This window comes from Lissotriton helveticus, chromosome 2_2, assembly GCF_964261635.1.
Source record: "Lissotriton helveticus chromosome 2_2, aLisHel1.1, whole genome shotgun sequence".
Lineage (NCBI taxonomy): Eukaryota > Metazoa > Chordata > Amphibia > Caudata > Salamandridae > Lissotriton > Lissotriton helveticus.
In genome coordinates, this window is record NC_136060.1 from 395,285,358 (window position 1) to 395,357,446 (window position 72,089).

Consider the following 72,089-nt stretch of genomic DNA (forward strand, 5'->3'; position numbering starts at 1 on the left):
GAGCTCAGCTCAGCAGCAGGAGGGTAGAATTGTGTCTGTGGTCAGCAGCAGCACTCGCTTGCTGTTCAACCCTGATAGGCTGCTACCAGGAATACAGGGGGCTCCCTAAGGGAGCCCCCCCAGTACATAGGATCCTACATCCAACACTGGAATCAGTGTTGGGGTAGGATTCCAACATGTTTGATACCAAACATGACCAGTTTCGGTACAGCCAATATATACATAGACATCTCGTAACTGACTTGATGTCCACTATATGTATTAAATGGCTGACCCCACTTTACAAATCCTGGAGAATCGACCTGCCTTAGGGGTGACTTATCGGTTTTAAGTGCAATGACCTCAGATATAAGGGAACTTTTATCTGTTGTAAGTGGTGCTAGCACCAACTCACACAGGCTGCAATGGCAGGCCTGTAGCCACAGTTTGACTGGTCTCTCATGGGTGGCATAATACATGCTGCAGCCCAAGGGAGACCCCTGGTGTACATATGCCCTGGGTACCTTAGTACCATATACTATAAACTTAGAAGGGCACACCAGGAGCCAATTGGGAAGGTACCAACGTGCACCGCAGCATGGTAATTGCTGAGTGTGCGTGAGTCCAGTAGGCACCACAGCCATACTTAACGGCATTGGCAGCATTACGGCTTGGGACAATGCCTGTGCTGTAGCAGGCATTGTCCCAAGCCGTAATGGTCACAGCTAGCTGAGCAGTGGATGCCAATGCCGTCGCCATCCCTGGACCTACTAATTACAGGCAGCACTAGCAGTGACATCACCTGCTGTGCTCGAGCAGCCGTCTGTTCCTCAACTACAAGTAATACAATCTAGTGAAGGCTTACTTTTCATGCAGTATGATTTCACCCATGAGAAAGAACTTGCGGCAAGTCCAGTGCCAACAATGCTTGCCTTTTTTGTCAGACTTGTATTTGTTAGATTCTCAAAACCATATTGTCTGTGGGTGCAAGAGACTAACCAGGAAACTTAAATAAAAAATGGTTCATTAAATTCCGATTGCTCAACATTGGTCCCATTTTCACAACATGAAACAGGAAAGGTGCCTCGGTGATTTGTTGTCTCACTTTTTGTTTTGAATTATGTTCCTAACTGTTACAATGCAGTTCAACTGTTGTTATAAAAAGTATTATAAAGCGCTCTGATATTCTTCGGAATCAAGTTCGCTCTATATAAAACTTTATAAATAAATAAATACTTACCATAGTTAAATTTAGGGAGAGAGCACAGTGATTGGGGTCCTGATTAGCAGGATCCTATTCAGACTAGTTACAAAACATCATAACACCAGCAAAAAGTGGGGGAGGGGAGTACCCATGAATGCAGATCCTACCTTCCTACCCTGATCAATCGTAAGTCTGAGCAGTACCGATGACAGGTTTTTTTTGCCCGGAGGACCAAAATGCTCCTCAAAGGGTGCTGTGGTCAGCCATGGTTTTTGAAATATTTAAGCGAGCTGTGACATAAATGGCAGCTGTGAAGATATCAGGTACAAATTCCACACAGAAAGTCAAAATTAGAATTCCTGTTGGAATTATAAATACAAATTCAATCACACTCTACTTTTTTACCAGATTTCCTTACATACTTCACATTCACCCCCCAATAGTATTAAGGTCAGTTCAGTTCAGTTCAGACAAGCTTTATTCGACGATTGTCATAAAAGCAAACAGTACATACAAATAGAGTTAAGACATATGAATAACATTTTTCAAGATTTTTTTTTTTAAATGTGAGTATTTACATATAAAACCCATAAATTCATTATGCAATTAAATCCATTACAACTATGGAATTAAATAAGTACATACAGAATTAAAATTTGATTTCAGTACAGTGAATACATATTAAACTTTGAGCATTCTACTTCTGATAGCCCAGGCCCAGCCCAAGTATTTTGCCACGGGTATACAAACTATCATATCAGTACAGGAACGGATAATACGAACTGCCACCGACCCGCGGTCGGTACCCATTAACCTGTATATTGGACGAATCCACATTCTCCGTGGCGCGATGTACACTGGGCATTCGAATAGCAGGTGTCCAATGGTTTCCGGGCGAGCCAAACATGATGGACAAACATCCTTAGCCCCCGGAGACCACCTACTAGTGAATGCCCCTACCGGGAGGCTCCCAATCCACAGTTGAAAATATAATTTACAATCAAGAGGTTTCAAGATAGCATCCCAAAAGGCTTCCAATTTTGGGACATCCTTAATATCCAAAAACATTCCGGTCAAAGACCCAAGGTCAATAGACCTATAAACCCCTGCGGCCACAAACTGCCAATAAAGGGTCTTTAGAATCTTTTTTGGCGGGAATCTTGAGTTTGTAGGATCCTCCCACAGATTCCGTAAACCCATGCTAGTCAAGAGGCCCCGGATATGCTCTAACCACTTGATCTTATGAAAGATGTCACTACAAATAATATCAAGCAGGCCCCTTGCAAAAATCTCAAGTTCCGGCGTGGTCCAGATCCTCCTCCAGTATAAAACTGGACGAAAGGATGCTATGAGCGCTATTGGGGATAACCCTAGATCATAATAAAGGGGATTCATAGGGGTACTCTGTGGTAGTTTTATTAAGTTCCTTAAAAAGGAATTTTCAGAGATTGACATCCCCCTCAGGCTTTCACATCCCCACATTTTAACCCCATACAGGGCGGAGCTCACTACTTTGCCATTATAGACCGCCAGTACCGGAGCTATTGGCTTAGTAAGTGACTTCTGGTGTTCGAGGCACAAGGCTCCAGTTAACTGCCTATGTCTTAGAGTGGCCAATTCATAAACTTTGATTTCTGTACGTTTACTTCTAGACCCCGAGCAGTACAAAAATCTTCAAAGAGCTTCAAGCCCTTTTGAAGCCCGCTAGGAGTTTTTGAAACTAAAAGACAATCGTCGGCAAACATTAAAATCGGGACTTTTGCTCCAGCAAGGATCAGTGCATCAATGTTGGAGTCAATTAAAATCTTTGCCACATCATTAATATATAAGGAAAATAGTGTTGGCGCCAGGACGCAGCCCTGGCGTACTCCAGTTTCCACTGGGAACTGCGGCGTAACATTCCCGGGACTCCCCCACCTGATTTGCGCATAGTTTTGCTTGTGGAGTTTTTTTTACCAACGATAAGAGGGGTCCTGGCAAACCCATGCCGCTAAGGACACTCCATAAGGTGGAACGAGGAACCAGGTCAAATGCCGCTCTTAAATCTATAAAGAAGGAGGAAAAACGACACAGGGTCGTGGCTCTGAACCAGCAAGGCTGAGCCTCAGCTACAAAAAGAACAAAACAACTGCCAGTACTGGACATCACTTATATATGCTTTTATGCCAACCTTTATGAAAAAAACATAACTGTCCGTGTTTTACTTACGCCACTAGTTTATTGATTTATTTTTTGCACTAGTGAAATATTACTTATATAAACAAATCAACAATTGTTTGTGCATATACAAAAACACCATATTAAATTACATCAAAATCTCACTAAACAATACAATTTACAAATTTACAACACATCCAACTCACACACTTGGCCAATACATTCATCCTTTTCCTAACATACCAAAATATATATGTAGAACCTAATGTCAACAGTGAAATCTCTATACATATGAATGGTTTTTGCGTCAAAAAGAATTTTGTTCAATAAAGTAAAGGTAATCTGGAAGGGTAACCCTGCTTTATGGACACTATTTACACTATATTTTTAGTTGACAAAAGGCACAAAAACAGGTCGTCGTGTTTCGAACCCCCAATTGCGGGGTTCTCCTCAGGACCAACAATCTATAAAGAGAACAAACAAAAACTAATTTAATATGACGTCCAAAAGTCAGACTTAATCAATATTAATGGCACCACCTGTCGGTGCCAAGTGCCCCACCTTGTTAATGTGAAAAGCCTCTACTAAAGGTGTTCTTACGACGAGACACTCTGAATAAAAAAGACATGACAAACAACTTAGTCACCAACGTAATCACAAGTCTATATACATCTATGCTACAACATAACCATGTATGTCGCTTGGAGGCACTCACCTATTTAGTCGTGTAGCTGCTGCTGTATCTGGGGAGAAGAGGAAGGGGAGGAGGGGAAAAAAATATTTTTAAGAATAGCAACAGAGCGCCATACTATTTTAACATTCCAAATGTACATGGCCTGGGCTGGGGCGTTACCTTTCCGGGTTGCTAGACGCGCCTCAATTCATTCGGCGTTCCAAATCGTGATACAATTTCTTAAGGACCGCGTGTTTCTTTGGCTCGCGCCCTGCAAGCGGATACAAAGGAATGATTAGAACAGGGGGCGCCAGCTAGTTGCGTGCACTTCTCTTCTCCTACGATCGGTTTGCCGATTACCTTGATCTCGGCTTACTCGCGCCTCTCACAGTGTTTGCCAACCTCTGCTCTAAACATGATGATGTATCTCCGTATATCATTGGTCTTAATCTTTGTCACGTGATCTGATGATGGTCCTCGAGGGCTGCGCTTAAAGCTACAGGGTCTACATACGTAATGGTTGGAAAACTTTATTAAATGGTCACAAACAATTCACAGTGTGTCTACTGTAGGTAAAACCCATTCGAATCGGGCGCAAAGTGTACCGCACATGTACACAATTGTGATCCTATTTCCCAAAGGCGCATTTGCGGCTCACAAACCTGAGGTGTTAATAGCGAATTATACAGTCTGAACCAAATTGTCATATTTATGTGGTTAAAATGATAAATTCGTTCGCCTCAAAATTATCCACAGTCTGACTTGCATGTGCCTATATATTTTATTTGTTTGAAACTCATTGTCTATTAAGCACAGCAGTCAGAAGCTTTAAAACATGAGCCTCTAGGAATTCCGGAGCTTTAAAATACAGCTTCCGCGGTATTGCCTCATGTAGTCATTTTAAGGATCTCAGAAATTTCATTCAGCCCGGTAATTGCTGTATTGAATTTCATTATCAGTAACGCCTCGCGCTGATTTAATTTGCCCTCAATATCACCTCCACGTGGGTCCTTTTCGATTTTGGAAATGATGGTCCACTTTAAATCTTCCTCTTTATGTTTATTTGAAACCCAATGTTGTACTAGAGGGGCATTTGGTGTCTCTTTTCTTATTCTGGACTTATGTTGCGTAATCCGGTGTCGTGCCTCTTGAGTTGTCTTACCTATATATAGTTTGGGACACGGACACGTAATCCCATACACCACATTTTTGGTTAGACAGTTTGTAAAGGCGTCATGTTTCCAGGTTATTCCATTAAACGTGAAGACTGATCCTTCATTTGTTTGTGCACAACAGGAACAGTTGCCGCATTTATGATGACTCACTACCGGGGGAAGTCCCATCATGCCTCTGAGTGTTATTTTAGGAACTGGGGGCAAAGCGGCCCTGACAATGTGTTGCGCTACGCTCTTTTCTTTCTTGAAAGCGAAGAGCAGGTGCCAATTCTGCGTCACCATCTTTCGTAACTGGTTGGCATTAGGTCCAAATGTTGTGACACATACAATTCTTTTTTGTTCTGGGCATGCTTTCTTTTGAAGTAGAGTTTCTCGTGGCACCCACCACACCCGTTTTAAGGTGTGTTTTAAAAGTTTCTTTGGGTACCCTCTAGCTGACAATCGGTGGACCAGTGCATTGGCATGGAAAAAATATTCCTCTTTATTAGAACAATTTCTTCTAATTCGAAGAAATTGCCCAAAAGGCAGATTTTGTTTGAGGCTTCTGGGGTGTTGGCTTGTATAATGCAATGCCCTATTCTGGTCTGTTGTTTTCCGGAATAATGTGGTCCCCAACATTCCTTCCGTTGCATAGACTTTTACGTCCAAAAAAGTAATGGCTGAGTTGGAGGAACTGACACTGAATTTGATATCTTCAATCCTTTGATTGATCCAAATCATAAACTCAGCTAGTTTCTCTTGCATGCCTGACCAGATGATAAATACATCGTCAATGTATCTCATATACTTTGTGATGTGCTTGGCATATGGATTGTTATTATAGATGAATTTATTTTCATAAAGGCCCATGAACAATACCGCTAACTCCGGAGCAAAGGGGCAGCCCATGGCCACCCCTTTGATCTGGAAGTAGAAGTCATTGTCAAACATGAAGAAATTCTTTTGTAGCGCAAACTTCGCCAATCGTGTGATGAATGAAGAAGGAACTCGTGTAGGTTGTTCCCTTTGATCCAAGAAGAATGTGAGAGTTTCCAAAGCTTGTTCCTGAGGTATTTGTGTATATAATGCGACTACGTCCATAGTCACTAGTAGTTGCCTTGTTCCATCAAACGGGACTGTTATTATTTGGTTTAAGAAATCCGTAGTATCCTTTAAATGTGCAGGGATCTCTTCAATTAATGGTTTTAGGAAACAATCCATATATTTTGAGACAGGTTCAATGAGAGACGCGCAACCCGAAACTATCGGGCGGCCTGGGGGGTTGTTTTGATCCTTATGTATTTTGGGAAGGACATAGAACAATGGTGTTCTTGGGTGTTTATTTTGAAGGAAAGAGAACTCCTTTGGTCCTAGTATACCTAGGTCCAAACCTTTCTGAAGGATAGAAAATAGTTCCTTTTGCAACTCGTCCGTGGGATTTTTCTTGATCAACCTATAACATCTCGGATCGTTCAGTTGGCTTTTAACTTCCTCTTTATATCTATTTATGTCCCAAAGGACTACGGCTCCACCTTTATCCGCCTGTTTTATAACCAGTGTAGTGTCATTCTTAAGTGAAAAGATAGCCTCTTTTTCTTCCCCGGATATATTGTAGTTGACATAATGTTTTTTATTTTCTAAGGAAGCAATTCCTGATAGTAATGTTTTCTCAAACGTGATAACTTCCTTCGGAATTTTAAAACCAGGTGGACTGAATGTAGATTTGTTCCGAAGTCCAGTCACTTCCACCGATGTTTGTTCAGGTGCGTCCTTGAAGAATGTTTTTAATCGGATTTTTTGACAAAATTCCCAAATTTCTAATTTCATTTTCACGAAATCGGTAGGGCGCGCCGGGACATAGGATAATCATTTCTGTAAAATTGATATTTCTGAAGTTGTTAGAATACGGTCCGATAGGTTGAACACAGGTGATTGATCTAACTCCTGTAATATTGATCTCTGGTCCGCATCTCCCATGGTTGGTGGTTTGGACGAGTGCGTCCCCTTGCCCTCCGTTGGCCTCTGGATAAAAAAGGTTGAGGTGTCTGTGGTTGGTTCTGTTGATTCCCTCTATAATTTTGATTGCTCCTTGTATCGTTCGTATCTGTCTCACCTCCCGACGATGATGACGATGTGTCGGAGAACGTCAAGTACTTGTTGCGAGATCGCCCTTGATTATCCTGAAAAAAACGGCGTTGGGCAGGTCTCGAGTAGAAATCCGGTTGTAAGTATGGATAAACTATTTCCAATGAAAAGTTTTTTTGGTCTAGATGGAATTTACTTCCTTTCTGTGTCACCGTATAGTCCTTAAACTCCAGTATCTCTATTTTTTCCAGCAGTCCTTTAGCATCAGAAATTAGCTGGTTGTTTTGTATTGCTGCTTCTAGGACCGAAATTTCTGCTAATTCCTTCACTGATAATCTTTGCGCAGTTTCGATAGTAAGGACCATCAAGTTCTTACTATAAATCTATAAAAGCGGCATATAAACTACCATGTCCAATCAGCACGGTCTTCCAGTACAGCATAACGAAATGCAGCACCTGGTCGACCGTGCTGATTGAAGTTCTAAACCCTACCTGCAAGTGGGATAAGATCTTATTGGTACATTCCCAATCAAGAATTTTATTTAGAATCAGCCTGCCAAATATTTTTTGGGAGGTGTCAATCAGGCTGATTGGGCGATAATTACCTGGCTGCGACTTATCTCCTTTTTTAAAAACGGGTATGATCTCAGCCCCGTTCCAGGATCTAGGTATAGGGGCTCCCCTGGTAACCATATTTGCCAGAAGAAGTATATAACAGCCCCAAGAATTCTGGTCTTGCAAAAAAAGATCTGCGGGTATGCCATCAATTCCTGGCGCTCTACCAGGGACCACTAGATCTAATGCACACTGAACATCCTTCCTTTAAAGTAAAACGATCTTCAGTTTGGGGCTCAAAAGGGACTTCCACTAATGATTGCGTGTCCTGACCTTTAGCCTATTGGGGCTGGAAATGTTCTACCCACTTTTCTTGGGGGACCCAATTCTGTGGCTTATCAGGGTTGCCCTCCACACCCCACTTGTAGACATTCCAAAATCTACGCGTATCTTTACAGGAACCTGCTTCCTTAAGGTCAGTCCATCTTTTCTCATCCCAGGCACGCTTGGCTCTTGAGACAGCGTTTTTGTACTTCTGCCTGGCTGCTCTAACACTCTCGATAGACTCAGATTTAATTGCTCTTCCCAAATCTAGGCGGCCTTCCTGCATTCACCAGAGTACCATCGTGGTGCTTCCGGTGCGCGTGGACCTTTCCGCTTACAGGGTTTGACAAAAAGACTCTTTAAATCACCAAAAAGAACCTCATGGATCCTAGTTCCTTCTTGTAAATTCAAAATATTATTGTCCCCTTCCGATATCAACAATAGATCTAATTTCGCCTGTCCAAGCTTACTAGTTATAAAATCCAAATTCTCTTTATGGAGGGAAACTTTGGGCCATCGGACGTGGCGCATATCGTTTGATAACACAGTATCATGAGTGGAAATAGGAGCCATTGCGACCCCAGGATAATCAAAAGATTCCCAATAGGTGAGGTTCATAGACAAGGGGTTGTGGTCACTCTCAAGCCTATCAATGATCATCATGTCCTGAAGATATTTCCACAGGCCCAAGTTGAGCAGAATATAATCTATTCTGCTCTTACGTATACCACTTCTAAATGTGAGTGCCCCAACCTTATCACCTGCGGTCCTTCCATTTAAACCTTTATTTAAGCAAATAGAATTCATTTGAACCACTATGTCTGACCATTTACAAACCAGTTCAAGATCCAATTTGGAAACCCCCCACTCTCTGTCCTCGTCCTCTGACACATTCCAGTTTCCCTTCATAAGAGGCTCAAAATTTACATTAAAATCCCCCCCCCCAATTACATTAAAAGGAGAACAATGGCTTTCCAGTAAATCTTCCAAGAGCACAAGAACATCTGATTTTCTGCCCCCCGTACTTCTCACATACATGTTGTAGACATAAACTGGTACAAGATTTGGAAACTTAAGACTTAGGACCTGGAGATCTCTATGGTTAGTGGGAATAGTTTTTACTACTACCCCCAGGTCCTGTCTTAGCCAGATAGTTAGCCCACCAGATGGTCTTCCCCTCCCTTCCTTCACTGCAGGGATGCTATAATTTAAGTAGCCAGGGAAGTACACTTCCTCCATTGCCCATGTTTCCTGGAATAGGCATAGTTCATGTTCTCGGATAAATAATGCCCACTCAGGTGACTCTAACTTACAGCCTGATTCATCAATCTCCCGTTTTGCGAGCCCCTAATAGCGATTCATAAGGAATCGCTATTAAGGACTTGCAAAACGGGATTCATGTAGGAATAGCAAAAAATATTGCGATTCCTACATGTTCCTTATTTACGATTAGCAAATTGCTAATCGCAAATAAGGAATAACTCCCCATTCATTCCTATGGGCCTGTAGGCCCATAGGAATGCATGGGGAGTTATTCCTTATTTGCAATTAGCAATTAGCTAATCGCAAATAAGGATGCGATTTCAAGGGTGCAGGGGTGTCCAAAGGACACCCTGTAGCACCCCTGAAATGTAATCTACATTGGTGTTGCGCACACACATGTCCAGAGGACATGTGTGTGTGTAACATGCAACTTAGAAAAATGCATTTAAATGCATTAAGTTTTAGCTATTTACCACGAGGTTTGACCTCGTGGTAAATAGCGGTCCTAAATTGCAAATTCGCAATTTTTAAATGTGTCATGAATAGCATTTAAGGAATCTCTAATAGAGATTCCTTAAATGCTAATCGTCGCATATTTGCGAATTCTTTATTAGCGATTTTTGCATTTGGGATGATGAATCCCAAATGCAAAAATTGCACTCGCAAAGGGCCAGATTATCAGAATCTGGCCCTTTTGCGAGCGCATTTAACTTCATGAATCAGGCTGTTAGTCTTTAGGCCAGCTATGTTCCATGAAAGAACAGATCCATGGCCACTGACACGAGGCACAGAGCAAGTCTTCCCTGTAGAGTCTTGGTAAGTAATGGGGGGGATAGAATCATCAGTGGGACAGGCCCCTAGGGTTCGATTTATAAGGGAATTTACTAAGATACAACTAGGACCCCCTCCAGTAGTTTCTTTTTTGTCTTTTTTACTGGCTGATTCGATAGGGGGTAGGATAGATTCATCAGTGGGACAGGCCAGTGGAATTTGATTTATAAGAGAATTTGCTAAAGTACAACTAAAATCCTCTCCTGGTGTTTCCCTATTGTCTACTTCACTGGCTAGTTCAATTTGGGGTATGGATGGAAGTCAGTCGTTCAAGTCTAGTCTTGAACTTTCCCCATATGATCTATCGTCCTGATTCCCTCTTATAGGCTTCCAGGACTGGCGGGGGGTTGCTCTCATCTGGATCCTGGAATGATCTGGGGAACAGGATCTAAATTCTAGGTTTAATAATTCTCCAGCTACCCTTCGGTTTTTTAAAATAAGTTCTATGCAGTCGTAGGCATCACCCTGGAAAGTTAGCCTACTTGCGCACAGGATGTCCTCCCTGATCACTGATCTACATCCCCTTACATACCTAATCCAATGGATAGCTTTGTTGGTCAAAGAATCGGGAGTTTCGTGTTCCCTGCCAACAGGGAGCTTAGGTATGTTAATCAAGTATACTGGTGGAGATTTGGCGGGATTGAGATTTGGTGTAGTGAAGCCTGGGTTTGATCCTGTATAGCCCATTTGCTGACGGCTAGATGGGGGATTGTACCCAGCCTGAATTAGTCTGGGTGGTCGATTATCCACAGATTGACTTGATGCGCCCCTTGTTGGAATTAAGTTGTGCCCATGGGATTGGCGATTCTCCAAAGGCACTAAATTCCCTGATCTAACAGTCACGTTTGCTCTAAGACTTTTGGGTGCAGCTGCATCTGGTCTTGATTTTTTATTTAACAAGGAGGTGACATTTCCTGCGTGTGTTGATGCGTTTGCCTGGTTAGAGCTAGGGGCTTTAGGTATTACAGCAGCTTTATTTTGTTCCACCTTTAAGCTGTTTACAACAGTAGTTAAGTTATCAATCTTAACTTGCATACCCTTGATTAGGGCACATAAATGTGTTACTAAGTTGAACAGAGGCTTATCATGATGATCAGCTGCCTCTGGGAATATCTCAGGGGTATTTTCTGCTGAACTTAGATCAGATCCTGTCAAGTCCAGCCCACCATCTAGATGAGAATTTTCAATATGGGCTAAAACAGAGAACTTATCCCACTGGAATGGGGGTGGCTGCTAGCAAGTCAGTACAGTCTAGGATAAGTTCGTCAATTCTATCAGTCTGGTCCATGACACAATTTTCCCCTGCGTTTAGCTGGCACTTTTTGGCGGGCTTGCATTTCTGTCTCTTAGCGCGTTTTCCTCCCTTGGTAGCCCCTCCAACAAAGTCAATAGGGTCCTCCGAGATTTTCCTTTTCACCATTGTTCCAAACCTTTAGGGCCACAAACTATTGAACAGAAAATATATGTACAGTACCTTTTGTTGGTAAATGTAAGGGGGGGGGCCCAGCCCTGCCTCCTCCTGCCTCGGACGGCCACAGACGGCCCGCCCTTTGCCCGGGCTTCGCCCGGCGCCGCCCGCGCACGTGTCCTGCGATGCGGGAGGGGCTGCTGTGTTTTATGCGCCTCCGTGCGTGGAAGTTGCCGGAGGCTATCAGCGTCCAGCAGGGGTTGCTGGGAATTGTAGTCCTCTGCCAGCCCCACTCGGCGACCGCGTTGGCTGTTGCGGTGGGGGGGGAGAGCTGCGGGGGAGAGCTGCAAGGTCCAAAGAGAGCTCCCTCAGGTCGGTCACACTGCTGCTGCACTTTGCCCCTCTAAGGTGATGTTGGCCCCGCTCCACCGGAGGGGCTGCTGTGTTTTATGCGCCTCCGTGCGTGGAAGTTCCTGGAAGCTGTCAGCGTCCAGCAGGGGTTGCTGGGAATTGTAGTCCGCTGCCCGCCCCACTCGGCGACCACGTTGGCTGTTGCGGTGGTGGGGGAAAGCTGCGGGGGAGAGCTGCAAGGTCCAAAGAGAGCTCCCTCAGGTCGGTCACTCTGCCGCTGCACTTTGCCCCTCTAAGATGATGTTCACATTCACTCCCCAATAGTATTACGGTCAATACCACACCTCTGTGTCATTATAAAAATGATTTTTCCTTTTATTATTCTATTCATATATATTTATAATTTCATTTCACAACAAATGTTTTTTTAATCAAAAACATGTATCTGATCTTATTATGAGACCCATAGTTAAAAAAAACACAAGATACAATATCTCAATCTCATCCTTCATTAAAACATTAAACTTCTTTCACTGGGAAGACAGGACGTTGCACATACAAAGTGCAAAAATATATAAATATAGACAGGGAAAATGCAACAGACAATTATATATGTCATTTAGTATAACCAATCTTTTTTAGATCATTATCTGAGTCACAGAATATCCTTGACCATTGACATCTACTATGTTTCTCAATGTCTTGTAGATTTGTTTTTTATTATACATCGACGCGTTTTGGTGAGCATCCCAAATTTCAGGCCACCTTCTTCAGGACGAAATATCTTTTCCCATAAGTCTTATTGGAAACAAAGTAACCTTTTAGAAGCCACAGATTCGGGACTAAGAGGATGCTTTTTCTTGCACACTATCATTCACTTGGAGTTTATTTAATTAAATCCATTTGTTCACTATTTCTCTACCCTGTCTGAAGATCACGCAATTATTCAAAGTTAAAAGCCACTCAAACATAAATCCAATGCTGATCACCGAAAACAAATTTCTCAGACAAACAGTTGGTCTCCCGGTAAGCATCCCTTTATCCCCTCACCGCATGGACCTAGGAGTAAGACAAATCACCCAGGTTGTGGGATGTAGGCCACTTCTTTTTTGGCGGAGGATATGGCCTACCCCGGAAGTCGCTGTATATAGAACTGAGCTAGAGGAGATCCTTAGCATTTCGGGGAACTGGAAGTTTCCATGGCTTATGTATGGTGAACAACCTTTACAACGCAACTTTTACCACGCAGTGCCTTTACGACACAACTTTTACAACGCAAACCATTACAACGCATTGCGCTGGGGGGGGCGCTCTAGGATAGGGAATAGGTTTAATGTACTATCCAACACCTTCCCTACTATCCACGGGGACTGGAGTTGGAATAGTAAATTAAACTATTCACTATCCAGCGCCCAAAAGCATTATGCGTTGTAAAGGTATTCGTTGTAAATACCGCGTTGTAAAGGCATGCGATGTAAAAGTATGCGTTGTAACGTCATACATCCCTTATGTATGTTAAAAACTGTTGGACTGCACTAGGATTTTGTGATTTGTGGGAGAATCCCAGACTAGCCTGTGCAAGCATTACTAGGAAGGTCTTGATAAGAAGATATTGGGATGTTCAAAAGGACCAATTGTATCTCAGTCCTAGGGCTGGCTCCAGGCTGTCTATATTGCTAGATGTGAAATGTACATACATGCTGGAGACTGTACTTGATGTTATTTATCCAACCCTGGCTAGGAAACTTTACTTGCAGTTTCGACATGGTTGTCTCCCGTTCAATGCATACACTAATCAGTGGGTACCCTTGCAAGACCTGGGCTGCCCTGCTTGTCCAGCCAAAGAGGAGTCTGACCGGCATGTGCTCTTTTTCTGCCGATTATATGGCAAAATACGTCAGAAAAAACTTAAACACCTGTGCAAGAACTTGGGCTCTGGGCACTGTAAGGAAGTCTACAGACTTTTAAAAACGAATACGGACTTGCACATTGTATTTGCAGTTTCCAGGTTTTTGTGTCATATGTGGTGGGCCAGGACAACATTTTTAAAATTGGAATGATTTTTAAATTATTTATCATTGTCATTTCTGTAAATAATGGAATCTTTTGGGTTTTTAACGGTTTTAAATATTTGGTAATGTTTTATTTCTCGCTGCTTCTTTTATGGCTCACGCCGAAATAAAGAATTTTCTGACTTACTGACAAAGTTAAAATCCTTCCATGGGCATATTTATTTGACAGATTCTGGAATACATTGGGTCATTTTAATTGAATTCGATTTAGGCTCAGTTTTTAGTTTTCGAATACAGATGGGCTTTTTGTTTTTGTCTATGTTCAAAGCCTTGTATGCAGTATTGGCCTTCTTCTCGTATTCGCGGTTAGTGCCGATCCTCGCGTACGTCATCTTCCTTCAATTTCGTTCCGCACAGCGAGTGAGAGGAGCAAGGGAGCAGTAATTTCTCCGCAATCTTTCCCATTAAAAACATTTTGAAACAATGGGGTCAAATAGCGCATTCCAGAGCACTGTGGGCACCTGAATTGGCTAAAAACCCATAGGTTCTGAAGCTGCAATCGAGAAATAATCAATACTTTAATTGTGTGTCAGGCAAGTCTGTCGTTCAGTGATAGTGTTTGGGGGTTCATACACTCGAAGAAACATTTGAAAAACGTTGACTATACTGTATTTATTAACATAACTAGCAGCCCGTCCCGACGTTGTCCGGGTATGAATTGCTGCCGGCCAGTAGTATATTGTTTTGTAGGATTTCGTTTTGATAGCATTTCTTATCTGTGACAGGCCTGTGAAACGCTCCAATTCACAGTGCACTGCTGATGCACTTAAGAGTGCGCGTTCAGTAGTGTGTGAACTCGAGTTTCCCTACTTTATTTTTCCTTGCAATATTACATAGCGCGAACTCGACAACATGGCATGAGCACAATTTACATTACAGAAGAACACATTCATTTGTGGTAGGCACGGGGAGACAAAGCGATTTGCCTGGAATCACAGGATGTTGAGCTGATGCCGAGATTCGAACGTAGCTCCCCAGCTCTAAAGTTCACAATTCTAGAACTTGTGGCGGGAGGTGTGTCTAAAAGTGTATGTCGGTGCTGGCCATCACTGAGAGAGACCTGTGCAGTTTTTCAAATGGGAGGTGAAAAAATATGAGTATGTTGCTGGAGATGTGGGCCGCCGTGCCACCAATGTAGTTACCGGGGGAGGGTAAACACCCATTATTCCGCAACTTTCTTTCCGCATACCATCACTCACCATGCTTTCATTACGAAAGTACCATGACTCCGCAATGCCATTATAACGCATGGCATTACATTTTATATGCTTTTACCACGCATACATTTACATTGAAATTCGTTGATAATGCATGAGTGGTAAAAGCATGTTTTTTTAATGTTTGGATAAGGTAAGTATGGGTATAAGGGTATATGTTTTGGGGTACTGAGGTATATGTTTTGGGGTGTTTGTGTATTTTAAGGGTTCAGATATAGTTTTTGGTTATGGGGTACAGGGGTAGTTTTAGGGTTTAGGGATAGGTATGGGTTTTGGGGTACAGGGGTATTTTTAGGGTGCAGGGCTAGGTTTGGGTTTTGGGGTATAGGGGTATTTTAAGGGTTCAGGGCTAGGTTTGGGTTTTGGGGTACAGGGGTATTTTAGGGTTCAGGGGTAGGTTTGGGTTTTGGGGTACAGGGGTATTTTGAGGGTTCAGGGCTAGGTTTGGGTTTTGGGGTACAGGGGTATTTTTAGGGTTCAAGGGTAGGTTTGGGTTTTGAGGTACAGGGGTATTTATAGGGTTCAGGGCTAGGTTTGGGTTTTGGGGTACAGGGGTATTTTTAGGGTTTAGGGATAGGTTTGGGTTTTGGGGTACAGGGTATATTTATAGGGTTAAGATGGGTTAGTGTTTAAGGGTGATGGGGTATTTTACGGAGTAAGGGTGGGTTATGATTATGGGGTGCAGGGGTATTTAAAGGGAGCAGGGTGGACACCCGGAGCTGGAATGTACAGAACCTGGTAAGAAAAAACGATGAAATATTGGGCACAACGCTCGCTTTTTTCCCCATAATCCCGCCCCTCGCACATGCCCACGCCCCCAGCACACGCCCACAGCACACGATATGAGACATGGCATGAAGGGCGGAACGTACCACACACCCCCAGCGTTTGTCACGCCCCCAGCACACGCCCACAGCACAACGCAGACACGCCCACATGGGACTACTTTGCTGGCACGGTTCTTTTACCTTTTAAATGTATATGGTGGGCATCTGCATAGCCTATGTCCTTCTGCTGCAACCTCCCTTTCCAACGCTGTATTGGGTGTTGTGATTGGTGCTGTGGTTCCTGAGATTGCCTGCCTCAAAGGTTTGGGCTCTCTCTTCATAATATTAGTATGGATTTCAACACAAATTTGCTAAAAAGAGACAGTTATTAGAAGCAATTAAAGATATCGATATACAATTTCAAAGGCCTTTTGGTTTTAATAATTTACATAGCAACTTCTTTCACTGCTACATTCCATTCCCTTCCAAATTTCCATCCTGTCCCTTCCAAGCAGATTGTCAGTCATCAGACTTTGTGACTGACTACAACTGAAAAGGACATGGTGGAAAGATTAAAACTTACAGAGCCATATTATCAAGAAACGGCGATACATTATCGCTGCTTTTATCGGCAGGAAACTGCCACTAAAGCGGTGATAATGGGCTTGATAATATGCCCTTGTGAATTCCCGTAGAAGCCCAGGTTAACACCAGAACCGGGGCTTCTATGGGAATTCACATGGGCATATTATCAAGCTCATTATCGCCGCTTTAGCGGCAGTTTCCTGCTGATAAAAGCGGCGATAATGTATCACCCTTTCTTGATAATATGGCCCTCAGTTCTTAAACTTAAGCCATAAACGGCAGAGGTGGACACATCTTAAAGGGTCATGTAGCAGAGCTACATACAAGCCTTACAAGACCTGGCCTAAAACGTCATCAGCTATAACATCATGCCTAACCAATATAGATGATGAAATTCATCCACCAGTCATGAAATAAAAGCCATCAAGTAAGCATTAGTAAATGTCTCCAAAAAAACTAATATAATTTTCAATTATTGTGCCCTCACAGATTCTGTAAATATACATGTGTTGCTCTCGTTTGTAATAAATAAACGTAAACAAAACTGATGCTAATGTAAAGCGCTCTGATACCTGATATCTTTGGGTCCAATTCGCCCTCTATAAAACTCTTGAAAAAAAATGTTCCTAAAAAGCATCCCATTTTCATGAAAACCCCCTTCCTTTTCCTGAAAAAAGTTGTGTTTTAGTAAATACAAGTGTAATCCTCCAATATCGGTGAGTAATGAGTGGAAAGATTCTGCCTTACACCCATATGCATCACCATCACATAAAAGGAATGTCCCTTATATGTCAAATAATCTAAGACACTGTCATGTCAGGGGTGGGCACCGCCTTTCCATGGGTGCCAACCATGTGGCAATAATTCCCATCCCTAGGATAGTGCAAGCATTATGCTATGGAGAGCACCTTCGTACAGCCCACAATATGCCAGGAATTACCACTGTTATGAAAGGTGAGCGATAGACCTGGGGTGGACAGCATCATGCAATGAAATCTGCAATATGTCAAGAATCGCCACCAATGTGCCCCACCGTTATGTCAGGGGTAGCATTCTGCCAGCGGTGGGCACCTGTCAAACATGTCCATGATATGCCAAAAATGACCACCAATTTGCCATGTGTGGGTATCAGTGGGGCATAGATCATTCAATATGCCAAGAATTAACACCATTATGCAATGACCAGTAGTATATCATGGCAGGCACAGAGAGTTCTGAATGTACACAATGTGCCACTAGTTTCTAGTTGTTGTGCTGTTTCTGGAGTGCTGCCACTGGTCGCAGTCTCTTGGTCGCTGTTCACTGTTGCCCATCATTGTACTGAGGGGATGCGGAAGTCATCATTTTTCCACTCTCCTCCAATGGGCTTGCTGCTTCTAGTCTGTAAGACCCATGATCATGGGATGCTTCCAGATGACTTATGCAGTAAGGGAGCAGTTTCAGTGTCCAGCGACCTCTGCACCAAAGGGAATCCCAACCCAGTGTGGTTTGTGGCGATTACTGGGGCAGATAGGTTAGGCAAAGAGCAGTAGCGGTATCACAGTTTTTGCATTTAGTGTTGTAACAAGTGCACTATGGCATCCAGCATCTTGATAAAGACCCAACAACAATGTAGACAGCTCACCCTCTCTAAATCCTTGCAACCTCTAGAGCTGGTTAGATGTTACATTTTCCTGCTTAATTAGGATTAGTTGCAGGTAGTATTTTTGTTTAAATCACGCTTCAGAATGTATCAATGGATTAATTTTATACCTGCTTGTTAGGAACGTGAGGGCAGTGCCACACCTGAAGGTAAGCCAGTGGCAACAGTTGCCACTCCCTAATTAACACAATCCAAAGGTATGGCAGTCTAGTGAAGCCAACTGTAGTCTGCCCCAGCATCCAATGGCATCAAGTGGAAGGTGAACAAAAAAGGCCGTCTAACCCACCATCAAATTTCTGGGCAGATTCTTGGTGCCACCTATGGACATCATTTAAGGGTCGCCAGAGGTCACAGCTGCAACACCTGTCTTGCCATTTGCGACCCATGGCACTGCCTTTGTGAGCCCTGGACTCGGAGGTGGCAAAATCATTGCCAGGAACATAGTGGCAGCTCTTCTAATGGACAACAGTTGGTGCTCCACTCTCTTAATAATATTACATTATTCACCATTAGTATAATAAATCATGGAGTGAAATTAGCTGGAATATGACCTTCCCTGGCAGCTGAGGTTGTGTGCTGCGGGTATGTGTGTGTTTACGTGAGCTATAGTGTGTGTAAGTGTGAATGTGAGAGTGAAAGTGAAAGTGAAGGTCAAAGGGCGTGTAATGTGACTACCGCTGGCATTTGGGTGAATTTGACTTCCATGGTGGCATCTTTCTGTAATAACCAGCAGTAGCGCATTTTATTTTTGGGAATTTTGGCCATTGAATATGTGGGGGGCAAATTCACCAGAAGTGGGCATATTTTTATAAAACACTCTAGTCTGATAGTGCCCAGGAGGGCAATACCTTTAAAGGAAGCATGTTAGTATGTATTGCTTTGTAAATCCATTTTATTTGGTGAATATATTTAAAGGGCATAATTATGTTGTCTAGTTTCTTAAGTGGTTTGCAGCGCTATTGTCTATGCGTGGGAGGTATTTTAAAGGGTGTTTAATAAATAATGCACGAGATTACTATAATGGGTTCTGAGTCAGGCTTTCCCTTTTAATTCCGAAAAGCCTGTCTGTCACGGATGCTAAGTGGGGACAGGACAGTGCCGCGCGCACACGGGTCGAGCACTGCAATATAATGAAAAACCTCAGGCGCGCATCCTACATTTCCTCGGGGAGATCCGGATCGTGGATATGAATATCTTCCGTGTTTATATCCGGCGTCGCTGTGTCAAGAGGGGACGAGGAAATTACAGTAATGGCTTCTCTCGGTTTCAGAGAATGTATTTTGAATATTTCGTAAATAACACTGTTCCTTTGGAAATGGCTTTAGCGTGCCGACCTTTTCATTCACTTGAATTACTTCAATGTGATCAGCTTAGAGAAAACTCATTTTATGATAAAAATACGAACTGAAATTAGAAAACAGTCATCCAATTTTTAAGTTTTCTAGTGCTGTCGCTGAAACAGTGCCACGCAAGCCCTTTTGTCCCCTGCAGCTTAAACCTATCACTCCTGTGCTACAAAGGTCTCACCTTGTATGCCTATTACATCTCTGTCTCTATTATGTAAAGTGTATATATATATACATAATTCACAGAAAAAACCATAGGTTATAGACCATATATAGTTAGGAATTAGCATTTACAAAACCTTGAAAATTCACTGAAAAAACCATAGGTTATAGACCATATATAGTTAGGAATTAGCATTTAGAAAACCTTATTTTACTCACACAAAACCATTGAAATTCCATATATAGTTAGTTGCACTAACTATATATCATGCACCCGCAATCCACTGCTGATGATGTCACATATTACATCATTCATGACATGGTCAGTGACATCACTGATGACATCACTGATGACATCACTGATGACATCACTGATAACAACATCCAGTGATTTTTTGTTTCTATAAAGTTTAAATATGTCTTACATATTGAAGAATGAGTGGATGTGTAAGTGTCTGGACGAAGGATTTAGTAGGTGCATGACTGACTGTATGAGTGAGTGATTAAATGTGTCTCACTGACTGCATGGGTTAGTGACTAAACTGTCTTAATTTGTGCATCATTATGTCTGTTGTTCTGTAAACTGCTGCATGTGTTGATCAGTAGCTATATGAGTAACTATATGGGTTATTGATTGATTGCCCAAGTATTTGTATGGGAGACTGAGTGTGTGTGTGGCTAGCTGGGAGGTGTGTGACTCTGTGCAGATCAATCTGTACTTGTATCAATGATTGTATAAGAAGGTAAGTATGTGTTAGTATATGTTTGAAAATGTAAGGTGCTCTATGTTTAACTGTATAGACAAGAAAATGGAAGTGTCATTGATTCTTTACAGGACTGACTAGGTGTGTGAGTAACTCCATGGATGAGTGGCAGACTGTGAGTGTCTGTATAGGTGTATGAGTGCATATGATAGTGTTGTAAAGATGAGTGATTGTATGTATGAATGATTGTATGGGTGAATGAGTGAAGGTGTGTGTAGACGTAGCAATCAGTGAGTGCGTATGTAGTAACTAGTATTGGTGTGTCAATGGTTTCAAAAATTATACTCTCTTTTTAACACTGGGTGAAACAGAGGTTATATTAAAATGTGAGGAGATGCATTGTATTGTCACATGAATGATATCATCAGTGATGTGGTCATTGATGTCAAATGAGATGTCATCAGTGATGTCATCAGTGATGTCATTTGAGATGTCATCAGTGATGTCATCAGTGATGTCACTGACCATGTCATGAATGATGTAATATGTGACATCATCAGCAGTGGATTGCGGGTGCACGATATATAGTTAGTGCAACTAACTATATATGGAATTTCAATGGTTTTGTGTGAGTAAAATAAGGTTTTCTAAATGCTAATTCCTAACTATATATGGTCTATAACCTATGGTTTTTTCAGTGAATTTTCAAGGTTTTGTAAATGCTAATTCCTAACTATATATGGTCTATAACCTATGGTTTTTTCTGTGAATTTCATTGGTTTTTTAACAGCTAATATCTGTAGCTGTAAAATGTATTCTTCTTTAAATCCAAAAATATATTTTATATGTTTATGAATAATTTTTTTTTTTAATATTTTTTTTTCTTCGTTCCCGCTTCGCGAATCGGGAAGCTTCCCGTTAGCTGACCTTGATGCCGCGAAATAGACCGCGAGCCGGTAAACGTTTCTTTACCGCAAGTGCCGCGTTAGAAAACAACATCGTGACGCCTCCCGTCCGCATGACGTTTCACGTTGTCGCGTGATACGTCATATGACGTGCTACGTTAGCGAACTGGTACGCGAAGCGAGTCGCAAAGCGCAGGTTTCTGGAAGCAAACCGGGAGGCCCTGCAAAGCGCTTAACGTAAACACAGCAAGTCATGTGACTTGGTAATAACACTTTTCATTGGTTCATTTCACTTTTGGTTTCCTAATGATGTAAGACTAGGTCATATAATCTAAAATGAACACTTTTGATTGGTTGAGAACTCTTGTTTTTCCCAAATGATGAAAATCCCTCCTTCTTTCCTCACTCTGACTTTCATCATTGTGAGAGAAAGACCCTTTGTGATCACTGAGCAATGGCTTCTTTAGTAGCTTCAGCTGGTGCTTCCCCACCACCTCCACCACATCCAAGGAAGAGTGGACCACCTGCTCAAGTTATAATTCAACAAGAAGAAGAAGAAGAGGAACAGGACGACGAGCACGAAGAGAGGCAGTTTTTGCCTGAGCAGCCCAGGACGTCTCACCGGAAAGAAAACTTCATTTGGCAATTTTTTAAAATTCCCAAAGGTCAGAAAAAAGTAAATGCAAGATACGTAACTTGCCTTATATGTCAAGATAGACTGTCCAGAGGAACCGAGAAAAAATACAGTTTCGGAAACTACACAATGCATCGCCATATGACTAGGTGGCATCCTAACAACTACAGTGCTGCACAGTTTCGGAACGACCTAGATAATCTCCCTATTATGGCCAGAAGATCTGTTGTACCGGAAGTAACGGGACCAGAGGGCAGGGAGATGGTGCCAAATATACAAATGAAATTTGGTGAAGTAAAACACACCTGCGTATTTTGCGATGGATTCATTTCCTACGGAGAAAAAAGCATCACTCAGATCAACAGAGCTATTGACTATCATATGCAAGTTTGTACGAAACGCCCAAAATAATAAATACTTCTTTTTTTGTTTTGTTGCTCCTGTTGAGCCCTTTACAATGAATCGTTTTCATTGCCCCCTCCAAGAAAAACCCAAAAAAATATAAAACTTCAGAAAAATTCAAAAAAAGTAAAAAAATGTTCCGAAAAATAATAAAAAAAATATAAAACAACAAAAACAATTTAAAAAAAAGTTCTTTTCAGAACTACCTCCCCGTTATTAAAAAATTGGTACAATATTTGGAACTGTGCCAACCTCTATTTCTCTTAGTTTGCTTCCCAGTTCGCTCGCCGGTACGCGAACTAGAAGCGAACCAAAAACAGTAAGTATAAGGGAAGGAAACAGACACTTATGTTAAAAGAAAGACAGCTATAGGGGAGTAAACTAGAGATACTATTACCCGTAATCCACTGCTGATGATGTCACATATTACATCATTCATGACATGCTCAGTGACATCATCAGCAGAGGATTGCGGGTTTTTTGGCAACGTGCCTTATCCACGGTTTAATAACGCTGCCTTTTGCTTTATATAAGTTTTCAAATTGTATGAAATATATACCAATAGGTCGTTATGAACCTTTAGGTAGTGCTTTTCTTCATGAGGTCTGGTCGCTTCCATACACATACAGATGTTTCAAAGATGATCAAGAAGTTTATCTGAATGGAGAGGAATGCACTGAGACGCCAGATCATTCACTAATGTGTAGGCACATACAGTTACACGGTTCATGCAACAAACACCGACCAAATATGGCTTGCGTGTTGCAAGGCACGCCAGTTCCTGCTATCATCCCCACGTTCAAGTTGTTGGAAAATGGTAGTTATTTGATGCTCAATAATGAAGATTGTTCTGAGTTAATTGAAAAGGGTCTGCACCTCTGTCCGGGTGTTCGCTATGTGAAGCACGAAAGTTTCACGGGCCGAACTCAAGGCCACCTCTCTCTGAGACAAAAGAGCTCTTATTCTTGCCATGCCGTTGAAATCTGTCCCAAGGTTGGTATTTGTGGCCAGATTGAAAACTCCCTATGTTCATGTGTGGGAGGAAATAGAACATTTCTGCAGCAAATAACCCGTTCACTTACTGTTACGATAAAAGGAATACTTTTAATTCAGATTTGCCTTTCAATTTCAGCAAGATGGTTCCGACTATCTTTAACGCATCCTCCACAAAGACCCTGGCGCACTTTTTTAAAGTTGTTACCAGTGGTCTCGTGACTTCATTTGAGAAAATCTTTGGAGTCATCCCTGCTTCCTTTCATTCTATTTTCTCCACTCTGGTTCGTGGATTGGCATTTTTACTTGCATTACCAGCGGACGCTCTTGTGCCTTTTTACATTTTTAAATATGGATGTCCCTCCTATGCAACCTCCCACCCTGCAGCTGCTGACACTGTTCCGCAATCGCATGCTAGAATATTATGGCACAATGCCGTTGGCGATATTAAGCACGGCATATGGATTATCTTTTCGATTCTCCTACTTCACCTGTGTCCAGCCTGTATTTCACTGCCTGACCTGTGATTTCGATTGGGCCATTGATTTGTGTCTCTGCGGACCGGTTTCTCCTGACGTCGACTTTAATCAGCTGATGACTCCTATCATTACTCACGAGTTGGTTTGTCCTGGCGAAAGGATTATGGCTGTGGCATTGATGCATGGACTACTTGGTCCCTGGAATTTACTGGCGGCAGCACAGTCTTTCTTGGAACAGAGCTTTCTTGAAAACCCACCGAGCTGTCCTCTGATGGTGATAGAGGATCCGGTGCTGGGAGAGCACGTATGTTCTTTTCCGCTTTTAAATTGGATGGCTGAACTGTTTTCGGATGAAGACGGTGACTTCCTATTGGAGGCTGTTGCAGCTTATTTTGCATACAGAGTTATGTCATAGACCTTTTTCATGTTTGATATGCTGAGTACTAGCATTTCATTGACAATTCATTGACTTATTTGTCAAGTTTTTATTATTTACCTTGCCTATTGGCTTAAGACTCGATAAAGTACTTGGCTGTTTTATTTTTCTTTAGCATTAAATTTTCCTAGTTTTTAATGCTTTACCTTGCGGACCGTCCACATATAAACTTGCAATCTGCTCTCATGAGATGGCACTTCTATTATCTTATTCAGTTCGTTTCCGGATCATGGGGAGGTGTCATCTAGGTCCTGGATATCTTTACACCGTGTTAAGTTAGCATGGGCTCATTACCGGTTTAAACGCCATTTTTCCTTTTTTGCAACTTCTGCACACGACACTTAGTTGTTGCTTTAGCTTTCCACCTAGTAGTTCATCGTGGTTTACATGAGAATAATATGTTATTGCTCTACTATCTGCTTTGCTTGTTAAACTATATCTGTACAGCGAGTGCTAAAGTTTCAAGAACAACACGATACAGAATTGTTATGAGGTCTGATCTCCACGACTTCATACTCATAACATAAGTGCAACTTCTGCCAATTCTGGGCATGAGGCGGGTTTTATATTGCTTTGCCGAACACACATACACAACAGTTGATGCGGTTCACATGAAGAGAGAGCTGGTGTATGCTGATGTGATTCCTTCAAATCTAAGACACTAAAGTATGGGCACGCCCTAAACCAACACAAAGAGACCTTCTTAGCAAATAATATAATATGTGTATTAGGGAGGGTGAGATATAAGCAGCCGCGGGCCGTGGAGGGAGTTACGGTGAGGCAGGGAGGCGGGGAGGGGGAGAAGCAGGGTGGAGCCCTCTCTACCTTGCCCCTCCCCCTCCCCGCCTCCCTGCCCCACCGTAACTCCCTCCACGGCCCGCGGCTGCTTATAAGTGTTGCTAACTCTTATTCATTTACAGCATGTTAACATACTGTCACCATTCGCTTTTTATGTACTAGTAACTATGCTGGTAATTTTGCTACTGATAATATGTGTACTTCTATTATCTAAGATACTACGCCTGAGAAGACGGCATTAGTAAATAAACATTTCAAATACACATGTGTTCTTCTTAACTCCATGTTCTGGTTTCTAAGAAATATATAACGACCGACTGTTCATGAGTTCCACGTATCCTGAGGTACTATAAGTTCATATTCTGGATTGTCTAAACATTGAGAGTTTGTTATATCCAATGTGACACTGTACCTAGCTTGCTAAGGAGTTTTTGATTACTAACGTGAGTTTTGGGACACCCTAATTCGCCGAGGTTCCAATCCTCTGTCCACAGTTCTGTGTGAGAACAGAAACCCTGCGACAGGGGCACCCCCGACCCTTGCTGGAGCTTCATCACACTTGCGATACAACTCCAGCAATGCGCCACCTTTACGGCACAGATACATCACGCATCTGTGCTGTTTTTGCCCCATGATGCGCCGCATTGTAAATGCAGCACACCATAGGTGACGGAACAGCGGCACAGAATGACTAACACATCCCTGGTGATGCGCCAGTCATCATAAATGTATCCCTATGCTTCTTATCTTGTTAGAGATGAACCGCCATATGTATCATCAAAGTTTTTTGCATTTCCTAAATAGCGAACTTTAAGGAATAAATAGCGATTCTTTACCATTCCTAGTTTGCGATTAGCTATTTGCTAATTACAAATTACCCATTCATTTCCTTCATTTCCATAGGGCGGTTGGACTCACTTTTAGCTCGAACGGCTGAATGGATTTCCACGAAACTTGGCAAAATTGTAGGGACTGGTAGCCCGATGTGCCTTTGCTATGTCTCAAGATATATGCTCCAGTGGTTTTTACGAAAATTAACTTTGAAAAATATATATTGGGCTACATTGGCCTATATATATGTTGGAGCCCAAATGTAGCCCAATGTAGCCCAATGAAGCCCAATGTAGCCCAAAGATGGCCGCCAGACACACAAAAAAACAAATGTAGCCCAAATATCAGCCAGATGTAGCCCAACTATAGCCCAGTGACAGAATGACCAATCAGCTTCGCAAACCTCCGTTACGCGAAGCGGAGCGCTGTTACAGATATATATCTTTTTTTGAACGTTAATTTCTCAAAATCCACTGGAGCACATATATTGAGACCTAGCAAAGGCACATCGGGCTACCAGTCCCTAATATTTTGCCAAGTTTCGTGCAAATCCATTCAGCCGTTCGATTATTATTATTATTTTTTTTTTTTGCCCCGCGGGGCCCTTTTAAAACCTCCACATCAAACCTAGGGGGTCAGCGAGGATCTACTATGCCCCCTTATAGTTATTTCCCCCTTTGTTTTGACCTCCTCTTGTCTCTCGATCCTACCGAGAGACAAGATGGCGGCCGCTATGGACTTTTTGGAATGTTGACAGACGCCGGAGAACCAATCAGCTTCGCTTCACAAAGCTCCGTTGCGCGTAAAGTACGCGTCCTGGGACGCTGCCAGGTCCGCTGTTACAGATATATATCTTTTTTTAAACGTTAATTTCTCAAAATCCACTGGAGCACATATATTGAGACCTACAAAAGGCACATCGGGCTACCAGTCCCTACAATTTTGCCAAGTTTCGTGCAAATCCATTCAGCCGTTCGGGCTAAAAGTGAGGCCAACCGCCCTATGGAAAACTCAATGTTAAAAACACGTTTTGGGACCCCCCTTTTTTCTCGGCCCCCCCTTGACGAACCCCCCCCCAAATTTTCAAGGGCTGCTCAGAAACAAAATGTGCCATTTTCCTGAAAATTTCAGCCAATTTCGTCCACAAACGCCAAAGTTATTAGACATAGAATTTTCAAAAAACCCATAGAGAAAAAATCCTAACTATATATACCTACTGGCGACCGCCAGTAGGTAGTATATGTATACATTATATATATATATATATATATATATATACACACACATCTGTGTACAAATGTGCGTGTGTGTGCATACATATATATTATATGATGTATATATACTATACATAATAGAGACAGATATTATAGGTATGGTGAGGTGATAGATAGATAGATAGATAGATAGATAGATAGATAGATAGATAGATAGATAGATAGATAGATAGATAGATAGATAGATAGATAGATAGATAGATAGATAGATAGATAGATAGATAGATAGATAGATGATAGATAGTTAGATAGATAGATGGATAGAGTCTCGACTCACTATAACTATATCTCTGTCTATATTATGTAAACTATATATACAGAATATATATTTATATATACACATATATGTACACACATACATACATATACATCTGTGTGTGTAAACATGTATATATTATATTATGTATATATACTATACATAATAGAGACAGAAATATAATCGGTATAGCGAGGTGAGACCATATCTATCTATCTATCTATCTATCTATCTATCTATCTATCTATCTATCTATCTATCTATCTATCTATCTATCTATCTATCTATCTATCTATCTATCTATATTAATTGAAGGAGATTGTTTGCGTCTTAGGTGGTGAGTGCTTGTTAAAGGAAGGTGGATAACATTGTGAACATATATGTCTATTTGTAGGGTGCTCACTACGAATACAATTGTGTCTAGATGACAGAATCAATGACAAAAATAAAATCTCATACCAAGTATCAGTAAAACAACTCTGAAAGCAACACGCACATATCACTAGAGAATGGGTTTTCCTATTGAAAATGAATTCGAGTGCTTTTAATACTTTTATGATGTTCATCAGGGTAGCTTGATGCTATAGATATATAGGTGGTCTAGATCGCTTATTGAAAGATTGAATGTAGGATAATTACCTACAGGTTTGTGATAGAGTAAACCTAGTGCAATTCCCTTGATGTATTTAAAAACCTTATGACTGAAAGGTTTTTTAGTAGCAAATTTGCCTCTTCTGCTTGGTCACAACAGACGTTTTGCCTATTTCTGAATCCTATTTTTTGCTGGTATACGGACTGTAAGACTGCTAGTCAGTGCTACTGTACATGTGCTCTGACCCTACTTGTACTGGTACTGGTAAAATTGATTCCACCTCGGTGATCTGTTTAACAGTCCGGAAATATCATTGTAGATGGTGCAGGAAATGCACCTATGGCATGGAAATTCAATGTTATATTTTGGGGTGCAATATATGTTCACACCATCCACTTATAGGACACAAATAGTTGTTTGCAGAAGCATCACTGGGCTCTGGCTGGGTGCAATTTAAATTTGTTGCAGTGACACATGGGAGAGAAAAGTGCCTTTGCCGTGTAAGAAAAACCTATTTTGAATTATAAGTCACCACTAAAGTGTGCCTTGTAAGACCACAAGGGAGAATGTTAATATTAAAAATAGGGCACACTATATATTGGACTTTGCGTGCTCTCACAGTGAAATAATACACCAAATCTATTTCACTGTGTAGGCCTTTCTAGACTTTTAGCTGAACAGACCTAGATGGGATTAAAATATTTATTTCCTATCCCTGCCTGGGAAAATGCTAGAAAAATGCTTCAAAGTTATTTCCTATTTAATTTTAAAAACATAATTTCATAGTCAGATTCTTGGTAACTTTCGGGCAAAAAGTTACTTTCTAAAAACAAACCTTTCATGATTAAGCTAAAACTGGCCTATAACCAGGATTGTCACTCATCACACCTCCAGAGCTGGTATATTCAACCAGGACTGTCACTCATCACACCTCCAGAGCTGGATTATTCATCCTTGGCTGATAGAGTAAAAAACTCATGCCCAGAGACAATAGCCTGACTCTGAGCCCTGGAATCATAGGCAGATGGGCATTAACTGCTGACGAGGAGTGAGTGATATAATACGATCCGCCCAGCAGAATTGGCGGAGTTTTGGCCACTCCGTGTTAAGTTTGTGACACACAATTCCGGCCAAATTCAACCAACTGCCGTGTGGTTGACTTTTTTCCATGTGCCGGTAAGTTGGCAAGCGTGAGCAGGATTTGGCATCCCCTAGCATGATTTTTGGAGGTCACCCAGTTACATTTTGCCAACACAGGCAGTCAAGGAATGCCACGACTATTCGCGGTGAGAAAGCTGCCGCTTAAGGAGAAAATCTACTAGAGCAGCACTAAAATCACTAGAGGAGCTGCGCCCTCTGGCGTACTGCGTGGTGGCAATTTCACTGATGTTTCAGAGAGGAATGAGCTCCCTGTTCTAAAACACAACACAAGCAGTGCGACATGTCTATTACTGTTCGTTTGCGGAATCTTGCTGAGTTTTTTTGTAACTCAGTGACGTGAAACTCTGCAAGTTCCACTGAAGCCTTCTGCTGACCACTTTGCAAGAATTAACTATCTATGAATGGACAGAGCAGCTTTAACACTACCTCTTTTGTCTTGGTGACTCCAGACAGGACCCTCTTCTATTCCTTACATGGACTTTCCCAGGTGGCCAGGCTCCAGTCGCAGTAGGGCAGAGAACCAGTTTGAGCCCGTCACTTGAGAGGGTAGGCTCATGCCTGCTGGTGGCTGAATGATTCTGCTATATTGAAACAGGGGCTCCTGGACAATTTTACATTAAAGCTAAGAGGAAGAACACGAAATAAAATGGTGGGACTGTTAGAAAATAGTTAGGTTTGGGTGTCAGAATTTTTCTAATCACTGGCTAGTGTATACGATAAATCTGGTACCTGGCACCACCACCACAGACCATTTCTGGACCTGGGAAGACTCCATCTGAAGAAGGGGGCCCTGCTTGAATAAAAAAGAATTCTGATTCCTGCCTGGAAGATGATGACTCAAGTACTCCTGACTGCTGCTGGCAACAAAGTGATTAGGTACCTGTTTATCTGCTTCAGGAACAAAAGTAGCAGAAGGAGCCCAACTGACCACAGAGGTCTAGGATACCTTACTGAAGAGAGATGTGGTGTCCGGAAGCCAATCTTAAGTTGTTGGGGTTACAAGATTGATCAGAAGAAAGTTTCAAAGCAGTTGGTGATTATTTCCGAATGTAGAATGTTTCACTGGGAGGATGGACTGCTTGGAGTATCCAACCTCTGCTTCATTGTAGTCAGTCTGAAATTGTACCTAGGTCCTGGTCAACCATGAACTGTAGTTTTTCAGAGGTGGTTTATTTTTTCAAGGTGGTTTTTGCTTTAACGCCTAAATAATTCATATATCCGGATCCCCTTAACCTATTTGAATTATCTTGGTGTCTTTATACTCATTACATGTTTACTCTATTTTATAAAATTAGTTTGCAAACTTTAATGTGTTGTTTCCCTACTTTACAATTGTTGATACTGCTTGAACTAATAAGCACTTTTCTATGGATTCCCTGATGCTTGTGCTAGCTACTGAAAGGTAAGCAGAGATTCTCACAGAATTGTACATTGACTTTACCATATTGTGTTTTAAGTTGGAAGGGATCATCTCCCTTCCAAATTAATAACCCAGTTTCTGGCATACCATATTTGCCTGTATGCTCTTTGAGTTATAAAAGACAGCGGGGCTCATTTATGAGCCCTTGCGTCATTTTTACGCCGCTGGTGCGTCACAAAAAGTGATGCACCTGTGGAGTAAAAAATGTGCCTTGTTGCACCATATTTACAGAGTGACGCATCTAGGTAGATGCGTCACTTTTTAAACCCCTGCGCCACATTATACCTACGCCAGGTATAATGTATGCAAGGGGGGCGTTTTGACGCAAGAAAGAGTCATAGAAGTGACGCAGTGAAATCTATAAGATTTCACTGCACCACTTTTAGGACACAAATGCGTCAATTTCTTACGCCTGCCTCACAGCAGGCGTAAAACTGATGCAGGCCCTTTCACATGGGGCTTGCCCCATGTGAAAGGACACATTGCTGGAGTTGCGTCACTTTTGTGACACACTCCAGCAATGCGTCACTTTTGCGTCATACAGGTACGTCAGAAATACTGACGTATCTGTAACTCCTTGCGCCATGATGCGTCATACTGTAAATATGACGCATCATTGGTCTCGCAAGGAGGGCGCAGTGAAAAGTGACGCATCGCTGTTTTCACGCAGCGATGCATCACTTTTCATAAATGAGGCCCAGAGTCGTCATATGCAGGTATCTTACTGTCAAAAGGTAGATTTGTTATGAACTATATTTAAAGACTAAAAGAAGGAAAGAGGAATGTATGTATAAATCTACGTATTCATGACTAAGTTTTCTTTGCACATTTTATTTAGTATTTTTATCACACATAACGAATCACAGTAGGGCATTGCAGGTGAGCAGTATGTTAAGCAATAACAGTTCACATCACAGTGACGGGACCAGTGTATAGTGTCCAACAGACCAAAAATACAAAAGGGAAACCGCAGCGGAGCCCCAGTAGCCAGGTCCCTGTTGCGGTGTCAGCAAGTAAAATCATCACTATCTTAGCGGCCCAGAGCCTCACACGCCCATTCTCGCTTCCGTACGCATTCGAGAGTCCGAGGCCAGATACATCCTCAGGCTCAAAACAATTCATGGAGTCTCCCCTGGGGTTTTGGCCATTCCGTGCATCATGAAGGCCGAGGAGGAAACTCCTAAGAGGGGTTCATCCTCCATTAATACGCCTGCCAGGATCCAACCTGGGGCAAGCCATCAGCACAGCATCCCAAGGGGGCAGAATCGGTACTTTACGTACTACGCTGGTCTCTTCCCTCCAGATCACCTTCCTCTCAAACTCTGCCCATTTCACCAACTCTAATCCCAACCTAAACACATTAGGACCGCGGGCCAATTTCCAGCTCATCGCCCAATAAACACACTCCACGCTGTTTTTGAAGCGTAAAAGGCCATTTATTAGGACAAGGCTGCATAAACACAATCATTAACCCCAACATAAATTAACCATAACAATCCCCAACATCAACTTTTCATTCACTCAAACCATTTCACCTTGCTCCAAATTTCTCTTCCCATGACTCCTTTCAATTCTCTATCCACTTCTTCAGTTATGTTCGAATATACTCTCCTGTATCTCCTTCCATTGCACTCATGCATCCTGCATCCCCATCATTCACCCTTCTCCCCTCACTGAGGGGTAGGTTTGCCCATCAGTGACTCACCCACCCCTCCAAAGTACTGCCTCACCAAACCTACAACCTGTCCTAAACTGGCATGCTCCAACCGACCCATCACCTCAACCCCAAAAACTTGCAGAGTGGTCCAATGAATTCCTGTCAACCCTCCCTGACGGTACTGGATAGAGGAAAAGGAAGAGCCTTCCTCCCCTGCACTCTTATACCCCTCCCCAACTCCACCCCTGACCCCACAGCATGTCCTTCCTACACGAAAAGCAGACAACTGAAAATGATTGCCCCCGGAGGAAGTAGGGTCTTCCCCCGTGGGCCGTCATTATCAGTTGCCTGCAGTGCCTAGTCTGTACATCTATCCATCACCTTCCGAGCCACACCACATGACTCAACATTCATCAGCAAACAGATAATAAACATTTGGAAATTCAGTTTGAGATCTTTAAATTTATTTCATGTATTCTTTTCTACGTAACATATCGTTCACACTAGCAATTGAATCAATTCAGATGAAATCTGCCTTTATCCAACTAGACAAATGGGTGTTTCTTCAGTAGGCTTCAGTCTGTGAGATTTCTTTAAGAGTTAGGTGAGCTACAAATGTTAGCTGTGAAAGCACCCATGAACCATAGAACTTGTGATCCCTGTCAACCTTAAGCACACTGCCGAGCTGCTTAACACACGTGCATATATGCTCACTGTAGAACTCATACTTGGGTCAAAATTGGGACTGCAGATGCAACTATTATCTACAGCTGCTGTTAGCAGAATTGTGGAAAATGACCATGTATATGTACATAAGCGGCATTCATTTGTGTTCACCCTCACCACTGTTGAAGTTAAAGCGAAAGTCACGGCGCAGTGGCCCCGCCATCTGGCCCCCCCCCTTTTAGGCCCATCACGAACATAGACAGTAGCCATTTTGTGTGTTCTCTGCCCACTGCCAATACCCTGCATCTCTCTCTCTCTCTCTCTCTCCCCCACTCCCCAGCCTCGCGAGTATTCCCCCGCGCCCCGACAGCCCCCGGTCTCTCCTGCTCCCGATTGCCCGGCCTGATCCCAGGCCATCACCTAGTCCAACAGATGCAGTTTATTGCCCCTACAGTAGGACCTCGCCTCACATCAGAGGAACGGTGATTAATCAAGGCCTTCACACCCCTAGATCTGACCGACACCCCTGCATTCCTCCCAGGAACACCCTTCCTCTCTTCCGATGACCCCCCCCGGCTACACCTGGCCTCTCGACCCAGTCCCATGTCATAAACCTCGGTCTTGTGGATGTACCCCCCCCGGCCCCACATAGCGAAACGTGATCTTATCGCCTGCCCAACCTTAGATCCGACCACCCCCTCTTGCCCTCGTGTCCGGTTGGAATGTCCGGCTGCAGATTACGATCACATGTTACATTTGGGAGGGGGAAACAACATCAGAGCGACCGGTATGGGAATAGGCCTGTAGCTGGGATTCCAAACATGCCTTTTCGTACTTCAAAGTGTCTTTATTACAATAAGGAATGTTTGTACATCATAAACCTGTGTATAAAAGACAGAGCCGTAGAGAAACTTGTTAGAGCACCTCGAGAAGATATCCTGTTGTCTGATTTGACGTGTTCTGTTTCGTCGGAAATAAACTCCTGTTTCCCGCCTTCCAGTCTCCAGCGCCTGCCTCTTTATTTGGTAATCATGAGTTGGGTGAGAAGCGGCTAACGCCGGGCAAACCTAGAAAAGGAGTAAAACGACCTGATCTGCCTGAACCCTTTTTCATCAATTGGCGTCCCAAACGTGGGGCCCATCAGCGACACGTGGATCCAGTGAGAGAGGTCCCAACGACAGAGTGAACGACTGCAACGATCGGGAAGAGCTCCTGCCCGATAGACCCTTGTCTGGCAGCCGATCATCCGAACTTCACTGGTTCCGAACAGACCTCTCTCGAGTGATCTACGGTCCTGACTGGGAACCATCAGGAGTGCCACAGCAATTACGGAGAATAGAGGACGATCGGGCGCTGGAAACGGAAGACGAGAAACTGTCCATACGGTCCGGGTAAGGTCGTGTAAACACGACAAATTGCAAATTGATTGTTTGATTGTCATTGGAAAATACTAGTATTACGCATTTTTGATTGTTTTGTCCTGAGAGATTCTCTGTCTACAAACGGGGAAGGATAGGAGTATTCTCCCTTTGCAGATAGTGAAGGGTAGGTAGCGCAGGCTTTTGCCCCCGTTGTAACCCGTCGCGCCTATTTTTCTCTCCATTTGATTGATTGTTATCCAAGCATTTATTGTTTTGGAATTGGTTCTCTTTGGATCATTCTCTATTTGCAAACAAGCACAGAGTCGCCATACTCTGTTTAGTCTTTGCAGATAGTGAAGGATAGGTAACGCAGGCCTTTGCCCCCGTTGTAATCCGTTGTGCCTATTTTTATCCCCCACTGATTGATTGTTTGACCGAACATTGACCGTTCGGAATTGGTTCTCGGAAAGGATCTTCTCTGCCTACAAACAGAGAGGAACAGGAAGATCTCTCTCTTTGCAGATAGTGAAGGGTAGGTAGCGCAGGCTTTTGCCCCCGTTGTAACCCGTCGCGCCTATTTTATTCCTCATTTGATTGATTGATTGTTTGTCCGAACTTGACTGTTTGGAATTGGTTCTCTCTTTGGGTATTCCCTATTTGCGAATACTGTAGAATAGAAATTTTCTATCTAGTCTCCGCAAAGTAGTGAAGGATAGGTAATGCTGACTTTTGTCCCCGTTGAAACCCGTCATGCCTATCTCCTCCCCATTGCTCAGTAGTTGGTTCAGCCCGGACCATTTATTAGAGGTAGACCACCTGGCTCCACTGGAGGACACCCCTAATAAAAAGGACATATATAAAGAAAAATGCGGATTAGCCGCTGTATCGTGCTAGCAAATAAAAGAACATAAAAATCGTTAGGATAAACAAAAGGAATCGAGTAAACCAGTAGGCCACTGATGAGATCTCTTTTCGACCTCACTGAAATGGAAGCATTAGGAACAACCCCTCAGGAAATATGAAACTAGTGAGTAGAGCCGAACTCGACGCTATGACTTCAAGACAGCTCGGCTCCACCACCCACCCCGCCCAATTAACGACAAACCCTAGGCAAATATTAGAAATATACAACACGATAGCAAAAGTAACAGGTTAAAACGTTTTTATTTGAACAAAAAGATATTAAACAACTATTCACATGGCAAACGGCTGCAACAACAAACCCACAATGCATTTCGCCGTCTGCTTGACGCCGTTTCTGTCCCTCCTCCCCCAAAGTAGCAATGTTGGGCTACTTTCTAGTAGATTTTTGGGCGTCAGAAAGTCTACAAAAGCTGTCGGCGGCGGCCTGGGGTGGAGAACCATTACGCGAATAGTCCGGAGGCGACACCACGCGCCAAGGCCTGTCCCCAGGATGAACCAAGGGACCCGTTCCTGGGGCCGTGGCAAAGAGCGGCCGGCCACCATCGGCCGGAGAAGGCATGGGTCCGACCCGAGATGTACTGGTCTTCCCATTCCCTTCCTCTTTCGGCGCCTTGCAGGCCACGAGGGGGGGATGTCTTGCATATGCCTCCGACCCCCCCCTCTCCATCGCCTGGTCCGGCCATAACCAATGTCAGCGAGACGCCGTGGGGTGCACTCGGAGGGAGAGGCGGCGCGGACGAGCCTCTCCCGCCTCCCCAGGTGGAGGCCCCTCAGCTTCACCCCCAACGCTCCACGCACCCGGCAAAGGGTTCGTCCACTCTTGCGGTGCACCAACGCTCCACGCACCCGGCAAAGGACTCGTCCACTCTTGCGGTGCAGCGACGCTCCACTCACCCAGCAGGGTCTCGTCCACTGTGGCGGTGCAACGATGCTTCGCCCGACAGGCTGGAGTCCGTCTGCTCTTGCAACCCAGCGACTGCCGGTGGTTACAGATCTCCTAAAAATGGCAGTCGGCTTTGCAGGAGTGGGCCTGGCGTGAAAAGTTGGCCTGGTCGCCTGTCAACCAGAAAATGGGCCCCTGTCCAGAGACGTTCTCCTCAACTTTGAAGATTCTACGAGAGCTGCGGAGGGCCCTCGACCTCCGCGGGCCCCCGACCGCCCCCGATGGGAAAGGACTGCCATGATTGCCCGCAGAACGACCAAGACGTAGCCACGAGACGTTGGCGCTCTCATGCTGACGCCAGCCTCAGTTTGAATGACCAAAAATCCTGCAGACTACCGATTTGATCAGTTCCGGTGGAACACCAGTATGACCCGGTAGGAAAGATTGTTGCCCCCTCCCTTTTCTTTGATTAATGGTTCATGTCACCGGTCCCTTCTGTTGCCCCTTAACAGAACTTCTGGACTGCCGAAAGAGATTCTGGTCCAACCCCGAGTTGGTGGAGACATTTTGGCTATACTTGGACCCGCCCGACCCCACCCAAAATGGCGCCGGTACAAACGAAACTCGCAATTCCCCGTGGTGTTCCGGATACTCAGACTTGATATCATGAGATATGTATGCAGTTTTTGAAGCACATGGCGGGAGGGGATGAGTATTGTTGGACATTCGGACAATGAATTGATATTAAGTTCTGACACATCATTGATTACAGTATTATTGAAAGTTTGAATTTTTCTGACACTGATGGTACTTGCCCACAATGAATTTTCGATATGATTTTATTGCACTTACCGTACCTTGATGAAATAAAACGACCACCGACCCAGTTATGTTTTCCTCAGATAAATATGCCCTCATGTACAGTTCCAGTCTGCTCCGTGGCTGGCCCACGTGGTTGTAGGCCTGCATTTGTACGTCAACATTTTTTTAAATAAAGACTTTGTGAAAGACAATTATAGTCGTAGCTCTTGGATTGGTAAGTTCGAATACATAGCCATTGTTTCCGATCTACGTAAAATACAGGCGAAATAAAGCACGTCGATTACTGAAAGGTTAAAAAGAAAAGTACCCAGACATATTGAAAATGTGAATGGTCCAAGTTTGTTGCGTGTGTTTCTTTTTTGTAAACTTTTGTGCAACATAGGGCAATCGATAAAGGTCCCGGTGTTCTGTTTTACTTTGTATGCCACATGTCTCAGGGAAATTGTTTCAGATGCCCCTAAACCAGACCCGGTACCACTGTAGACCACCCCGCCTCCTCGAAGGAGAACACGAGTTCACCCCACTTTACACTGACTGCCCTTTTGTTTCAACACCCCCCCCTACACAAGATCCGCAATACCACACGTGGGCAATCTATGGAATGTGCAGTCCATCAATGATTACGCCTCCCGCACTACCAGTCCCTCTGGGCTTAAAACGCCGAGATGGAAGGGACTGCACCCCGCGGAGATAGGTCGAATACGTGGTAAGTAAAAGCCTTTTGAGTTTCTGCGCGTGGATGTGCCTTAAAAACGCTGCCCCCACCCCCTTCTTTTTCCCCCTCTTTCTGCAGGTCACATCGGAACATCGACTAAAGAATGGAGAAGACCCAAGCAACACGCCATGGTTCCGCGGGGACAAATGATACATTATCCATGGGGACTGCCCCATAGGACATGACGACTTTGGGTGATATGAATGCACGCGTGTATGACCGGATGTGTATAACTCGACTGAATATACGTTGCATGCGTTGACTCGATAAAAGAGATGTTTTCGTATGACTTGAGTGACGAACGAACGACCGATGGAATGGGGAAAAAGGGGGTCTGAGCATGGCCCCTATACACGACGAACAATGCAACCAAGAATGACGTGCACCTACGAGTAGGTTCATGCGGTAACTAAATAGGGGAAGGTTCAGGACTATTCCAGGTTGAGGTTTACCCAAGTACCCTCCTCCTGGAAGACTAAGAAAATTGTCAAATGTCTACGATTTACCACCTCCCACTTGCACCCTCATAGACGTGAAACTCGAAACTGCCCATTGTTCCCCCGACTGACACCCCCTGTTGCCTCAGCTTGGATGCCCATTCGCTAAAAAGCGATCCTAAGATCCCACCGTAAGTACTAGCTCGATCAGGTTAATTCCCGAACAATTGACGAAAGTGTAAATATTTGCAACAGAGGCCAACTGCAAAAGACAGCCAGGCGAGTTAAATAGGATACTAAGGATGCGCAGCATGCAGGAGGAAATATCTTTGGCCAAGTACTGTTCTATGTGTTGTCTTGAGTTCTGTATATAATACCTGTACCTCCCCCACCTGAATTCATGTGTACGTAGTATATGGATTTACGTTGTCCCTCAATCTGTGTTTCTATATAACATGACCCCTACTGTTTTGTGTTGTGTGCGCATTAGATGGCCTATTATTGTACACGTTTCTCTCTCTCTTCATGTTGTACGTGTACCGAATAGTTCATTTAAAATGCGGACGACTCTCCCTCCGAGGGTCCCCCTGTTCCCTCTTCCTTTGTGTGGTAACGTTGTGCCCCGCCGGCATGAGCCTAATTGGTTTTCGAACACAAAGGTGTTCGGCAAATTGACAGAAACTAAAACAATTGAAATTTGCCATGTTACTACCTCTCCTTTCTGTAAAATGATGGAACTTGAATTGGCTATGAAGGAAAGGACAGGTTAGACGAATGAAGTCCCCTAATCTGGCCTTCTTACAGGAGGACTATATGTTAGTGGCTTTCTGTTCTCAGCTCGTTAGAAACAATGCCCAGATTGCCCCACCCCTCTGCACCCAAGTATGGATGTCCAAACGTCCCCGTTTTCTCCCGATTGGCCCCAGCTCCATAACACGAAGTATAACTGACGACCCCGATTAACTGTTGCCCCCTCCCCCGAGAAAAGAATGTTTAGCCACTGTCCCCCTCTCTCATGTTGATAGAAGACTGCCAGGGCTAGGGTCAGAAAGCCACATACGTCATGAATGAACGCCAACTAGACTTAGTACAAACTCAGTAGACATGCCTGTATACATGCTCCACAGTGATAACTCCTGACCGTGACCGATGAAACATACCCCCAACTACCTAGATCTGGGACGGAATTGAAATGTATAAATGCCTTCCCTTGCCAGTTCGCTAAAACCTGTTTTTTACCCATTCAAGGATACACAGTCACCGGAGGAGAGGGGCTGGACGTGACGCACAGCCTGGCCACAGATCATGAGGGCGGGTGACCTCGACCTAAGATGGAGCCGCAGAGCAACGGGACGCGGGACGATGCACCACTCTCAAACACGGAAAATGAAGGAACGGAGGGCTGCTTTGAAGCCCTTTACTTGTTGACCCACGCGTGCCAGAAGTCCCCGCCCCTTTGAGCCCGATTGATGGACCTGCCTGCGCATCACCCTTTGCTCCCTTGGTTTGCCCCAAAGATCTGGTCCCACTCCGCCCTCTCCTCCCTCGATTATCCGACAAACCCCCTTCTATCCTTTCCACGTGGATTTTGACACCGAGAAAGAAACGCAGGTGCCCAGCATGAAGCACCCTTAAAAGAGATTAATTAGGAAACAGGACTGTGGCCTAACGACAAAGGACAGATCGCACCCTGCGACGTGTAAAGAAGGATCCGAGGTGGACCTATAGCTCCACCGCCGGTGCTCAACAGCGCCAACGGAAGAAAATGAACTACCAGAGCCTACCAGTGATGGCTCCCTAAAAAAAAAAAAAGACCCTCCCCCTTTTTCGGAAATTCCTACACCCCTTGACTAATTGCTTGCCTTGGACTAAATTCCTCCCTCAACCACTTTTTGCCTGTAAAATGTTTCATCTGTCACTTTTTTTAAATACGACAAATGTAAATTTATATGTATTCCACCTCGTATGTCGCATCAACTGCACACGGTTATATGTAAATCCATCAGTAGTGACAAATGCTATTCCGTTGATAACACACGACTATATGTACACCCCGTCAGCTATGATAAAAACACAAATGACTTAACTTATGTTAAAAAGCGGCGACTGTGGAAAATGACCATGTATATGTACATAAGCGGCATTCATTTGTGTTCACCCTCACCACTGTTGAAGTTAAAGCGAAAGTCACGGCGCAGTGGCCCCGCCATCTGGCCCCCCCCCCTTTTAGGCCCATCATGAACATAGACAGTAGCCATTTTGTGTGTTCTCTGCCCACTGCCAATAACCTGCGTCTCTCTCTCTCTCTCTCTCTCTCTCTCCCCCACTCCCCAGCCTCACGAGTATTCCCCCGCGCCCCGACAGCCCCCGGTCTCTCCTGCTCCCGATTGCCCGGCCTGATCCCAGGCCATCACCTAGTCCAACAGGTGCAGTTTATTGCCCCTACAGTAGGACCTCGCCTCACATCAGAGGAACGGTGATTAATCAAGGCCTTCACACCCCTAGATCTGACCGACCCCCCTGCATTCCTCCCAGGAACACCCTTCCTCTCTTCCGATGACCCCCCCCGGCTACACCTGGCCTCTCGACCCAGTCCCATGTCATAAACCTCGGTCTTGTGGATGTACCCCCCCCCGGCCCCACATAGCGAAACGTGATCTTATCACCTGCCCAACCTTAGATCCGACCACCCCCTCTTGCCCTCGTGTCTGGTTGGAATGTCCGGCTGCAGATTACGATCACATGTTACATTTGGGAGGGGGAAACAACATCAGAGCGACCGGTATGGGAATAGGCCTGAAGTTGGGATTCCAAACATGCCTTTTCGTACTTCAAAGTGTCTTTATTACAATAAGGAATGTTTGTACATCATAAACCTGTGTATAAAAGACAGAGCCGTAGAGAAACTTGTTAGAGCACCTCGAGAAGATATCCTGTTGTCTGATTTGACGTGTTCTGTTCCGTCGGAAATAAACTCCTGTTTCCCGCCTTCCAGTCTCCAGCGCCTGCCTCTTTATTTGGTAATCATGAGTTGGGTGAGAAGCGGCTAACGCCGGGCAAACTTAGAAAAGGGGTAAAACGACCTGATCTGCCTGAACCCTTTTTCATCAGAATGACAACCACATTGAGGATTCAGACTGAGAGTGGCAAAGAAGGCTACGCTATTCATCAACAAAGAGCTGCTGCAGTGGTATGGTAGAATATGTGCCCTCTGCCCTACAGGGCAGAAGCAACAAGGCAGGGCAGAGAGCAACAGTGCTTAAGGCAGCTGCATGATGCTTTTACCACTTTTGTCAGTACTTGGTCCCCACAACAGATCCCATAACCACATGAGTGACACTAGAGCTTTCTTTTCTAGAGGAAAGTCCCAAGGCAGGTAGGCTGCCAGGCTTGGGCAAGGGCAGGAGAGGCAAGCATGTGACCCTAGTAAATTCACTGAAAATTGGAATATATTGGCACAGGTAGGCTTACAGTCTTATCAAGCCAAACATGCCATTTGTATGCAGCAATCACTGGTGAATGTATGTAACTCTACATATTCGTATTACTGTGCAGTAAGGTACATTCATCCTAGGTCCTAAAGGAAACTTGAAGTTGCATAAGCAAATGCTGCCCATATGCTCCAAATCCCTCCATTGTTCCCTAGAAAGCTTCTAATAAACACATTCTTAAATTGCAACAAAGAACTAATGCTATTGAGTAGTGGATCAGAATATAACACACTGTAAAATACTGGAATATAAGCTTTGATCTCCTTGTGATTTGCGTGTATAACCCACAGCATTTCAACTAGAAAACCTGGGAGATTCCTGTGAAGTACAGTCTTGCACCAAATAAACTGGTTGTTCAAAGTAGTAGGCAGGGGCAGCTCCTCCTCTAAGGCGGAGGAGTGCTGCCCCACTGCCTTGCAGCAGTAAAACAAGGAAAAAATACAATTTTAATAACGTAATGTTATTATTATTTTATCTTGTACTCCTGCTGCGGCAGCTTTGCATGAGGAGGCGGGTCTGCAGAGAAGGGGAGGAGTGGTAGAACCCTCCTAAGTGGTCAGTGACTGTTTGGTCGGCCCTCTCAGGCTGCCCAAAACAGTCATGCGCACTTTCCCTCTTCCCCATGCAGGCGGCATTACAGCCTGCATGGAGAACATGCCCATGCCCCTAGTCCCTGGCTGAACGCCTGAACCATGGTGCTCAGACGAATCACAATGCTGCATTGGAGCGTTGTGATTGGTCAGTGGAGCCTGGGTGTTTCCTAGAGTCCAAGACAGAGGGGAGCAGAGACACGAGTCACGGCGGCAAGGTAAGTGTATATTTTTTTTATTTAACAATGTGCCCTGCGTGCCCCATCCACCCACCTTGCCCCGTCACCCGCAAGCCGTGCCAGCCACCACTAGTAGTAGGGAAGTGAAGCATGTGCGTATCCCATACGAAAAGGATCAGTCCGCCAGCTAGCATCAGGTATTTCATAAACTGCATAAACTAAGGTCAAAAGTCAATCCTTGCTTATTTACACATTTTTTGTGGGACACAGCTGAAGGTTCCAAGGCACTGCTAGGACCAAGATACCACACACATCCCTTCTAACAAAGAAAATAACAATATAAGTAGGTAGGCAAATGGGAAATTAATGTGAAACCAAACAGACATATACAAAGAGACTGTTATAAAAATAGGGGTGTTAAAAGAAACGTGTTTCTAAATTTTACCTAATCAATAGCAACAATATGAAATTTATTTTCCTACAAAGAATGCGAGAAAACAGTATGACATTAATTAAAGGTATTTCTTTTCACACCACAGATTCAGCTCAAATTTCAAAACCAATAATTCTCCTACTTTTCGTCTCGCCTGAACAGTTTGATCATTTTAATGGGCTCACCAAACATAGAGCAACCACCTCAGCCTTCTGGAAATCATATCACCCACATTTACCCATATGTTATATGCAGCACTCCCTATATTATAGATAAGTTTGAATTAATGTTCTTTGGACAACTCTCTTTTCAGAGTACAAGCAATGTCACAGACATTCTTTAGCCGATTCTGATTGGCCACCCAAGGTGGACACATTTTAGGGCAAGGTTTTTTTCTAGAATAACTTGATGGCTCACTACCCATTCTGGTCAAGTGAGCAAATATCTTGGTGTTATCTTTGATAACGCTCTTATTTGTGACGTTATCAGTCATACCACCAGCACATTTTTCTTTCTCATTAGGACTCTGAGAAAAATCTTCCCTTTCATTCCCCTGGAACTGCGCCAATCAGTTATCATCACTCTTGTCACCTCGCGCTTGGATTATTGCAACGCATTATATCTCAACATCAACAGCTCTTCTGTGAAAAAACTTCAAGTTGTTTTGAATGCGGATGCCAGCATCATTCTTAACATCCACAAATGTCTCTCAGTCAGAGACGGGATTCATTGCCTTCACTGGCTCACAGTCAGAAAGCGGATCACTTTCAAGGCTCTCCTCATGGTCTTTCTATTATAATAGCATGCCATTCCGGAACCCAAAAAGGATTAGTGGTGAATTAGTATAGGGAAATATGAAATTAGTTTAAGTGGTGGACATGTTAGTTGGATTGAAAGAGATAGAATAGGGAAGGGTTTGTATTTATATAGCTCTTGCTACCCCTGATGAGGTGTTGAGGCGCTTTTCAGCGGGTATCATGCAACTCTGGAACCCAAAACCCCAAAAAGATTAGTGGTGAATTATTTTCTGGCTCGGCGACAAAGATCTGGAACTCCCTCCCACCGGAAATACGCAGAATCTCCTCCAAGACTGCCTTCAAATTGGAAGTAAAAAGATTCCTCATGAACAAGTTCCTACCTTTAAAGGGTTTTAGATTGTCTGCTCTAATGCTCTGAACCTACACCCTAAGGCCTGCGTTTGATTGTATTCTGCTCTACTAATCAGTTGCCTCCCTCCTTGCTCGCTATGTTCCAATTATTATCTTACCCTTTGTTGTCCCTTCGATTGTAACCTTCTTGTTTGATGTGGATATTTGATTTGTTTGGTTGGTATCCCTATGATGATTGTACTGTAACTTTTACCTTCCTCTCCCTCAAATTGTAAAGCGCTCTGATATCCTTCGGGATCATGTTCGCGCTATATAAAACTTTATAAAGAAATACATAAATTACGTCACAAAGGTCTCGGTCAACCTGAACTCTCTTTCATTGGTACACTCCTTGCAGACCTCTTCAATCCTCTTGCTGTAAGATGATCACAAAATACTGAAAAGCTAGATGGGGAGGGCTTGCCATCTCGGCTGCCGCTGCCAACTTTGGAAAACCCTACCCGTTCACATCTTAGTAGTAGAATCCTTTATGGCATTTTAAAAAACATCTGAAAACATGGCTCTTTTCTTTATAGATTCTTTCATTGACTGCTGCTCTGCCTAAGTTTTAATCGAGATTGCGCAGGCCCAGCGCTCTGACACATTCGGGTTAAGTGAACTATATGAATTCTATTTTTATTTAATTTCAAAGAAGAACACGAGTTGTAGTGTGAGGTGTGTATCTAAATGCTTCAATCCTTAACTTGATTTTTTCTTTCCAATCTCTCCCTACACCCCAGGCCAATTGTATACTCTCTTTTACAGTTCTATTAAATCTTTTGCTCATGAATATGAAGAGCATATGAAGAGTACTTCTTGTGCCCAATTTCCTTCAAAGGCAATTACTTCTCTTCAAAACTAAATAATTTACAAATCTTTTGACTATCCTAGTTGTTACATCATTAACAACCATTACTGAAGGCCACCATGAGTCCATTATCACTAATAATTATACCACAAGAGAACCTCCTGTTAATGACTTCACTATGTCAACAATAATTCTTCCCAGGGATTTGCAGGCATTTGCAGGCATTTGCAGGCAACTCTCTACATTCAAAGCATCTATGGGTACACGCTACCGGAATAAGGTACACATTCCTTGGTTCATTTCACCCACAGTATGGATGACAGGTAAAGCACTTCTTTCAGCCTATCATGTTACGTCCAATCTTAACTGCTGAGCAGTTTTGCTCTCTTTACTTTTTTCGGACAACCTGTTTTTTTTATTATGTTTGTTAATTGAGCACAGTGTGTGTGGAAGTGAGTGTCTTGCACAGCTTACACCATCTTTATTTCCATGGGCGTCTGCTGAAATTTTTCCTGGCGGGGGTAAAATGTTAACCAGATGCCAGGTGGGGCACAACACTGGGGCGCAGGAGGAGCCATGGGGGGCAGGGAGCAGGCTGCATATGATCTCATACACCATAGGGTTATTGTGTGGCAGCCATCTCCTTCTTTTGTGGTTTTTGGTAGATATCATTCATACCTTCTAGCAGTTGGCATCAGAAAATGTACCGCATTACGCTGCAGCCCTATTTTTGCTGCATACTTTAGTTAACACTGCGACATAGTTTTGTCCTACATTACTGCATAATTCTGTGGCCCCAAAGCAGACAGCGCATGTTTTAAGTGCTTGTGCATGAAGCATAGACCCTAAAGCTTTCAAACTTAGTTTGGTGTGTGTGCAAATCCTGCATTGCCGATCCCTGGTGAGTTCCACTACTTCTGCAGAAACAAGGCCAATCAAGGTACCAAGGGGTGAGGCGGACTGGCCTCTGGGACCTGTGACCTCAGTGATAGAGTCACTGTCGCTCAGGGGTGTGCTGCTTCCTAGGCCTTACCACAAGACTGAAGGTGAACTTCGGTATGGATTATGGTGGACAGGCCTTCAAGGTTAACCCACTCTTGCCACAGCTAGGGACATGCTGGTGCTAAGACACCAGGGCATTTAAGGTCTAGTGGGACCTTCTAGGGTCTAGCATGGGAATGTGCTCCCTTAGGAGAGAAGGCTGAACCTGGTTCCCCAGTTTCAAATTCGGCAGCTCTGGCCATAGTGCCACATCTTCTCCCCCACTGAACACCATACTCTTCCACTAAAAGAAACTCGCACTGCCTTTAGATGCAATCAAATTGTGTTCCGCTATAAACGCCTGGAAACAACTCAATTCAAATTATGCACTAGATAAGAGTAATATTCTGTCTGAAAAAACAGTAACAACCTCCTGGAAAAAGCAAACACTCACAGGTAATGCAGGACTGAGTAAAGTATGTGAAATGTAAGCAGGAACATGCTTACCTTAATGCGTGTGTACTCATTATTCAGAAATCAATGAGTGTTTTTGCCTGAAAAACTAAGGACATGACTACAGGGCCCAGAAGGGACCCGTTTCAATGTCCATTGCTTAAATCCTTACAAAACACAAGAGTTATGGTTTTAAAAGACCACATTCATGAACATAAAGCTGCAGTACACTACACATTTCATAAACTAATAAAAGAAAAACAGCTGATAAGGATCACATGAAACATTTTCTACACCATGCATCAACCAGATATCGCAGTACCTCCAGGAATGGTGAACTTCCTCACCTGAGAAAAAAATGCTACTCAAAGACGAGAAAAAATGAAAGTAGTGGTTCACTGGGAAAGTCTGTAAAGTGGCGCTAATGTTTTTGGGTGTGAATAAAACCAATCTGGCAACTTTGTGACAACTCTGTCTTGCTTTAAATTATTTAGTTTAAGCTACTACATCTGTGGGTTGAGCTTCAGCCTATAAATAATAGTTTTGGTGTTTTGTGTTCCATCTGGAGGTATGCTCCCGCAGTGATGAGGCAGGGGTATGGCAGCACTTTGTTGCATAAGGTGATCTGTGAAGGAGTGTGAGAGGCAGGGTCTCAATTTGCTTAGACAAACCAGTACACTTTGTTGCAGAAATCACTTGAAATCATAATGTAGAGAATAGCCAGGTGTTTATTATTTTTAGCAGGAAAGGTGTTCCAGAGATGAAATGTTAGCCAATTGAGGTATATCCATTTGAACCTAGCAGCACCTCGAACACTGAAAGAGCTCTACAACATCTGCAACGCTTGTTTGTTTTTTTTCTTATAGTTTTATATAGCTCGGACTCGACCTAAAAGTATCAGAGCGCTTTACATGAGCACCAGTTGCATTACAGACGGACACATTCATTTTTTTTTCATCAATAATATATAGTATACTTTTTGGAGAAAAATAAACTTCACAATGTATGCCAGTTAATACAAGCACCGTAATTGCACATTGTTGTTGAAAACATCATTTCGATATCGCTGTAGTTAATCACAGCCAGTGTTTTTAGTTCTTTTTGCTGGAAATCTAGTTTATGACTTTGGCATCGACCACAAATGGGGTCAAGACTGTTGAGATTTTACTAAACCGTGTGAATACCAATACTGAGAGTGAGTGAGTGAGTTATTTATCTGGTGAGGCAAATGCTTCCAATTCTGAGTTTTCTTCAGATAAATGAGGAATTACTTGTGGGATTTGGGGCTTTCCACTGAGTGGCACCTAGTGAAATTTGAAAGTGGTGAGGCGAATCACAGCAGCAGGTCTCGGGGCTCACGGCTAACGGGAACAACGCTGTAGCTCTGTACCCCATGTCTCTGCATTTCACTGCCACACAGATCTTAATTTAAGCAAGCACGGGTTGTTACAAGAAATGAATCGAGGGCAAATGAGACACAAGCCAATTCATTCTCAACCTTCCTACCAGACGTGTGAGACTCAAGGTCCTTGCTATGTGGCATCAAGAGCTGCAAATTTGAACACAAACGCTGGTACAACATAAACCACAACTGAAATCTAATACTCAAAAGGGAAGTTCATGAAAGACATTCCATCAGATTCAGCAGAGACATAATCGTGAAAGATAGCTGGTCCAAATTATTTCTCTCAATGGCTCCGTTGCCTTGTGTACACAGTACTGCCTGCCCCCTCCCCCAGTTGAAGTGAGTTTCACAAAGTCACACAAAGCTAAGAGGTATAATTGAGACTACAGTAATGGTGTCTTGATCTGTAGGCAGCAACCTGACCTATAGACCACCTGTCCAGCTTTATGTGGCTTCAATACATCAATAAAAAGAAAATGTGTACATTTCAACCTTACTTTCAAACGTATCCAATGTGTCGTTGGTGCTCGTGCAGTATGCAACAAACGAGCTTTCCATCTTGCAGTGCAACGGCGGATCTAACAAGCAGTTAATTTATTTTCTTATTGCAGATAATACACCTTAGTCAAAAAGACCTGCATTCTTTTTGGGCGAGAGGCTGTTAAACAAAAGTGTAAGGTTTTATAGAAATCATTTTTAAAATAGTCGATTTGCATACCAGACAGTGGCAGTAGCCTGTACGAATACTGATAACTATTAATGCGCTGAGGTGAAGGTCCTAGTTTACAATGCACTGCCCACACAATTACATTTTACGGCAGCACAAGTACGGCGGGCAGGGTGAGCCAGGGGGAGCAAGCACCCCTCTTTGCCCCCCCCTGCAGATGCCCATGTTTATTTCTAGAGACATTGTCCACTATTAGGGATGCTTCGCAAATACATTTACAGCTGGATTCATTACATTGACATTCAAATTTCGGTCACCCTACCCTTGGTAAGCAGTTGGTTTTGAGTGTTTTTACAAAACTGAGTTGCACTTAGGGGTCCTCATTTATGAAAAGTGATGTATCTCTGCGAGAAAACAGCGATGCGTCACTTTTTATTGCGCCCTCCTTACGACACCAATGATGCGTTATATTTACAGTACTGACGCATAATGTCGCAAGGAGTTACAGATACGTCAGTATTTCTGACATATCTGTAGGCGCAAAAATGACGCATTGCTGCAGTGTGTCACAAAAGTGACACAACTCCAACAATGGGTCATTACACATGGGAAAGTCCCATGTGAAATGTGCCTGAGGCAGGCGTAAGATATTGACGCATTTGCGTCCTAGAAATGGCGCAGTGAAATCTTATAGATTTCACTGTGTCAGTTCTACAACCCTTTTTTCGTCAGAACGCCTCCCCTACAATCATTACACCTGGCGCAGATATAATGTGGTGTAGGGGTTTACAAAGTGACACATCTACCTAGACGCGTCTCATCGTAAATATGGTGTAACAAGGCTAAATTTTTTACTCCATTAGTGCATCACAAAAAGTGACGCACAGTGGCGCAAAAGTGACGCAAGGGCTCATAAATAAGCCCCATGGTGTCCACTTTAGTTTGGGAATCTGCCTTGTCGGTGTTTCTTAGGTTTTGCTTGCTTTCTTCCTATGACCTTAGGGTCATGAATATTTTCTAGCTGCACTTTTTTGACATCACAACTCTTTGACTTTCCCAAGATCGCAGCTAGCATGGATGGCCTCTCCTCTGTTGTGACTTCTACTCCGTGCTTTTCTTTATGTTGGACTCTGACCGTCCAAGTTCGCTTCATCTTTCTCTCTAACGTTCTTGTCTTACCATTTAATTTTTTTTTATTTATTTATTTAATTAGTACTTTCTAAATATATTTTATGTTGTATGAACTTACAGCCCTGAAGAAGCCCTAGTGAAGGGTGAAACGAGTTGGATGTTTCCACATTTGGTCAAAGGATTTTGAAAAATAAAAAGACTTGCAACAGAAAACCACAACGCATGGTAAATGAAGTTTCCTTTTTTTATACTGTACTATTGTTGATGTTGTGTATTGCCTCTCATCAGCCTTCTCATATGCCAAATACAACCAAACCCCCAAAAGTGAAACTTCAGCAACCCAGTGATCACCTAGTTTTGTCAGCACCCCTGTTCAATAGTTGCAGAGAGAAAGGCAATTCCAGAGAATATGTTTAAATCAGCTCCCAGCGAGGCACATCTAGCACAGGAGTCCTATGCCCCAGGCGATATCCCACTAATACGCACTGGTTAAAGGAAACCCCTGTGGAGGATATAATATTGTATAAGTTTCAACTAGGCACTATGGGAGACTTTGTGGGAATTTTTGCTCTATCAAATTCACTCTCCCAGATTTCTGTGTGGCTTGAAGTGGAACCCCAAAAAATCAAGAAGGGAAGCGTAGAGGTTGAGATAGAATCATCCTCCTAAACGATCCAAGTAAACAGTAAGATTCTATCAATGTGTAGAGGTATAAAAAAATATTTTTTATTTTAGGTTTAAGTGAAGTAGTGGGCCCTCTCTTAGAGATGGAAAGATGAGAGCGCATGTGCTTGTTAAAATACCCCTCACACACTAAAAAAATCCAATAGTGTCATGCTTCATCATAGGGGTCTTCCCGTCCCTATAACGGGGCGGGGCGTGCTACGACCAGACGGACTACGCGGGAGCACTATAAATGTGACAGGGCTATGTGTGGGTGTAATGGTGCCAGTGAAGTGTAGGGACCTAACTAGTGGGTGCATAAAAAATACAAAAAATTAAAAATTCCCTGGCTAGTAGAAAAATAAATTTTATTGAGATCTCTAGCTGGGAACGTTAAAAAGGGGAAAGTGAGGTAGTGCAATTGCTGACTACCAAGTCGACATGTTTCATAGGCATTCCCCAACTACCTAATCATCAGGACCATGTAGTGATCCCTACTACAAATAGCTCAGTTCTATAGTCGTAAGCCTACTGTCCTATAGATAAAGCAGCAAAAATAGGCTGAATATCTAGGCTTCTGGGCATGAGCTGGCCCGTATGAAGCAAGGCACTAGTAATAAGTACCAAAAAAGAACGACCATTGGTCTCTGTAAATAAAGAAAGGAGAGAAAAAGGGGAAAAAAAGGCACAAACAAGTTTATGTTTTACTTCTAATTGTTGGATCTGTATCATCCAAATAATTACCAATTTAGGCAAGATTCTCGCCTTGTCAACAGTTATTGTCTTTGCATTATATGTTGCAAGGTAATCGATAAATACCTCTCATGGCTGGTTTGTGTATACCAGACAATTCATCGCGAATCAACCAATTTGACGCGATTCGCAATTATCTCCTCACCCATACAATGGAGACTCAACACATTCGTACATCCACTCACACAGATAGCAAGATAGACCCTAGTTGTTAAAATCGATATTCTAAGGAGATAGTGATGTTAAACACTCCTACATTATACATACTTTGTTCGTTAATTCTCAATGCCTCATGAGCTTGCAGGCGGAGATGGTTTTGCTCGGTTGACTGCAAAGAAATCAATAAATAAATATTGCCGCCCTCGTTATTAGATATAGCTCATTCCAAACAAGGCGACAGAAAATCCCTATGACCCATTTATTAGAGACTCGAGGTCTGAGTCTATTACTTACATCACCGGCGTAAGAGTTTGTCTCCTGTCCCTACCTCCGTGCAGCTCCGAGGACTCACGGTCTCTCGTCTGCGCGGTAGATATAGGTCACCGTTCCTTTGCGTGATGCTGGCCGATTCTAGTGAACGCCCTCAGCCGGAAGGCTGGAGCGCTACAATTCAAAGATGGCCGCCGTGTTTTGGCACCAAGTGAGGACTGTGATCGGTAGTCTTTTTACGCTTGCTCTTGTTTTTGTAATTGTAAAGAAACGAGAGGGGCTTGAATGCGCACATTCTGTAATGTGATGGTTGTGCTCAAAGAACCTTATTAATACTGCTCCGATCAGAGGTCTTTAGCACAATGTCTCTCATTCATAAAAAAAGAAGAAAAATATCGTGTGAAAGCGCACGTAGTGGGTCTGAAAATTGTTTTTAAAAAACATTTATTGCTCGTGTCACAATTTGCCATGTTGTTGCCAATCTATAAGTACTGATCACAGTACACAGAGGGTATATAGAACCACAAGTTCATTCTGATAAACACACCAGTCATGACTACCTAGATTCTCTTACTGTTAACACCGCTACTGTAGGCAGTGTCAAGGGCATCGCTCACCGGAGTGCAGTGTCTATTTCCGCTAGATCAATATGTGCGACCCTGATGTTGTCAAAAACGGATCACAGATTACCTGAAGGGACAGGTGGTGTCTCTGTGCATCAAAACGGTTGTCCCCTGATGTTTGTACTAGGAGTCACAGCTTTACCCATTGTACATAGGGGCCATGTAGTTGCATAGTGCATCATTCAATCGTCTCATGGTGATCGTCTACTGGGAGTAGGGAGCCATGGGGGGGGGGGAGGTTGATTACAGCTGTTGAAGTGGAACCCACCTGTGATTACCTAAGGCCCCATTGAGCAAAGTGACAACCCTGCAAACCATTTCCATGGTGTGTAAGGATTTTATCAGTTCGTGCATGGGTGGTTCCGTTTCCACTATGGACCAGATCTGTCTGAGAGCATTCCGTATCAGGCCATAAGTAAGGTACTGTCCAACCTGGAGCCCACAGTGTTCCATCAGCTCTAGGAACTGCAAAAGGTTCCCATCCCGAAATAGATAGTCCAGTGTTGTTATGCCGGTCCAGTCCCAGAGGGATAACTTGCAACTCATCAAATGTCCAGCCATGTTGGGTAAAACTAGAAGCGGTATTGTGTGGGTATAAGGAGCAACGGATTTAGTAATCAAAAGGCCTCTATCCAGGCAGTGTGACGCTACCACGACAAGGCGGGAAGGTTTGTAGGAAGAGATTCTGCCGGCACTGAGAGCATCAGAATGTCTTCAAGGGTGAGAGATAATGCAGCAGTACACATCTCGTCCAGGGAAAGCCCGCAAACCAATCACTGTAGCTGGACAGCCAGGTAATAATATTCAGAACACGGGGCACCAAACCCATCCTGTTCCACTGGAAAGTGCAGCTTGGATAAAGTGATGTGACAAAGATCCATGCCCTATAAATTCTCTGAGGAATCCATCTAAAGCTCGAAACAATTTCTGGGGAAGGAACATCAGGGGGTTAGCAGAGTTGAATAAGAGTAGAGGCAGCATCACCATCTTGGTCACTGCTATCCGCCCCATGACGAACAGTGGGAGCATTCGCCAGAATGCAACTGGCTCATGGAGGGATGCACCCTCTGATGTCAGATTCCTCTGTAAGTGGTCTGAGTCGGTATGAAAGACATGGATCACCAAATAGTGGAAGGAATCACCTTCCCAACTAATTCGTCTTCCAGGGTAAAGTGTTGGGGAGGGGTCGCAGGATGGAGTGGGGACAAACAGGACTTGTTCCAACTGACTCTAAGGCTCAACACTACTTCGGAACTTCACAAGAATGAGGGTGATATGAGAATGACCGCACACAGTCTTTCAGGTGAAGTAATATGTCCTCCGCGTACAACGAGATTAAATGGAGTCTGTCCGGGAGGGGCATTCCTCAGGTTCCTCCGCTTGTGCATGCCAAGATTGCTAGATGCTCCATGGCAAGTGCAAACGGGAGCCGGAAGAGGGGTCAACCCTGTCTGTTGCCACTGTGCACCCGTATCAGCACTGATGTGTTCCCCTGGAAATGGATCCAGGTCATTGGGTCTTCCTATAGGAGCCGGCTATTCATATATTGTGGGCTCCAAATCCAAAACAGTACAGAACCAGGAAAAGGTAGTACCAGTGCAGTGTGTCAAATACTTTTCTACATCTAGCTTAATGGCAGCTGTCCTAGGCCATCTGGTGTGCACCACCTCCATAATTCTATATAGCTGCCGAATGTTCAGAGAGGTCTTCCTCCTGAGAACAAATCCATTCTGGTCAGCATGTACTAGGTGTGGAATCACTGGTTGATTTCTAGTAGCCAGAATTTTACTGAGGATCTTGATTACAAGAATTTGGATTTTGAATGGTCATGATTCAAAATGGTTAAAGTGTTTAACATAACTACTACTAATAGTAAAGTTTCCTGGAATTCTGAATGTCTACCGTCACCTCTCTTGAAAAATATTGTCTTTCAATACATAACTCTTAACCTCCAGGGCATGAGGTAAGGAAAATCAAATATCTGGTGTGAGAGATGATGATATTGTGTAGGAAATGGATCTATGGGCAGACGAAATGGAGGCAGGATCAATATATAGGGAAGCTAAGAGAACCAATGGTGCTGTGGCTAGTATGGTTCCACTAATCTGCTTCCAAATCTACTTCAGCACATTGGGGAGGAAAGGAATCAGGGATAGCACAAAGGAGTCCTCTGGGCCATTTAAAGGGATAGGATCTCCACACCCATGCTTCCTGGCACCGTATCTCTATACAAAATTGGGGATGCTAAGTTGACCCTTCAGTTTTAAAGAGGGCCAGTCATGGATGTACTGGAGTCTGCTGTATCAACCTGATGTATGTCTGTGATAGCTGGAAGGATACTCTCACAGGTGATTAGCTGCACTCTACAAATTCACATAACCTCACATGAAGAATATGTTCTGCTCTACAGAACTGTTTTCCACCCATGGAATGTAGGGTGCCTGTAGGGATTCCATCTGACATTTGGCCCAAGCACAAATCTTCCTGGCGTACTGAGGCAAATTCTGCTATTTTGTGCCCCCTTGATGGTTTATGTGGCCCTGGGCAATGGCTTGCTTAATCTTCCTGACGGCCACCAGCGACAGGAGGCAGCTGTGCACTTTACAATTGCTGGTATTTCATTTTAATTTCATCTCATTTCATTTATATATCTTTTTGCTACCCGACTGTCTGTGCTAACTAAAACATCCTTTCATTTTAAAGGGTAAACTCCTGGGGGGTGGGACTCCTGGAGAGCAAACAATATCACTGAACATTCCCAATAATTGGAAGACCTCATACATTGGGAGTCAAACCGTTTCTCCCATACTTCTTTATTTAGGAGAAAGACACCTCATCCATCTTGCTGGCATCTCTAGTTAGAACTACCTGGGAATGGGGAGCTAGATATATGTCCTTCTAAAAGTTTTCTGGAACTACCACCACCCTAGAGCCTTGCTCATCTCTTGATTCACTGGGATGGATCTCTTGCAATCCTGAGACGCGGGGGATCAATGATGAAGTAAATATGTTACCAGTGGTTTGATTTACTGCAGTAGTGGCTGCCATCAAACCCTGTATTTGTAATCACTCCCTTGCTGAGGTGCTTTGTAGTGATAGTTGTGATAACAGTCCCTGTAAAGATAAATGTCTATCACCCGAAAGAAAGAAATAGCGCACTTCAGCCTGACACCGCACTCTTATGACTTTTCTTTCCTTCTCTGGCTATACATGTGTCTTGCTTAAGCTCAGAAGATCAGCCAGTTCCTGGCGTCTTGAGCCAACCCTTTGTGTATCCAATTCTGCCTTTGAAAATCAGAAAGCAATTATTAACCATGCACCCAGTTATAGATAAATATGAATACTTTCCAGCTGAAATGATGCTAGCACAAGGGCTAATGCTTTATTGAAGATCTTCGGGATAGATACTTGTCTATACGGTAAGACCCAGGACTGGTAAAGATTCAGCCCCACTGCAAACCTCAGTAATCATTGATATTGTGGGTTATGGGAATATGAAAAGAGGCATCCTGGTAATTGATTGTCATCAAATAATCTCCATACTTATTTAGTCTCTTTAAAACAAAAATCAGTCAAAAGATGTATCTGATTTAGGAATGAGAAACAAGAGTGACTAAGGCCCTTGACCTCTATTATCCTAACACACCGGGATGATCGCCTGCTTGATGCGAACAGCCTGCATACCTTACAACATGGCTTGTGACTTCATCCGATGACTTGGGATAGGTGTATTCCTATCCTGTGATTCTTCTGGAGGGTTCCAACACTCTGTGTAACACCCATCTTTGACTAATCCTAGAACCCATCTGTCCATACATGCATGAGCGTGCCACACAGCTTAGAAGGGAATCTGTAGGATTCACCATGATTTATGGTTTGGGCAAAGTCCAAGGTCTTCCTCTACAGTGTCATACCTGCACTACACTGGACAGGACATGGACACACTTCACACGGTACGCACCCACAGCTGGGCTGCCACAGGCAGACACATGCAGATTGTCACCATTCCATGCTCCCCATGTAGGTATGTAATGCCGCCTGCTAGGATAGCACATCATCATGTTTTCAGCTCTAGCATCTTACTGATTGCATCATCCTGACAGGACTAGGACACCTCCACAACAAAATGTTAGGCCTACCACAACAAGGTTTCTCAATAGGATGTATAAGTAAGTATTCTTTCTTCATAGTGGGTCTCATGATGAGGGCAGAAACTTGGGTCACCTTTTCTTACCTCAATACAACTTTTCTCTTCCTCTTACTAAGCTCTAGACATTGAGGCCCTCATTTATGGGGGTTTGGCGCAGGGCAGATTAGCAGGTCACCTTCGGTGCTGTCCTATGTTAAAGTGAAAGGGCAGAAATGCACCGTAATTATCCAATCTAATGCATTGTTTGTCCTTTCTCCCTGCGCCGGTGCCGTTTCTGCAGCATAGCGCCAAGGTTGGCACCCTTGCAGGATTATTTAAGTACAGGATTGGTCGCCTTCCTGCACAGAAACATTCCATAGAGGTGTTTTCCTCTTCAGATGTGGGCTGCAGAATGAAGAGAAATAAAGATATTCCTCCTTGTTACTCCTGCCATGGTGTGGTGTAAGATTTTGCATTCCAAGGTTTACAAGTCCTTGTAAATCTCGGAATGTGTCAAAACCCATGGAATACCCACCTCAACGACCATGGAACGCCTCCCTTGCGCAGGGTAAGAGGACGCAGCGATTTGAGCAGCGTTGCCTTTTAACCGGTTCCATGCTCGTGACGGAACCGCTCTGTCACGAGCCTTGGGTGGGCTGTGCTGGTGACGGAGCGGTTCTGTCACGGCCCGCTCGCCGCACCTGCGCGGCACTGATTTCGTGCCTGCATGGCACGTTTCATTGAGCGGGCGGGGCCGTGGCGGAACAGCTCCATCACAAGCACAGCCCACCCGAGGCTCGTGGCGGAGCGGTTCCGTCACGAGTATGGGAGCGCCGCGCGGCCCCCCTCCCCACTACCGCTGCGGCGGAATAGCCGCCGCAGCTAAGGGGTTAAAAGGCCACTCAAAGCCATGCAATGTGGCTTTGCATGGCTTCATCAATCTGACTCAGAGCCTTGATCACGCATGCACTACTTCACATGGTGCAAACGTGACGCAAGGCTCTCATAAATAAGCCCCTGACTGTTTAAGAAGGATGTAAACATAAGCATAATGTTTATAGTTTCATTTTCCATTAAACAGGTGATGTCATGCAATATTTATCGCAGTCCAAGTTAACCTTGTGTGGCTGTTTTTACATAATTTAATTAAATGATTTCTCTGTCAGCTGTTTCTAGAATTCTTAAGAGCTATTTCCTTTCTTAGTCTGATGATTGAAGATTTCTTTTAAGGCACTTGACAAAAAATGTTAACCGAGTGAGAAGAGGCTAATAATAATGAAACGGGGATCGCATCACTGATGTAATTCCCTTGAAGGTGAGGGTCATATTGCCAGACCACAGATGAGAGATTGCTCCTTGCTTCACGGTGAGTGTGCAGGTGAACTTCAAAAAAGACGTTTGGTGTATAGAATCCAGAGAAAGAAGTATTCTTTGAGGAGGTTGGTGCATTCAATTGTTGGCTCATGTTACAATATCAAGAAGCATAATAACAAAGCCCTACATACCTACTGTGCAAAGTGGTGATATGCATTAATTGTTTGGAGGACAAATGAATGATTTACATATATAGCTGTCTAAGTGTACATAATTTGAGACAATTCATGCTTTTCAAAAGTCAAATACATTGATGCAAACCTCACCAATAATCATTAGAAATAAACATGTTACAAAGATTTGTGTTCCTGCTGCATCTGTAATCCAGCATCCAAAGGTTTATAAGGTCATATTATCAACAAATAGCGATAATTATCGCTAAGTAGGCTTAGCGTAAATTTTTTTATCGCTGCGCATCACCGCATTTTATTGCTGAGATAACGTGCTATTAGCAACGTTTATCTCAAAAGCGATAAAATTCCCGAGAATACAGCGATATTCACGCATTATCGCTAACAGGGTCTTAGCCATTATATCCACCTCCCATTGGATATAATGGCTAAGGACTGGTCTGAGAGCCGTTAGTTTTTGGAGTTATTCGCGCTTAGCGCGAATATTTCCATCGCTACGCCTGTGTTGGTAATAGGCGATAGCGATGTTAGCAACTGCTTTCATTTGCTAACAGGTTGGGTACGCCCACTTTGCATGTCATTAGCGATAAATATCGCTGGCATGCAAAGCGGGCCCCAAACTGCTCACTATCGCCTACAAGCTGTCGCTAACTGCTGTTAGTGACAGCTTGCTAATAGGGCGGTAGAATTATTGCCGCTTGGCGGCCGAAAACAGCTGCTAAAGCGGCGATAATTTCCTATTGCCCCCCTTGATAATATGCCCCATAGTGTGCATACAACGTGCGAATCTCCCCAGGGGAACAACCTCCCCACTCTCCCCACTCCCTTTTGCACCACATAAAGCCATAAGGCAGATAGTTGGTCTTCATGGCGTAGTCATTTATTACCTTACAGTCAGGTACTCTTTAATTGTTCATTGGCTAAAAACACTAGACCATTTTATTCAGACATATGTAAACCAAGCAACACACATGGTAGCCAGACGAGGTAGGTTTACAAAGAATACATTTAAGCATAAATTGTATTTACATTCTGAACATGGTCTTAGCCATCAAGATCTCAGTGCACACACTTCGTTAATGAATCTCCCTGTGCTTGCAACGTTTTATCAGTAGTAATTTTTCCTCCTCCATCCTAGAGGCACTACGACCAGGGCACCGATTAACGCCTTGGCCCCACCGGGCCAAGGATACCCCCTCCCCCGAAGTTTCATAACACACACATAGACATCTCGGATAGGGCAGAAGAATCCAGGATCACTAGCAGGTCAGTCCCCCCCCCCCCCCCGCCAGCCTGGAGCACCCATTGAATTCTCGCCTTGCTCCAGGGTCAGACAGTCCATGCCATAAGGAGTCCACACCATTTTTCTTGCAAGGGACCCCGCCAATCTCTTCCTTATTCTTAGGGATGGGTGGGTGGGTAACTTGCCGCTGGTCTGCTGCCTTTGGAACTGCTGGAGAGGACAAAAAAGAGGGCTTTCCCTTCTCCTCAGCCGCTTTTATCATTGCTTGAGGTGACGGAGGTGGTGGGAAGACCACTTGTGCCCCTTGATGACCTCAGCAGGGGATGCCCATTACTATCCTTGCTTCCGGGCCCCCGCCCCCTAATAGAAATGAAGAACAGACCGGCTCCCGTCCGAGATGCCACTAAGGCCACCACGCCCCTAGGTGTGGGTGGCGTTGGTCAATATTAATACTTGGCCAAATGTACTAGTGAACTAGTTTAATCACGTTTCGGTGGTCTCAAGATCTTGTCAGAAGCACCTTCTTCAGGACACAAAACCAATGTCCCAGTTATAGGTATAGATTTCACACACTGTTATAAATTTGGGGTTTAATAAAGCTAATGGTTGATGTTCAAACAGGCTTTCTTTACATTAGTAGACCTTATGATTTCACAAGCTAACATCCAACTGTCACAACGTTATCGGACATATTTACTTCTGCCATGTTAGACCTGGCACCATTGGCGTGGGTCTCCCTTCCATTTTTGCTATTGCCTCATGTGTTTTTGCTGGTGTTAGATGCTTTGGGCACTGTGATACTGCTGTCCAGTGCCACAATCAGGCCCGGACTGGCAATGCCGGGCACCGGGCAATCCCCCGGTCGGCTGCCAGGGGTGGGGGCCGGTTTTATTGGCAGGGGGCCGTTTTGTTGCTCGGCCTCGGGGAGATTTTTGGTCTGGCGTTAGTCAGATAAAATAAATCTGAGACGTTAACTCGCTCCGCGCTCCATGCAGAAGCAAAACAAAGCACAATTTCGGAATTCTCTTTCTCAATCATTATCATTTATCATCTGTAAAATGTATTGAGAGCATGTCTGTGCTTAGGGGGTGGGTTGCGCGCAGCGCGCACATGTCTCTGCCGCCGCTTCTGTCTCCAAGATCTCAGTTCACCCACCTTAGGGAGGGGCGGCTGGTGGGGGTGACATGCGCATTGGAGTTCACACACTAAAAAGTTTGTGTGACCTGTGACGTGAGGCCAGGTCGAGAGGAGCATTCCAGAACAACTGAGCCAGAGACTGAGTGAGGCCCAGGCACCCCATACTCTAATTTTTCCTAGCACCTGCCTGCCTGTCCCTCCCTGCTGTCGACTGTCTGCCGCCCGCCGCCCGCCGCCCGCACGTGAGTCACTAATGTTGTTTGTATTTTTGAAAATTGCATTTGCAATCACCAGATTTATCATGGCATTGGCACTGGGGGCCGTGCCGGGCTGGGATTAAACAAACAAACTAGGTGTCAGCGACCCTGCTCCTGACATGTCCGGGGCACCTCAAAATATTCACACTGAAATGTTCCTAATGTAAAACGAAAACATTTCAATAAAACAAATAAAATACAGTAACAGGCGGCAGCAGTATACCCCGCCTGCTTAGGTGTTTGCGTCCTGGGGAATTAACATTATCTGCCTCACAGTATTTTACTGATCCATATGACAAAAACTCAGCCAGAAATCACACATTCAAGAAGGTGTATTAGAGCATCGCTGTTGGAGTACTGCACGTGCTCTCTACCTACATCCGGGTCACTCCCAGGTCTCACACAGAGTGTGAGGTGTGAGGTGCTGGGTAGCAGGGCAGCCTTTTTTTTAGCAGCAACGGAGGCTCTAAAGGAAGGCAGCCTGGACTCACTCTCTGTGCAATATTCAGCACAGAATCTGGTTTGGAAGTACCTAGTCTGGAAGCCCTTTTGTTGAGCTTGTGTGTTGTTACCCTAGTTAAAGGCACTTTTGTTTTTAGGTACGGGTGTTGTAGTTTGGGTCTGGGCTGCTAGTCATGGTAGTGCTGAGAGAACTAGTAAGTATCAAAGATGGCACTGGATATTGTGTAAGCTGCCTTGCAATCCATTGATCGGGGTCATCCTGCATTCTCTGCTTCATTCTTTCTCCTTGGCAGCGATGTCAGAGGAGAAGGACAAAGAACAGCAGGCGGTGGGGCATGAGATACAGTATACAACACCAGCGCAATGCCTAACATATCCATAACTGTCAATGTGGAGCATTTGCTGAAAGGAAATAGTTTTTTTCCATTATCTTAAAAGGACAACTTACCCAAAAAATACAAAAACGTAAAAACCGGGTTCAAACCCAATCAACCTTCAAATGTGATGGACCCATATGTATGAAGACATCAGGCCATATGCATCCAGAATGGGAGCAATTGTACTCTAAGGACTGTTGTGAAAAGCACTTCTTTCAGCAACTGTAGCTGCTGTATATGTTTTACAATCAGTGCCTCTCGTTCCATCCAAGTCAGTGAAATACGGTTTTTAATCTCAAAGCTGGCAAGGGGTAGGTAAAGGGGTTATTTGCTTTATAGCGCCTCATGGCCCCAACTCCTGTTGGACGAATTTGAAAGTCCACAGTACAGCATAGATCTCATGGTGAGGCCCTGTTGCTTTCAGGTGCATCTTCAACAGATTACTAATGTGAGGTCAAGCACAGCGATCTCAACGTGCTTGAAGAGGCAAACTAGTGCTTGGGCAATCATGTGCATCATGGCAAAGCACTGGATTTTCCAAAATCAGGAGGACAGGTCAATTGACTAGCTTTCAGCAGCACAAACCCAAAGTCCCGCATCCTTCCGAAAGCTCGAGAGGCAGGGTCCTTCTTGAGGACAGTGGGTATCGGGATGAGAGAGGGTCAGTGCTGTGCTCTGAGGGATCTATTCAAGCAGCTGAAGGTAGGTAAGGCTGGGTATCAAAGCAATAACTTCAAAAATAAAACGCATTAAGCCCGTTCTCTGATCACTCCATTCACAAACTCCTGTGCACTGAGCAAAAATACACAGCGGGTGGAGAGTGGGTCGGGGTGGTGAGAATCAGACAGTGGGAGCAAAATACAAACCCAGCAATAACTTCAAAATACAAATGCATTAAGTCTGAAAAAAATAAATATTCAGCACAGAAGAGCACCGTCCGGTCGCTCCCAGCCCGGCCCAATGAGGACACGTTGATCCTCATCCTGGCAGTTAGGCAATGAGGGGCACTTGTCACCGGTGAGTTGTGCTGTGAATGGGATAAGGTGGTGAGGGATAGACGAGTACGGCTTCCAACTTACCCAGGGAATAATACCGGCACTTTCTAATGTTGGAAGATTCTCCATAAACCTAGACATGATAAATAGGACTCTATAAAAAATAGTTTGTATTCCTTTTTAACACTGAGTTTCTGCCTTTTATTACTTTATTAGTCAGGGACCATCAAAGCAGCTCCTCCTCACATTTTAAAGTGTTTTTACTCTTATGTTTGCTGTTTTAAATGTGCACTGAAAAAATGCAAACTTTTGGTGATTTGTGTGCTGAGACATTAAAATTGTAATCAGCCAGATTTAAAAACAGCCAGGCACCAACTTTGGTTCTGGTTGCTGTATCTGTGGGCCGGATTTGCTTAAACTGACTGGGTTGCATAGATATGGTGTTTGCATGCACTGGGCAGGGCTGACTAAATCATACTGGGAAAAGGCTACTAGATTGGACTGGGCAGGGCCAGGATGGTTGTGTTGAGGGTTAAATGGTTTAGAATGCACTGGGCAGGGTCACACTAGTTCTGGTGGATACGAATGAGCTAGAATGAAATTCAGCTGGCTGGGAGGGCACTGATGGAGGTAAAGGGGTTAGAGTGCTTGAGCGGGGGCAATTCTGCTGGAAGTGTTCAGGGTTCCAACACACTGGGCTGGTCCTGGCTGTTTCTGATCCGGGCAAAGAAGTTAGGATGCACTGAGTGGGTCAAGCTACTTCTGATTGGCTGTTAAAGGTGTTAAAAGGGACAATATTGTCTGGTAAGTGCTCCTCATTACCCAAAAGGTGAGTCATTTGTGATATTTAACTCTCAATATGGACTTCATTGCTTATTTCTACTGTGGAGAAAGTGCCACTGATTTTGCCACTCATTAGGCAGTAGAATGTCTCTCACAGGTACACTACAACCATGGAAATCTCACACATAAGCAATCTGAAAATGTGACTGCTATGCTATAAATTCAGCTTTTAGGCTAGTGTGTGGCTATGAATGATCAGATCAATGAGATCATATTCTAAGCTGCTGCAGTGCCTGCTGCCCTCTGTTAATGTGAACTGCAGTCATGCAGTCTGTCTCTGGTTAGTGATCTTGCAGCAGTTTTAACATCTTCTTAGAGTTTCTTGTTGCTCAAATGGGTGTAATATCTGATATTTATGTTTCCCTTATCTTCATTGCTTAATTTTGCGCTAGATAAAGTCTCTCATAGTTGTTGAAATGTCACTTATAATTACACAGATTTTATCCGCATCGCTGCGGCGGCTTTTCCCGCTGTGCGCGGCATTTAAAAAAAAGCCGCGTTACATGAGCCCAGCTCCTCATCAGCGCACGACCAGTGTACTGCATGACGAGCTGGGCTCGTCATCAGCGTGGAACGGGTTAAGAAAATGTCACACATAAGCAGTATGAAACCTTGGCAGCTATGCGAAAGGGGTCTGGCGTAAGCGCGTAAACGCAAACCACAGCACCACCAGTTGCTGTTAGCTTTTTGCCTGAACTTCTTGTACTGCCCTGCCTCACATTGATGTTTTATTTAGAATTAATATTTCACATAACGATTATGATACACTTTTATTGACTATATTTCTTTGTGAACTTTTTATAGCGCTGTACTGGAAGCTAAAATGCATCTTTGCACTTTTCGGCCTACTTCAGAAGTGAAATCCTGGAAATTTGACAAATCATTGGTCTGCATAGCTTTACAGAGCTCCACTAACTATAACCGCTATCATACAAGCTCTAATTGTCTGTATTTTCAGACTACTGCCATTTTTTTAATATTCTGTCCTTTTGAGACCACTAGAGCAGTGGGTGGGTTGCTTGGTGCAATCGCAGTCTCACTCAGAGCCAGTTACAGATGGAATTTCCCAGCAGCACTAGTGCAACAGTTTTAGGTCTTAGAGTTTCTGGTTGCTCAAATAGGTGCAATTTCAGATATTTATATGTTTCCCTAATGTTCATTGCTCGATTTCTGCTCACGAGAACATGTCACTCATAGTCATTGAATATCACACATAATTACACTGAATTTATGAAAATGTCACACATAGCAATCTGAAACCTTGGCAGCAATGCACAGTGCAGTGTGCACTCCTGCCTCTGCTCTGCTGAGAAAAAGCACAACTGCCATTGGTGAGGTGACATCTCAATCATAAATGGCAGTGGTGCTTTTTACCCGCACAGACAGACAGAGGTGCTGCAGTGCGGTAGTTGGGTTGAATGTAGTAGTGCATGTGCCTCACACACGCAATACTAAATTCAACCCAAGTTACCATACCAATCCACCCAGCTACTGCACTGTGCGTGTAGGCTGCGGCCCGCGTACACTTACTTTCAGCGCCACACCACTGTCTACCACCACCTCCCCTCATGACCAGGCAGGCACTGAGGCACCTGACCTGCCTTAATTGTAGTCATAATGACTGGATAACCAGGTGCTCTTTAAGGTCATCATGTACTATTTACTGTCCTTTAAAAGTGAGTACACTTAAATTTGTAATGAAAAATGTGCTGTAAAATTCACTATTTTGGTCTGTCTTTTTCCTAAACTGTCCCCCCAAACCCTCCTAGTAGTGGCCAGGCTCGCTCGCCAGATGGGGGCTGCTCTGGAAAAATTTGCCAGGGCTGCTTTCAGTTCTCAGTCCGGCCCTGGCCACAATGCAAGTGCTCCCTACTGTAAATTTATGTATTGATTAGTGGTTCACTGATTGGATATTTGGTTCATTTGTTAGACCCTAGTACCGTGCACTGAGTGTGCCCATGGTGTGTAAATCCAAATGCTGCTAGTGGGCTTGCAGCACTGATTGTGACACCCACAGAAGTGGCCTTGTAAAATGTGTCTAAGGTCTGCCATTGCAGAGCCTGCGTGCAGTCTGGTACTGTCATGCTGACTGGGCAAGTGCCCCCACTTGCCAGTCCCTAAACCTTCCCTTTTCTTCATATCAGTCACCCCTATGGTAGGCCCAAGGGCAGGGTGCATTGTAAGTATAAGGTAGGACAAGCCCTGATGTGTGTGGCATGTCCTAATAGTGAATTACAGCCATTTTCGTGTTTCACTATTGCAAGGCTACCTGTTCTCCATGGGCCAGAATGGGCTGCTGGATTGTTACATGTTTATAATCCTAGCAGACTCAGAAAACATGGTATAAATTTGAGTTTAGTAAGCCTGGACTCAGAATAATAAAATACATCTTTTAGTGAAGTTTATTTTAATACTCTGTGTTTGCAAATACCACTTTTAGAAAGTAGGTATTTGCTTGCCTAACCATTTGAGCCTGCCTCTGCGAGGTTGTGTATTCCTTTGTCTGGTTTTGTGAGTGACAGGGCTGGGGGATTCCAAAAGACAGGCTGGGGCAGCCCGTTGGTGAATAGGAAGATATGCATCTAGATGGGAGGGAGGAGTTGCACCTGGGACCTGAATAGGGCTGGGCCTTCCCTCTACAATACTGGTTTCACCTCCTGTGGTGCGTCTGATGTCTCTGCCCTGCACACTGAAAGAAGAGAAGGAAGACTGTCAACAAAGTGACCAGGACTGTACTTGCCTTCCACAATGCTCATTGCATTGTGAAAGGCAATGCAATGAGCACCTCCTCCTGTGGGGCGCCTCCTGTGGGGCGCCTGATGTGCCTGACCAGCGTTGTGAAAGGAAAGGAGAAGTCTGGTAAACAGAGTGCTTCAGAACTGGCTTGAACTGGGCACATGCCCCTCTCCCCTCAGAGAACAAAGGATTTTGGGGTATAGGTATTGAGACCCTGATCCCATGAAATTAGATCACTTCTGGACTTACAAGACGAAATCTCTGCTGAGGAGAAGGAACCTGAAGAACTGAGGAGAGACTATTCCCAAGCTGAAGTGCTGCTTGGGGGATTGGCCTGCAGTGGTTGCCTGACTGCCAAAGAGAGGAGAAAGAACTTTGTGGACTTTCCTTTCAAACATCTGCAAAGATCTCCAAGGGCTTGGAAGAGAGCGTGCCCCCTGACCGAAGTCCCAGGACCAGTGGACTTCACCAGCCTTTGTGAATTGCTGCTGGAAACAAGTGTCTACAGAGGCAGGGAGCTGTGACCAACTCTCATGACTGGCCCGGTGTCCTGTAGGCACCGCATCAAGCAACGTCCACCTCGAACAACGCAAGCTCTGTGCTCACAGACTCCATCCTGACACAGTCACCGAGCCATAGCCTGCACCGCGACTGGTAGACACTGCGACGTGCAACGCCTCGCTACACCGAATCGAACTGGTCTGACCGACGCGGTCACTGCTGCTGACTTCAAGTCCTGTGACCGCACCGGAGTTGGGCACCGCCTCGCATGCTCCGAGACGCACCGCCCGACTCGCACCGCTGTCCGGACTGATCGACGCCAGGTCCCGAACTCCGGCTCGTTTGCCGCACCGCAAGCTGCAAGCTCGCATCGAAGCACCGTCTCGCCCTGCAACGCAGCCTTGGATCCACCGACTCTATCAACGGGCCGCTGCCTGCACCGCATCGAGGGACACCACGTCCTGCAACGCTTCCTTTCTGCACCGCGACGATCACCGGAACCGGCTTGCACATCCGTGCCGGCCGCCCCAAGTAAAAGGTACTGTGACTGAGTCTGTTGACATCAGCATTTGAGTGGTCCCGTACCGATGCGGTCCGCTGGATTTGCTAGACTCTGTTGTTTTCAACAACGCTGTAGCCCGTCTGGGCTACCGACCCATACAGAACCTTGATTTAAGCCTTTTTAACAAGAACTCTTGAAAGCTAATAGTACTGGGTATTCTTTTTGTCGTTTATTGGTCTTCTGGTAATTTTATATAAAATATACTTATTTTTTATATAAAACCTTGTGTGGTGTCCATTTGTAGTGTTGTCACTGGGTTACTGTATCTGGTCACAAATGCTTAACTTACAACGCCTCTGAGATAAAGCCTTGCCGCTCGTGCCAAGCTACCAAGGGGGTGAGCAGGGGTTATTTTAGGAGTGTAATCCCCTTATCCTGACTAGAGGAGAGGGTCCCTATTTGTCACAAGTACCTCCCTGTGCCAACTAGAGACCCCTAATTCTAACATGCCACAAATAGCTTTATAGTGTGAGTACACCTAAACAAGCAAGCCACAGGTACAGGCAGTGAAGTGTGGGCTGCAGTACACGACACATACAAGACACTGTTGGGAACTCTAGGGGATCATCAAAAACACCTTTTATGTCAGATAGATGTCATAGAATGCAGGCTTTGTGCAAGGGGCAAAGTTAGCTGTCAAATCACAGAGGTTCAATATGTGGGACACAAGACAACATTGAGACCTTTCCATCCTACCAGCTTCTACTGGTAGTAATTACATAATGGGCACCAAAGATGCTTCAACTTCCCTTAGAAGTCAAGACTAACCTGGTTGCTTTTCCCTATAGGATCAGCAGCCTGACAGTCAAGGTCATCGGGGTTTTAACAGGAATGCTATTAGCATAATCCAGCTAAATTAGTATAATTCCTGTAATGATGGAAGTTAATTTCAGCATTCTTGAAGGCTCAATTCCTTGCAGGACGCTCAACTATCTGTCAACTTTTGTGTTAGTTTTTGTTTTTTAATCGAAGATTACCATGTACTTGCAAGCCTTATATACTTGCATGAGTTTTGGTTACTTTATTGGTATTGCAGTCTTCGTATATTATATCTCATTAAATGTAAGAACCCCACTAAGATATAATCAAAGATAAAACCTTTCTCTGCTAACCACCATTTACGTCATCAGGTCAGTTAACTGGCACAAAATGACTCCCCTCCCTTAAATGCCTGTAGTCCATAATCAGAGAATAAGGGTCATCAAAGCAGTTCTAGTTTTGAGAGTTTTCTGCTTGGCTGGAGCCCAAGAGAAGTCTGAGTTTTAAATACCGGTTACGGCAGACTTACAAGAACTGACGCATTTCTACATATTAGCAGGGATGTGTCAGTTAATTTGCGTCATGTAAAAAAAACCTTGCTCCACCATGGATGTGTCGCATTTAGAATGCGGCGCACCGTGGCGCAAGGATGGATAGATGTGTGAAGCATCTATAGGTGTAAAGGCAACGCATTGCTGGAGTCGTGTTGAAGGACGACACAACCCCAGGAATGCTTCGGACTGCCTATTTCCATTATGGTGCGTCAAGGTTTTGACGCAGCGGCGTCGTAAAAATGACACCATGAAATCTTGTGGATTTCACTGCGTCACTTTTACGAGGCTTTCTTGCATCGGGATGCCCACCCTTCATACATTATGCCCGACACAGGTATAATATAGCGCTGGGCTTTACAACGTGACGCATCTCCATAGATGCGTCACGTTATAAATGTGTCACAACGTGGTGCATTGTTTACGACGATGATAACTCACAAAAGTGACGCAACAGCGGCGTAAAGGTGTCGCAAAGGGCTGGTAAATCTGCCCCAGGGTGTTTTTATAGAGAATACAAGGTCCGTGAAAATGTGTGAACACCAGTCATCGTCCTGATCAGTCACACAGGTTTTTTTGTGTTTTTTTATTTTAAATAAAGCGCCCACTCGCTTCAGCCTCTGGATTATTCCATCGCAGAGGGTATGCATTAGGTGTATCATTCATTCATCACCGTCGATAAATATTGGCATTAGCACGAGCGAGGAGTGCATGCTACTGCATACCCACACACTGAATATTCAAGATGGACAGGACAAGGATGCTTTTAGAAATATCCGGAACACCATTCGGAGCCATTCATTTCAAGAGTGGATAAACTGTTTTCAACTTTTCCGTTCAATTCGCTTCCAGAAACTGCTGAATAGTAATACTTAAGGACAAGCTACTGTATTACGCAAGTCGACTCATTTATGAGTCGGTCAATATTTGGGAAGGTAATAAGGCATCCAGTAAATGCCGACTCTCAGCTCGCGGTACTTAGTGGCTGTGACATTACCAGGTTTTCTAGCCGCACTTTGGGCTTCCAGAGACTTTCCTCTCTTGTGGATGGAAAACTCAGAATGTTCCGTTTGTCCTCCCGCACAAATTCTGCTGTGCACTAACTGGTGGAATGTTTGAGTGTTTAAAATAATGCGCACATTCAGTGCTTTGGAAAGTGCAGCCACTGAGTTCATCCAGAGGAATTACCGACGCTGCATGGTTCATTATTTCCTGGTGTGGAAATAGCACTCAATATGCGTTTAAATGCCCTTAACAGGACATGACTTACGGATGCGGGTCAGGGATCAGATTGCTTTGATTTTTTTTTTATCTGAAGAAAAGTTTTACAGTGCAAACTCTGCAGGAAAAAACCTCGGCCTCATTTAAGAGGCTGTGCGTCACTTTTACGCCGCCGGTGCGTCACTTTCCGTGATGCACCAGTGGCGTAAAAAATGCGCCTTGTTGCGCCATATTTACAAAGTGACGCATCTAGGTAGATGCGTCACTTTGTAAACCTGCACCAGGTATAAGGTATAATGTCTGCAAGGGGGGGCGTTTTGACGCACGAAAGTGTCATGGAAGTGACGCAGTGAAATCTATAAGATTTCACTGTGCCAATTCTTGGCCGCTAATGCGTCAAAATGTTACGCCTGCTTCATGGCAGGCGTAGGACTGACGCAGATACAAACGAATGGGACTTGCCCATGTGAAAGTACACTTTGCTGGAGTTGCGTCACTTTTGTGACACACTCCAGCAATGCGTCGCTTTTGCGCCTACAGATACGTCAGAAATACCGACGTATCTTTAACTCCTTGCGACATGATGCGTCATATTATAAATATGACGCATCAATCATGTCGCAAGGAGTGCGCACCGAGAAGTGACGCATCGCTGCTTTCACGCAGCGATGCGTCATTTCTCATAAATGAGGCCCCTCAAGCATAGTGCACTGGGTGTAGCTGGGATGCTTGCACAAAAGGGGCTTTATATAGCAGGCCTCACCGTTTTGTACGTAAACACCCATCTGAGCCTGACTCCGGATTACAGGCCTCTTGGAAAGAGGGGCCCAGACCAGGGCTATCAATAGTATTCCGATTTACCCAGCTAAGTGATATTTATTGTAAAATATACAAGAGCGCGCGCACTTTACCGATGTATTTGTAGTAGAAGCTCAGTTGTGATTTGCTGTATTTATTCTGCTCGCTTGGAATACTTTTTATCAGATTGGCTTGCATGCGGGCAGCTGGCAGAGACACACGGGCTCTCTAGATTCGCATTAATCATTGTGGAGTCATTTCAGGACCAGCAACAGTCAGCGAGCCAAGAATTATCCACACCAGCTTAAATGATTTACCAATTAAGGCATTGTGAGCTCCCCCCGGCTGCATCAAGGGGTAACTGGCATAAAATGGAGATTAGAGCAACATGGCTCAAGGCAGGAGCTGCTCGGGCAGGATCATAGCTAATCCTCTTTGGATGAAAGTATGTTCCTGTGCTACTGGAACATGGACCCGCAAAATGTGATCGAGAGCCTGTTTGACCGGAGAGCTCTTGCCAGCATTTCCTTCGATTTCTGTCTCCTGGCCACCTGACCGCAGCAACAGTCCCTGCAGTGGCAGAATCTGAGCTCCCATGCACAATGGGAGATGTGTGCAGTGAAGGTGATGGAGATTAGGGGTCTTGTTATTAGTTTTGCGGCGCAGGAGCAGGTCCGCCCCACTCCCGCACTGCCAAACCCATGTTTGAACCACCCCCCAGATTAGGAGTTTTCTCCTGTCTGGCAGACGGTTCTTTGGCGTACCCATGGCGGTACCTATGATATAGGCACCGCAATGGGAACGTCAAAATCAGTACCTGCACGGCATGGACTAGTCCATGCCGTGCAGGGACTAGGCTGCAGGCACAGAGGGGGGCACATGTGGTGCCCCGCTGTGTGCATCCCCCTGGTGCAGAGGCACAAGGGGGCTCTACGCTTCCTCACAACCGGTCGCACAGCAATTAAAAGTGTGGCAGTGAGGAAACTCATAATATGCTTGACGGGCTGCAGCATCTCCACCAGGCATATTGCAGCCTCAAGACTGCAACGCCACCGCCGGGGATCTCTGATCCCTGGCGGTAGTCCCAGGGCAGTCTGACCACCCTGGTTCAGAACGTGACTGATGCTCCCCCACGAGTCTGGCTTTCCATGGACTTCTATTTTGAGTTGGGTGGACAGTCAGTTTTCAGAAAATGGTGCCCTGGCTGACTCTGCCTCCAGAAAACTTACTCTAATGGCTTGACGGAATAGGGGTTGATGGAGTAAGGTCATCAGACCACCCACACTATTTATAGCAGGCAACATGATGTATTTTATATCTGTCCGTCGCTGCCAGGAAAATCGAGACACTAATGGAAGGAATTAATAAAAATGACACCCCTCTCCAATATCCTGAGAAGAAACTGTCAGGGTGTGTGGGTCATTAGTTTTTTGGTTTTCCAGAATCAAACTCCTACTTTAGGACTTTGTTCCCAAAAACCAAAAAAGTTTGTTGACCTACCACCTAACAAACACCACTTTCCATCGGAATTGATTCTTCTTCAGAGTAACTGTGGTTCCTCTGTAGACACATGGATTGCCATATGGGCTGACAATGATCTCTAAATATGACATAATTCTGTCCATCAGGGTGACAGGCTTAAAGTTCTCTGCCACTTTGACAGACAGAGTAAAGAAAGCCATACTTTAAAGAAGGCCCTATATTTAACATGGGAATTTACATTTTGATGTTAAAACGAAGGTAATGGGGACAGGCCTGCCAATGAAGCTGTTTCTGATTCATTGTGTTTGACTGATTACCCTTATGCAATGAAGAGATGGTTTGTGAACTCTGATGCAGGGTGCTAATATTTAAGCATTGGATTCCTCGTATGGTGCCTCCAGTTGTGTGCTACCTTCATGTTCCCCTGACTTGCACAAGTTAAGCAAGCTCTTCTCCAGTATTCTCTACTTGTGAAGCAGCCCAGCTCTTCACAGTGAACAACATGGCTGAAAGTTTTTTTTTAAAGCGCAGTGACTCAGCCAGCTTGGACAGCATCATAACGCTTTGTTTTTCTTTACTGTAAGCCCGCGCTGCTGTGCAATATGTCTAAAGAACCATTGACAAAGCCAAATAGCATGTTGCTTTGTTAATG